We start from the raw sequence: 72,089 nt of genomic DNA on the forward strand, positions 1-72,089 counted from the left end.
GGAGTACTACATGGCAATGAGAAAGAACGAAATATGGCCCTTTGTAGCAACGTGGATGGAACTGGAGAGTGTGATGCTAAGTGAAATAAGCCATACAGAGAAAGACAGATACCATATGTTTTCACTCTTATGTGGATCCTGAGAAACTTAACAGAAACCCATGGAGGAAGGGAAGGAAAAAAATAAAAAAAGAGGTTAGAGTGGGAGAGACCCAAAGCATAAGAGACTCTTAAAAACTGGCAACAAACTGAGGGTTGATGGGGGTTGGGAGGGAGGGGAGGGTGGGTGATGGGTATTGAGGAGGACACCTTTTGGGATGAGCACTGGGTGTTGTATGGAAACCAATTTGACAATAAATTTCATATATTGAAAAAAAATAAAATAAAATGCATATATTAGTCAATTTAAAAAAATCCCCTTCCTTTCCATTAATTCATGTGCATCCATGTCTAATGATTTGTTCAGGGTCTAGATATATTGTATTTCATACATAATACGATATTTATCAATAAACTTAAAGAGATTTTTTTAAAAACCTCTAATATGAAGCTAGTAAAATTGGACATTAAAAGTTAAAAAATAACTATGGGTAATGAGAATTATTGTATATATAATTATAGATGCAAAAATTATGAATTAATTATTACTAAACTAGAATATGTGTATTAAAGAAGGATGCTTCTATGGTCTGAATGTTTCTGTCCCTCCAAAATTCATTTATTGAAATCTTAACCCCCAAAGGTGATGGTATTAGTAGGTGAGGACTTTGAAAGATGAAAATGTCATGAGGGGGAATCCCTCATGAGCGGGGTTCATGCTTTTATAAAAGAGATCCCCAGAACTCCCTAGCCACTTCCACCATATGAAGATACAAGGAGAAGTCTGGGACCTGGAAGAGAGTCCTTACCCATCCATGCTGTCACCTTGGTCTAGGACTTCCAGCCTCTAGAGCTGTGCAAAATAAATTTCTGTTGCTTATAAGTCACCCAGTCTGTGGCATATTGTCATAGTAGCCCAAAATGACTAAGACACATAAGAAATGTGGGTTTTTTCCAGAAAAAAAAAGCATAGTGTTAATCTGTCAATTAACTTCTGATTGTTTCTGGAAAATTGAGTAGATTTTGCTCCTAACAGCAAACCCTGAATAAAAAATTGCAGGGGTAAACAGAAAACAATATTCTAAGAAAGACATACAAATTGCCAAGAGATACATAAAAGTGTGCTCAACATCAGTGTGCTCATTATCAGGAAAATGCAAGTTAAAGCCACAATAACATATCGCCTCACACCTGTTCGAATGGATACTATAAAAAACAAGAGACAAAAAATACTGGTGAGGGTGTGGAGAAAAGAAAATTCTTGTGCACCATTGCTGGAAATGTAAATTGGCAAATGGAATTGATGACCATTATGGAAAACAGCATGGAGGTTCCTCAAAAAATTAAAAATAACACTTACATACAGCAATTCTAGTTCTGAGTATATATATCTAAAGGAATTGAAAACAAGATATGAGAAACATGTTTGAACTTCCATATTAATTGCAGCATTATTCATAATAGCTTACATATGGAAAAAAACTCTAAGTGTCCATCAAAAAATGATGAAGAAGATGTGTGATGAAGATGTGTGTGTGTGTATGTGTGTGTATTCAATAGAATGTGTGTGTCTGTGTAGGGTGTGTGTGTTTCTGTGTGTATCCCATGGGAATAATATTCAATGAAATATTTTTCAGCCATGAGAAAAAAGGAAATTTTGCTATTTATGACACTATAGGCAGTGAGGGGAAAAGAGCTTTTTTGAAGATTATTTATTTATTTTGAGAGAAAGAGTGAACAGGGGAGGGGCAGACAGAAATGGAGGGAGAATCCAAAGCAGGCCCCAAGCTGACAACATGGAGCCCGATGGGGGGCTTGAGCTCACGAATTGTGAGATAACAACCTAAGCTGAAATCAAGAGTTGGACGCTCAACCAACTGAGCCACACAGGTGCCCCGAGGGAAAAAGAGCTTTTAATCACCACTATACTTTCAACCACACTGAACAAGTAGAATTTTCACCTCAGGCTCAACATCAATGCTAGTTTTCTTCACACACTCATTCTTTTCTTTTTTATTTAAATTCCAGTTAGTTAACACAGTGCTATATTAGTTTCAGGTGTACAATATACTGATTCAACACTTCCATACAACACCCAGTGCTCAACACCACAAGTGCACTCCTTAATCCCTAGCACCTATTTAACTCATCCCCCCACCCACTTCTCTGTTGACCATCAGTTTGTTTCCTACAGTAAAGAGTCTGCATCTTGATTTGCCTCTCTCTCTTTTCTTCCTGTTCATTTCTTTAATTCCAAATATGAGTGAAATTACATGTTATTTGCCTTTCTTGACTGACTTGCTCATCATAATACTCTCTAGCTCCATCCATGTGGTTGCAAATGGCAAGATATCATTCTCTTTACAGCTGAGTAATATTTCATTGTGTATGTATACACATCTTCTTTATCCATTCATCAGTTGATGGACATTTGGGTTGTTTCCATAATTTGGCTATATTTGATAACACTGCTATAAAAATTGCGGTGCATGTATCCCTTGTAATTGGTATTTTTGTATCCTTTGGGTAATACCCAGTAGGGCAATTACTGGTTCCTAAGGTAGTTCTATTTTTAACTTTCTGAGGAACCTCCAACATTGCAAGAAGTTTCCTTTTTCTCCACATCCTCACCAACACCGGTTGTTTCTTTTGTTGTAGATTTTAGCCATTCTCACAGGTGTGAGGTGATATCTCATTGCAGTTTTGATTTGCATTCCCCTGAGGATCAGGGATGTTGAGCATCTTTTCATGTGTCTGTTGGCAATCTGGATGTCTTCTTTGGAAAATGCCTATTCATGTCTTTTGACCATTTTTAATTGGACTATTCATTTGGGGAGGAGTTGAGTTGATTTCTTTAAATATTTTGGATACTAACCATTTATCAGATACGTAATTTGCAAATATCTTTTATCATTACAAGAGTTGCCTTTTAGTTGTGTTGATTGTTTCCTTCACTGTACAGAAGATTTTATTTTGATGAAGTCCCAATGGTTTATTTTTGCTTTTGTTTCCCTTGCATCAAGAGGCATATCTAAGTAAAAAGTTGCTACAGCTCATGTCAAAGATCTTCCTGACTGTGCTCTCCTCTACAGTTTTTATGGTTTCAGGCCTCACATTTAGGTATTTCATTTATTTTGAGTTTACTTTTGTGTGTGGTGTAAGAAACTGGTCCAGTTTCATTCTTTTGCATGTTGCTGCCCAGTTTTCTCAACACCATTTGTTCAAGAAACTGTCTTTTTCCCATTGCATATTCCTTTTTTAATGAAATATTTTCTTTTTAAATTATTTTATTTTTAAGTTTATTTATTTTTGAGACAGAGAGAGAGAGAGAGAGAGAGAGAGAGAGAGAGAGAGAGAATGAGAATGCACACGTGAGCAGGTTGGGGCAGAGAGAGAGAATCCCAAGATCTCATGAACCGTGAGGTCATGACCTGAGCCAAATCTAAGAGTCAGACGCTTAACTGACTGAGCCATCCAGGCACTCCCTCCATTGCATATTGTTTACTGCTTTTTCAAAGATAAATTGACCATATAGTGTATCTTCATTTCTGGTTTTTCTATTCTGTTCTATTGATCTACGTGTCTATTTTAGTGTTAGTACCATACTGTTTTGATCACTACAGCTTTCTAATATAACTTGAAGTCTGGAATTGTGACGTCTTCAGCTTTACTTTTACTTTTCTTTTTCAAGGTTGCTTTGGATATTCAGGTTGTCTTGTGGTTACACACAAATTTTAGAATTGTTTCTTCTAGCTCTGTGAGAAATGTTGTTGGTGTTTTTTTACATGTTTATTTATTTTGAAAGAAAGCATATAAGCGGGGGGGGGGGCAGAGAGAGGGAGAGAGAGAGAATTCCAAGCAGGCCCACTGTGTCTGGAAAGAGCCAGATGTGGGGCTTGATCCCACAAGACCAAGAGATCATTATCTGAGCCAAAATCAAGAATTGGATGCTTAACTGACTGAGCCACCCAGGCAACCCTGTTGGTATTTTGATAACGACTGCATTAAATGTGTAGATTGCTCTGGATAGTGTAGACACTTTAACAATATTTGTTCTTCTGATCGATGAACATGGAATGTCTTTCCATTTCTTTGTGTCTTATTCAATTTCTTTCATCAGTGCTTTGTGGTTTTCAAGAGGTCTTTCACTTCTTTGGTTAGGTTAATTCCTTCGTATCTTGTTTTTGGTACAATTGTAAACAGGATCAATTCCTTAAATTCTCTTTCTGCCACTTCATTACTGATGTATAGAAATCCAAAAGATTTCTGTATGTTGATTTTGTATCCTGCATCTTTACTGAATTTGTGTATCAGTTCTCACATTGTTTGGTGGAGTCGTTTGGGTTTTCTATACAGATTATCATGTCATCTGCAAATAGTGAAAATTTGACTTCTTCCTTGCCAACTTGGATGTGTTTCTTTTTGTAGTCTGATTGTTGTGGCTAGGACTTCCAGTACTATGTTAAATAAGAGTTGTGAGAGTGGACATCCCTGTCTTGTTCCTGACCATAGAGAAAAGCTCTCAGTTGTTCCCTATTGAGGATGATACTAGCCATGGGTTTTTCATATATGACTTTTATTATGTTGAGGAATGTTCCCTCTAAACCTACTGTGTTGAGGGTTTTTTATCATGAATGGATGTTATACTTTGTCAAATGCTTTTTCTGCATCTGTTGAGATTATCATATGGTTTTTATCCTACCTTTTATTAAAGTGGTGTATCATGTTGTTTGAGTTGTGAATATTGAACCAAACTTGCCCTTCAGGAATAAATCCCACTTGATTGTGATGAATGATACTTCTAATATTATATCAATGGATGAGTTTTGCTAGTATATCGCTGAGAATTTTTGTATTTCTGTTCATCAGGGATAATGGCTTGTAGTTCTGTTTTTTAGTGGAGACTTTATCTGGTTTTAGTATCAGGGTAATGCTGGCCTCATAGAATGAATTTGGAAGTTTTCCTTCTTTTCTAGTTTTTTTTTTTTTTTGAATAGTTTAAGAAGAATCGGTATTAACACTTTTTTAAATGATTGGTAGAATTTGCCCGTGAAGGCATCTGGCCCTGGACATTAGTTTGTTAGGAGAGTTTTAATTACTGATTCAGTTCTTTTGCTGGTTATCGGTATGCCCAAGTTTTCTATTTATTTCTATTTTAGTTTTTATAGTTTATATCCTTCTAGGAATTTATTCATTTCTTCTAGGTTGCCCAAATTTTTGGCATATAGTTTTTCATAATATTCTGTCATAATTATTTGTGTTTCTGTGATGTTGGTTATTTCTCTTCTTTCATTTGTGATTGATTTGAGTACTTTTTCTTTTTTTCTTGATAAGTTTGGCTAGAGGTTTATTAATTTTTTCAAACAACCAACTCCTGGTTTCGTTGATCTCTTCTATTGTATTTTTAATGGCTATATAGTTCATTTGTACTGTAATATTTATTATTTCTTTCCTTCTGTTTCTTTAGGCATCATTTATTTTACTTTTCTAGCTCCTACAGGTATACGGTTAGGTTATTTGAGATTTTTCTTGCTTCTTAAGGTAGACCTGTACCACTATAAACTTCCCTGTTAGAACTGCTTTTGCTGCATCCCAAAGGTTTTGAACTATTACGTTTTCATTTTCATTTGTTTCTGTGTACTTTTTGTTTCTTCTTTTACTTCATGTTTGACCTATTCAGTTTTTTAGTAGCATGTTATTTAAGCTCCATGTATTCTTTCCATGTGTTCTTTCTAGATTTTTTCTTGTGGTTGATTTCAAATTTCATAGTGTTGTGGTCAGAAACGATGCATGGTATTATCTCAGTCTTTTTTGTATTTGTTAAGGCCTGATCTGTGACCTAATATGTAATCTATTCTGGAGAATGTCCCGTGTCCACTTAAAAAGAATGTGTATTCTGCTGCTTTAGAAGGGAATATTCTGAATTTATCTGTTAAATCTACCTGTCCCAGTGTGTCATTCAAAGCCATTGCTTCATTATTTATTTTCTGTTTAGATGATCTGTCCATTGATGTAACAGTGGTGTTAAAGTCCTCTACTATTATTGTATTATTAAACGATTAGTTCCTTTATGCTTGTTATTAACTGATTTATGTATTTGTGGCCTTCATGTTGGGTGCATAAATATTTACAATTGTTATATATTCTTGTTGGATTATACCCTTTATTATTATGTAGTGTCCTTCTTTGTGTCTTGTTCAGTCTTTGTTTTAAAGTCTATTTGTGTCCAAAATAAGTATTGCTACCCTAGTTTTCTTTTGTCATACATTTGCATGAGAGGTGTTTCTCAGTCCCCTCACTTCCTATCTGCAGGTGTCTTTATGTCTAAAATGAGACTTATGTAGGCAGCGGAGAGATGGGTCTTTTTTTATATATACATTCTGTCACCCTGTCTTTTGATTGGAGTCTTTAGTCCATTTACATTCAAAGTAATTATTGATAGATATGTATTTATTCTCATTTTATTATTTGTTTTGTAATTGTTTCTGAAGATTGTCTCTCATCCTTTTCTTGTTTTTCTCTCTTTCATGTTTGCTGATTTTCTTTAGTGATGTTTTTGGATATCTTTTCATTATTCTGTACATATTTATTAGTGTTTTTTGATCTATGGTCGCCATTAGGTTTGTATATAACCTCTTCTGCATATGCAAGTCTATGGCTGTTTAAGTTTGAACTTATTCTTTTTTCAATGTTTATTTTATTTTTGGGAGAGAGAGAGAGAGAGAGAGAGAGACCATGAGCAGGGGAGGGGCAGAGAGAGAGGGAGACACAGAATCTGAAGCAGGCTTCAGGCTCTGAGCTGTCAGCACAGAGCCCTACGCAGGGCTCGAACTCATGAACCATGAGATCATGAGGCAAAGTCAGATGCTTAAACGACTGAGCCACCAGGTGCTCCTGAACATATTCTTTACTCCTCTCCACACTTTAGATATATTTAGACATATATTTTATATCCTTTTATTTTGTGAGTTCATTGACTGATTTTTTTCCAGAAATATTCATCTCTGTATTTAGTTATGGATTGTTCTCCAGTTTATTTACTTGGTGTGAATGATATCTAGTTGTAAACATGGAACAGATGAGCTCAATGTCCTTTTAATCTGCCATCTTTTCAAGCTAGCTCCTCTCAACATTTTTAATTCAAATTGGCTTTTTCCACTTATGATATATTCCAATTTTCTTCTTTTTAGTTTTTGGTTTGGGATCTGTACAGAGGTTTACTGGAGAAGGATTTTGCTTTTTAGGTGAATTATTTGTCAATATCTTTTGTTCCCTTTTCTACTGATTAGTAAATGTTCTCTTTGGTCAAGTATATTAACATAAAGTCTATAATATTTGTATAATTATTATAACATAGTCTATAATATTGTATACAAATGTTTTCTTTTCACGTTTTTATTTTATTCCTTTCAGTATTACAGAAATTATTTAAGTTTATTCATTGATTCTTTTTATGAAAAAAATTATACAACTCATGGCAGAAAAAAAAATTGAGCAATTAACAGTGTTACATCAACTACCAGGACTACTGGGGATTCCTATATTCAAAGACTAAAGGGCTACAGGACACAATGGAAAAACTTTAGACATAATTATGCATTTTTGAATAAAGTAGATGATAACTGAAGACTTGTTTGGCTTAAAGGAGATACCATCAAAAGTGCTTCTGGCTTAAAGTAATTCTGTTAATAATTTCTTTCTCTCCTTAGAGTTCACCTCTTCTGGGCCCCACACACACCACCATTCCATACGGCCCTATATCTAAGCCTCTAGGCCTGGGACAGAATTTCGTCTCAACCACCTTCTTCACCACCAAGTGGGTAGGTTGTTTGTTTATATTGTGCATATGATATAGATACAAAAGAATTTAAAATCAGCTGTGTGACTCTGAAAAGGTTTTTAACTATGATACAAACTTATTTAGAAAATTAAGGTGAAGTTAAAAACACTTTGTCTATCCACCCAAGAAAACCATATATAAAGAAAGGTAAATCATTGTAATTTTTTTCTAATAATATTTAGAAAATTTGGAACATGTTTTATAGGCAAATTCTTGTCATATAAATATATCTGATTGCTGAAAATAGTGTTATTCAAAGCATATGGTGAAATAATTCAGGGGAGAACTATGCATCATGATCAAAAATATAAATGTTAAAGTATAAAAAACCATGAGATACTTAATGAAAAAGCGAACTGAAGAACAATCTATATTTAGATAGATAGACCCAAATTTTGAGGAAGAGTATACATATATATATATATATATATATATCCATGTTAACCTACCTATACATTATTATATACATGGAAATATATCTGGAGAACAAAATCTGAATTATCAAAAGTAGGCATCTTACTGTGCAACAGGATGAAAGAAAAATACAAGAAAACTTGTGATAATAAGTACGTATTTCTCCAATGCATGCATTTTTACAACAAATTTATTAATTTTGAAATAATCAAAAATAACTGACATAAAATTTTGGTAATTTATTGACATATTCTTGGTTGAGAATTTCATTACAAAAATCACATTGTGGAAACATATTTCTGGATATGAAAAGATTATAAACATACACAAAGTACTTATGTATGTCTCATATGGGATGTATGTGTACATGCACACATATATTTATTTATATTAACATTTTCTCTCTGTGTGTGTCTCCCTCTGTCTCTCTCTCATACACATATACATTCATCAGTGGTCAGTGACCTCCAACTTCTAAATCTTCTTTAATAAAAAGTATTTGAGAAAATGAAGCAATTTGCTAAATGCCTACTTTTTCAGGTACTGAAAGAATATGTAAAATGAAATTATGATGTAATCTCCTTAATCAACAATTATCTTCTCTTTCTTGTCAAAAATGAATATAATGAAAATGGTGTCACAATCTTGTGAGAAGTCTAATGACTATTACAAGCTTGGGTGGGATCAGAACAAAGATGACACAAACATGATTTTTATTAATACAATAAAATATTTTCTGTAGCCTGAATATATAAAGCATAAATAAGAAAATAGAAATCATGATCAACCCCCTTCTCAACACTAATCATTATGTGGCAAGTTTCTGAGAGGCTGTGGTATGCAAGGACAAGCCCAGATAGGACATGAGAAAACCTGAGGGATAAATGTGAAGTCATGAATCTGCTTTTTTTAATTGTAGTTGACACAAAATGTTATATTAGTTTCACGGGTACAACAAAGCAATTTTACAAGTGGATACTGGATACGGTTATGCTATGCTCACCACAAGTGTAGCTTCTATCTGTCACTATACAACACTATTACAATACCATTGACTGTATTTCCTATGGTGTAACTTTTACCCCATGACTTATTCATTTCACAACTAGAAGCCTGTATTTTGCACTCCATTTCACCCATTTTGCCCTTCCCTCCACCCTTCTTTTCTCCTCTATTACAGCCATCAGTTTGTTCTTTGTATTTATGAGTCTATTTTTGCTCTTTGATTGTTTTGGTTTTTTGGATTCCACACACAAGTGAAATCATATGGTATTTGTCTTTCTCTGACTTTTTTCACTTAGCAGAATACACACTGTGTCCATCCATGTTGTCTCAAATAGCAAGATCTCATTCTTTTTATGGCTGAGTAATAATCCATTGTGTGTGTGTGTGTGTGTGTGTGTGTGTGTACACATATATAACTTATTTACCCATTCATCTATTGATGGATATTTGGGTTGCTTCCATATCTTGGCTATTCTAAATAATTTTGCAGTAAACGCTGGGATGCATAAATCATTTCCAATTAGCATTTTTAGTAAATTCCCAGTAGTGGATTTACTGTATCATATGGTATTTATGTTTAATTTTTTGAGGAACCTCCATACCTTTTCCATAGTGGCTACACAAGTTTACATTCTCACCTAGGGAGCACAAGAATGTCTTTTTCTCCACATTCTTGCCAACACTTGTTATATCTTATCTTTTTGGTTCTAGCTATTCTGATAGGTATAAAAATAATATTGTGATTTTCATTTGCATTCCTTAATGATTAGAGATGTTGAGCATCTTTTCATGTACCAGCAATCTGCATGTCTTCTTTGGGGAAAAAAAAAGTCTATTCAGATTCTGTATCCATTTTCTCTGGTGTGGAGTTGTAAATGTCCTAGTTTACTAATTTTGTTGAGGGTTTTTACATCTGTGTTCATCAAGAAACTAATCTGCTTCTTTGTGGATGGAACTTGGCACTTGATTTCCTTCAATACTTATCATATCTTTCACAGTATGTATTATTTTCACTATCCTCCCTACAAAGAAGTTAAAAGTTAGAGCAAGTTAGTCACTTGCCACAGAGCACAGTACTAAAAATATTCAGAGCCAGAACTTGAAATCTGCACTTATCCTGTAGCCCAAGTTGTGTTTCACTGACTTCTGGAGCCTTTACTGCTTAAGGATGGTCTACAATACTGATCCACAGGCTGGAGTTCTATGACATATTCTTCATTAACTTTTTTTTTAAATTTTTAAGCTTATTTATTTTCAGAAAGAGAGAAAGCACAAGCAAGGGAGGAGCAGAACGAGAGGGAGACAGAGAGAATCCCAAGCAGGCTCCACACTGTCAATGTGGAGCCCTGTGTGGTGCTTGAACCCACTGACCCGTGAGATCATGACCTGAGCCAAAACCAAGATTCAAATGCTTAATTGACTGGGCCACCCAGGTGCCCCTTTTTCATTAACTTTTAAAATATCGAACCATATTGTTTCCTTAATCACAAAAATCTATTAAATTTTTTAAACCACTTTGCTTGCAAAAATTTAAAAAATATATAAAAATCTAGGAAGAAAAACTGGCATATATATTACTCGCAAAGATTAATATCCTTCATATAAAAAGACAAAATTGATGTAGAAAGACAAAATTATATAAACTTAGAATTCTCATTGAAAGCAACAAAAATGCCAGATAAAGTCATGAAAATCTCAGCTACAGTAATTACAGAAATCCTATTGCAAAACTTGTGATAATCTGTTAAATGATAAAATAAATTTTCAAAAATGGAAATGCTGGGACAGAGAATATACTATTTTTTTAGATGAAAAGAGTGTTGACAAACAGGTCCTTATCGTATACTCCACAGTTTTATAATTTTTTTTTCACTTGACATAATCCATTAGAATTTAAAATGCTTATATCATTTGTATAAAATTTAAAGTGTTTATATCCTGGGACCACTGTGTGACTCAGTCGGTAGTCTGACTCTTGGTTTTGGCTCAGGTCATGATCTTGTGGTTCGTGGGATTGAGCCCCACATCAGGCTCTGTGCTGACAGCATGGAACCGGCTTGGGATTTTCTCTCTCCCTCTTTCTTTGCCCCTTCCCTGTTCATGCACTCTCTCAAAATAAATAAATAAACTTAAAAAAAATTAAGTGTTTATATATTTTGAGGAATCTATAGCATAGAGGGAACCACAGGTTGCTGATGAGGGCCCATCCCAGAATGGGCTTCTTTAGAATCTCTCCTTATGGCTGGTATCCCTGCTCCCATTGACTCAGCTGATGTCAAGGTTTGTGGTTAACATGTTTCCAGTGTAATGATGAGAAATTCTACATTAATGGTTCTGTGCGGAGGTTGACACTCAGACATAGCTCCACATTTGTATGTTTCTTTTTCTCAAAGCCTCTGTGTTCACATACTTTTCCCTGTGGCCTCTTGAGTTTAGAGTCCATTTCATAACTAGTTCCCTAGTAGATTTGTAGTAGCAAAGGACATGGCTTTATTGTCTTGTGTGTGAGCTGACTCTGTGCACTCACTGAAATGAAAGCTCCTGTCAGACTACACTAAGATACTCAGTTTATGCCTCCCTTATAGACACACAAACACAGCTAGAAATACAGAAGAGACAAGGGGTATAATGCTTGATGAAGGTGGAGATACATGAATGGTGGTCCAGATATCTATTGGAGAGCTTTGATTGTGACACATTTCACATATCACAGCCTGCACACAGTGGTGGTTCTAACACTTACCTTGCTTCACATGGAGCTGTAAATGAGAGTTTGAAGCTCAAGAGAGGAGTGAGCTGGGCAACTAGTGATGCCAGGACCTGGCATTTTAGATGATCAAGTTTATTAAAGCTGTTAAAATTTCTGTGTGTTATTCCTTGAATTCTGGAAAGAGCAAGCCATTGGCTTTTCTGCCTGAAGATGTAGAGTACCATTTAATTGCAAAGATTGAAGATGATTGCTGCTGCAGTGATGTCTTTAGTTGACAGAGGTATTATTAGGCAAAGTTTGTCTGAATACTTAGGAAAGTGAAACAAATAATAATTAACAGAAACACTGCTCATATTTCAATTCTGACAGAAGTGACCTCTGGACCTGAAATATCAAGACTGGCTTCTTAACATACAGTGCACTAAGTGTCTGAAACATTGCAAGAAGTGCCCTTTGGCTCTAGTCTCTGTTAGAGAAAAATCCGTTTGCATGAGTGTGTTCATTTGAGTCTGTGTGTATGTGAGAGAGACAGAAACAAAGAAAGATAGAGAAAGAATGAATAAATGAGTGAATGAATAAATGGATACCACTGAGTACATCGACAAATTGGCAGTATTAACCACAAATAACCTGCTATGCATCCCCCAACAGGATTTATGTTCCACCTTACCCACGCACATAAAATCACATACATTTGCTACAAAACTCCTTTTTAAACATATCATTTTAAAGGTTTCTTCCAAAGTATATTCCTTTATGTGAAAATAAAAGCTTCTAGGTTTGAGGCACCTGGGTGGTTCAGTCAGTTAAGCATCCACCTCTTGGTTTTGAGTCCAGTCATGATCTCATGGTTCATGAGTTCGAGCACTGTGCTGGGCTCCGTGCTGCCTGTGCAGAACCTGTTTGGGATTCTCCCTTTCTCCCTCTCTTTGCCCCTCTACTGCCTTCACACACACTCTCTCTCAAAATAAATAAGTAAACTCAAAAAAAAAAGCTTCTAGATTATGCATGTTCCCCATTACCATCTCAGGTTGGCTACCTGGCACAAGTTAATGTTCTCCCAGTTTCTTGAAACCAAAAACCCACTTATATTCCTGTTTTTGTTAGTAATGTCAGTACCAAAAATATTTCTACTTTTTTACAATTAGAAAAGAGTAATAGATTGAGTATTGGCAATGATAAATAGAAATGAACACTCTGTTCAATTAGTGAATAAAATCCAGAAAACAGAAATTAAATTAATAGCCTGCACATTATTGCAGCTTGGAGTTGAGGCCACTAGCTGGCCAATGAACTAACAAATGTATGTAGTGTGTTACATGAGGGGCATGTCCTTTGCTAACACCATAAGTGTCTGGTCCAATGAGTGGAGTTTGATAGTAATTATTGCTACAAGTATGAGGTTTTTGAAACAAAAAAAAAGAAATTAATAGCATAAACAAAACCAATTTTATTTTTTAATTTTTTAATGTTTATTTATTTAGTTTTTGAGAGAGAGAAAGCTGGGAAGGAGCAGAGAGAGAGAGAGAGAGAGAGAGAGAGAGAGAGAAATCCCAAGCAGGCTCCACACTATCAGCACAGAGCCTGTCTCTTGGGGCTCAAACTCATGAACCGTGAGATCATGACCTGAGCTGAAATCAAGAGTCAGACAATTAACCAATTGATCCACCCTGGTGCCACAACAAAAAACAACTTTAAATAATGCTTTTAAAAGTTTTTTTGATGTTTATTTTTGAGAGAGAGAGAGAGAATGGGGGGGGGCAGAGAGAGAAGGAGACACAGAATGTGAAGCAGGCTCCAAGGTCTGAGCTATCAGCACAGAGCCTGATGAGGGGCTCAGACCAACAAATGGTGAGATCGCGACCTGAGCTGAAGTAGGATGCTTAACCGACTTAGCAACCCAGGTGCCCCTAAATCATGCTTTTTACAAAGAACTGGGAGACAGAGAGAATAGAAAATATTTAATTTGTCTTAAAAATTCAGCTGTCAATGAAGCTGACAAAAATTGAAAACAAAAAACTATAACTTTTAAGTATCAAAAAATATTCAGTGATTAAAAATACCAACAAACAATAGGACCCTAAAGGTGTAATTCAAATTCTGGTCTTGGCTACTGCCTTAAAGGACCTTCTGATGATTGGATAGTGCTTTTGATGGACGCTGATTCATTGTCCATACTCTCCCTTTCACTTAAGGAAATGCTGCTCCACAAATACTGGGAATACTGTCAGCAGGCAGGCTCACCACTGTAGATAGATACCTTAGACCTTGTCAGGTTGCTTACATTTATGACTGACCTTATCCCAAGTAGAGAGTACTCTGAAGAACCATTATAGCTCCAGAGCTTCCTGTGGGTTTGATTAAGGCTCTTGTTGGATTTGCATGACTGTTCAACTTCTCTGTCCACTACTGCTTCCTACCATTTACTTCAACAGGTATTGATATCAAGGACTGTCCTTAATGAATACCTTGTATGCTAGCATCCATTAAACAGATTGATTACAAGGAAACCTAAACCCACTGTGTGATAGAGCTTTACAAATTATATTCTCTCATTTGACCCTCATAAGCTTCTGTCAGTGAGAAATAATCACCCCAAGTTTATAGCTCAGTTAATGTATTAGTTGGTTACTGCTGCATAACAAATTACTTCAAACTCTAGTGGCTTAAAAATAAAAGAAAAAACTTATTACCTTATAATTTGTGTCAGTCAGGAATTCAGGAGTGACTTAGGTAATTCTGGCTCAGTTTTTCTCACAGGTTGTAATCAATACATAAGCCAAATCTGTATGTTATCTAAAGGCTTTCCTGGAGCCTTAAGATCTGCTTCCAAGAAAGCTCATTGACATGGCCATTAGCTGGAGACCTCAATTCCTTGCCACATAAGACCTCTCTATATACTGTCTGAGTGTCCTTACAACACGACAGCTATCTTTCTTTAGTGAAGTGATCTGAGGGCTGAGATGGGGCAGGGGGACAGAGACAGAGAGAGTGGAGAGAGAACAAGATCAGTAAGCCATAGTAACTTTCTGCCTCACTGCAATGAGTAAAAAGCCCAACTTTGACTACAGATGTGATTCTGGTATTTTCCTGGTAAAGAACGATGATAGCAGGATGGTCCTGAATTGGTTAGCCACACCAGTTTGACAATGCAGCCCTTTCACAACCCTTTTCCTAAGCCCTTTCATTCCTTGTTTCTACAAGTATCTGGTGTCCATGCTGAGCAAAGGTCTATTAGGGACAGAGACTACTGCAGATACCTATGTCAAGGAATAGGTAGATTGTGATATGGTATAGAGTGCGATATGGGAGGACTGATTAGGACAGAAAACAGCAAATGGAAGTGCTGGCCAGGAGGGTCCAGCAGCAGCTGCTGTGTTCATTTCCCTGATCCTTGACACACTTTGTTTAGGGATAGGGTGGTAGGGAGTCTGGGGCTGTGGAACTAATGTGGGATCAGCTCTGCAAAGAGGCATTATTTCCATGTTATTTTTTTTTTCTGACCCTCAGGCACAAAGGTATCAAAATACCTGGATACTTCCAAAGAGGCACAGTTCTTACATGGGTTGCTCGTGGTGGACCCCTCCCTGTCCATTATTTAGGGCCCAGGATCCTCTTCAGGGAAGGTGCCCCAGAAGCAGCTGCAGGCCTTCAGAGGAATGGCTTTAGTTATGCCCTTTTCTATCCCTCATCTCCAATTAAATTATGTGTCTTTCCTCAGAATATCTCTGGTTCCTAGTATTTTGTCCTAGAACTTGTCTCTGAATTGATACCCTTATTCCTGGGATCCCTGACTGTAGTCCCCACCTCCAGTCCTAGTACATAACTCTGGAGTCTATTGATCCCACTCAGTTTCTTATAAGACTTTAATGACATCATGCTATTAATGATCACAGAATTCCCCTCCAGGCACTGCTGCTTGTGATCCCACCATTTTGTAACCTCTGTACCAGAGAAAGCAAGTGGTTGGATATAAACACTTCATCTCCTCAGTAGCCATATCCAAGGGCAAAAACTTCAAACCTAGAAAAATCAATGTTATACACTGCCCTCCACCCGAACCAAAATAAAATAATGCAGGGTGAAAGGGTGTCCAGATGTTCTTAGCATCCTAACCTTCATCAAAGAAAGGAGGTAATGTAATGGTAGGGGAGCACACTTTCTGGAGGTTGGGAGGATAGTCATAAAGACGTGGCCTAAGATAGACCAACAGCCAGGGAATACCAGGACCCTCTATCTCCCCAGGAGAATGTCATCGTAGAGCATTAAATCCACAGAATTGCCTTATCACCAGTGCTCTGGCTGGCACCTGGTGGGCATTTAATGATTGCTCAATGCATGAATGGAGCTTTAGCTATCATCCAGTTAAATACTTCTGTATTTGGTACTATATTATTTTGCCAGGTCTTCCATAACAATTACCACAAACTAGGTGGATAAAACACAGAAATTTGGTTTTTCACAGTTCTGGAGGCCAGATGTCCAAGATCAAAGTGTCAGCAGGTTTGGTTTCTTCTGAGACCTCTCTCTTCTTGACTTGCAGATGGCCTCCCTATTGCTGTGTCTGCACATGGTCATCTCTCTGTGCTTATTTATCCCTAGTGTCTCTTTCTGTATGTCCTAATCTCCTCTTCATATAAGGATATCAATCAAATTGGATTAAGGCACACCTTAACAGACTCATATTAACCTAATTATCTTTTTAAAAGCCCTATCTTCAAATACAGCCACATTCTTAGACACTGGGGGTCGAGGATTCAACATATGAATTTGAGGAGAAAACAATTCAGTTCATAACAAGTGGTGCCACTCAAGTACAGAGGATGGAAGGAGCTCCCAATGTTATAGTAGCAGAAGGTTTTCCAGCTTCTAGAAAGGTATCTCCTAAGTCTTGCAAGGCCTTGATCTTGCCCTGACTTCCTCCTTATCAACATGTTTCCCCTATTTACCAAGCTTTCCATCTGATAGCTTTTCTGAAATGCCCCCCCCCCACACCATTTTCCTCTTGAGGATACCTATGCCTTTCTTGGGAAGAGGTTTTCTGTCCTCAAATTTTTACTTCAGCTTGTTTGTGGATACCATTGGCCTCTCTGAAGAGGGATCACATCCTTACACCCCACAGTGATTTGAAAGAGAAATAATGACAGAGCCCATGAAACAAGGATGCCCTCTATTCTGTGTTGAATTGTGTCCCCTCTCAAAATTTGTATGTTGAAGTCCTAACATCCAGTACGTCAGAATGTGGCATTATTTGGAAATACAACTTTTGCAGGTGTAATTAGTTAAGATGAAGTCATACTGGAATAAGGTGGACACCTGTCAGATATGATTAATGCCCTTATAAAAGGGAGAAATGTATACACATATTCATACAGTGAAGATGATGCAAAGAGACACAAAGAGATGATAGCCATCTATCAGCCAAAAAAAAAAAATGTCCTGGGATATATTCTTGCCTCACAGCTCCCAGAAGGAATGAATTCTGCCAATACTTTGATTTCAGATGTCTTACCTCCAGAAATGTGAAACAATAAATTTCTCACTTGTCTTGTGTTAGTGAGGTTGGGAATATAGGCTTTGGTAACAGAATGCCGCCATTTGATTCTGGCTTCTTCTACTCACTAGATATATGATATTGCACAATTTAGCTTCATTCTGTGCCTACATCCTCATCTGTGAAAATGAAGATGTAATATAACCAATCTCACGTTATTTTAAAAATTAAATGGGGGTAATTTAATTATAGATCATGTAATTGTAGCTCATATTGTCAGTGTAATTTCACATCTAGATGATGCCTGTGCCTGTGCTCTTTGTAGGTGTATGTGGACAAGACAGACATTTAAGAAAGGGAAGTAGCTCCTAAATTCCAGATTCTATTGGTTTTTATGCTTTTCCCCAGTATCTAACTTGTGAGATCATCCTGACTTTAAGACATATATTTAAGATGGCTTATCAGCTAGCCCTGAAGGCCCAGAAATCCAGGGCAATGAGCATCTCTGCAGCTGGGAACTCAAAACAAAATCTCCCAAACCAGTGCTGAAGATTCAAGTTGGCATTAAGAAATAAGCAATACATAGACCCCAGTCACCAAGACTCTCTAGTCCCTCTCTGGCTCTGGTATTTGAGTTCTTCAGGTGAGGTTTCATGCAAAGAAAGTCTTCTGACACTTTCAGACAGCTTGCTTCTCAGAGAAACTGCCCCCTTAACTTATTCCACTACCGAAGTCCTAGCATTGGGAAGACAAAGTAGACAGTTGTCAGCCCCAGTTCTCTCCCTTGCCTGGCTCATCTCAAAGCTAAGGCCCCTTGAGGCCATAAGGAATATGGCTCACAGAGAATCCATTGGAAACATAGATTCGTGGTTGCTAGGAATGGAGGCAATAGGGAAATGGGACTGACTGGTAGTTACAGAGTTTCTTTTTAGGATGATGGAAACGTTCTTGAATTAGAATGTGGTGATGACTACAGCATAATGAATGTCCTAAAAACCTATTAATTTTAAAATGGGGGAAATTTATGTTATATAAGGTGTATCTCACTAAAAAAAAAAAACATAGCAGAAGGAGGTGACTTGCATGACATAGAAAGCCTAGGTCACTTTAGAGAATACCTAAATTATCATAAACTTTTGATAGAAATATAATGTTAAAGGCACTGCCAGTGAGAGTTCAGAAGGAAATAGGGAACATGTTTTTAAAAACAGGAGAAAAGGATAACCTTGTTATAAAGTGGTAGATAGCTCAGCTTAATTGTGTCTTCCATTTGTGTAGAAAGCAGAATTTGTAAGGAATGAACATGATATTTTGAGGAGAATGCCAAGTAAAATATTAAAGGTGTAGCCTTTTTTCTCCTTGCTGCTTATAGTAAAGAAGTTGGAACACATAAACTGAAGGAAGAATGTTAAGAATAAAAAACCCTGGACTTAATTATTTGGGAAATTCTGAGCCTATTCAAATTGTAAAAGATGCTAAAACTAAGGGATTCACTATGAGGAAATCATTCCCTAAAGAGAAAGCAATGGGTATGGCTGAACAACCTTTGTTAGAGCTTCTAAAGGATGAAAAGATCAGAGTATTTATTCATACAGAGGGCCCTTTGAGGAGATTAAACATGTGACTCATGGATCCCATCAACCATCTCAGCAGAATCCAGTTACAAAAATATGTTTATCCAGGAAAGATCTGTGAAAGCTCTTCTGGTCAAATGCAATGAATATTTGACATATAAAGAGTTGACTCATAAGGTTTTTGAGAATGTTATATCAGCAGAAACACTGCCAACTTGAACTGAATGGGAAAAAGAGAGGATCAAATGAAGGAAGGCTGTTGGACTCCCAAAATTCTACAGGCAGGAAACAGGCTGATAAAAGTACTCAGCTTCAAACATGTATTATCCTTCAAGGAAAATGGAAGGATAACTCTGAGGACAGAGCCTTGGATATAAAAGGTGGAGCCTCAGGCACAGAAGTCAGAGCCTCTAGCCGTAGAGAATTATTCCTAGGCCTTTAAGCCTAGTGGAGCTTGTCTGGTTGGATTTCAAAATTCCTTGGAGCCAATAACTATTTTCTTTATTTTCTCACATTTGGAGTGGGAATGTCTGTTAATTATCATAATCCTATCCTACCACTATAATTTGGGAAGAGGTAATGTTTTTACTCCCTCACAGGCCCACTAATAGAAGTTTTTCCCAAGGGAGTATCATACTCAGTTTCTCACATACCTGATTAAATGATTTACAGTTGATATTGTGGACTTATATTGATATATAATGTGTTAAGACTTTAGGGGATATTTGGATGAGGTGAACATATTTTGTATGTAGAATGGATATAAATTTTAGGGGGTCAGAAGGCAGACTATATGGTAACCTGAATAATAGCCTGTAAGGATATCAATGTCTCAGTCCCTGGAACCTGTAAATGTTGTCTTATATGGCAAAAGGGACTTTGCAGATGTAATTAAGTTAAGGATCTTTAGATGGAGAGATTATTCTGGTAGGCTCTAAATGTAATAACAAGTATCCTTGTTAAAAGGAAGGGAGAGGGAGATTTGACACAGAAGAAAGAGGCAATGTGATAACTGAAGAAAGATGCTATGCTGCTGGTTTGGATGATGGAGGAATGGACCACAAGCCAAGGAATACAACAATGCAGCTCTAGAGGTAGAAATGGAAAGTCAGAAAATTCTTTTCTAGGGATGCCAGAGGGAGGCCTTGCCAATATCTTGTTTTTGACCCAGTAAGACTGATTTCGTACTTGGACTCCAGGACTATAAGAGAACAAGTACATGTTGTTTTAAGCCACCAAGTTTGTGGTAATTTGTTACAGCAGCCATAAGAAAATAGTACTGGAACCTTTAGGGATCATCTAGTGAAGTGGTTTGCAAGCAATCCTCAAAACTTCTTTTTACAGCTCTGCTTCAACTCAAGGTGCCTAGTTTTTATTTTATTCATGTCCATCTGGAAAAATTTCATTTTTTTTTGAAAAATGAACATATAGGAGATTTAAAAATACAATCACTGATTTAGTCTAATACACAATTTTATAGATGAAGAAAAAGAAAAATCCCAGAAAGTGAAAAGATTTTCTCATGTTCCAGAGCAGACAAACAAAAAACACCAAAACAATTTCCAACTAACATTTCTTCTGCTACACTGCACTAGAACTGGAAAAATAAATTGGAGATAAATTGTAAAGGAGTAAATAATATATGTAGAGAGCATAGAAAAGTGCCTGGGACATATATGCCCATAAATGTTATAATATGTTCTTGAATTTGCAGAGAATATCTCTGGAAGAATACACAAAAATCTGGCAACAGTGGTTTCCTCTATGTAGGAGAAATGAGACACAGGAGTGGGAGAGAAATGGATTTTTCACCACATACCTTTTTTTAATTTTTTAAGTTTATTTATTTATTTTGAAAGAGAGAGTAAGAGGGGTAGGGGCAGAGAGAGAGATGGGAGAGGTAATCCCAAGCAGGCTCCACACCGCCAGCACAGAGCCCAATGCGGGGCTTGAACTCACAAACCATGAGATGATGACCTGAGCCCAAATCAAGAGTCAGATGCCTAACTGACAGAACCACACAGCCACACCCACCAAATGCCTTCTTTAACCATGTGCATATACTATCAATTTCTCTATACATAGAATCCCTAAATTGTGAGAAGGATTAAATGAAGCTATCTTTCCTTGTTTAGAATTAGGGTTCCTATCTCCTCCATGTGGAGATATAGAACCAACTCAGAATCTCTAAATTAGTCATGCCAAATTGTACTTATAGAGTATAATATAGCAAAGGTTCATTTCAGTCCAATGTCTGTATCCACCAGTCATCTCTACAAAGATACCTTCAGAGCACATTTTTCAAAGACAATTAGACTTCCAAAATTAAGATTTTTTTATATTTGTATAAATATTTGCAAATCATATTTGAAAATCCAACTAGACAAAGTTCACTACCTGCTTATTACATACACCACATTCACCAGCCTTAGTCTCTTTCCTGAGGCTTAACTAAGTCACAAGAATAGACTCCTTGAATGGTCTATTCCCCAGCTCCTCTGTGTTTCCTATATCTAGCCAAAGTAAAATTATCACTCCAGTCACCTAGCTGTGTTACCCATTTGGGATCCAATCTCTGGAGAAACTTCCCTGGGACTAATGGAACACAGATCCCATCTGTTATATTTCTTGGGTTAAGTAAGTTATCCTCAGCTCTTTACATTCCCTGAAATAGTGAGGACATTGGATAACCCAGTTATAATGTCCCATAAGTGAATTTCTATTTTCCCCTGCCCATTCCAAACAAGTCAAATTCCAAACTGAATTTTTTCCTTAATCTTCTAGATTGCTGTTGGTCTGTTGCAGTTGGCCTAAGAATGATAGGATGAATCTCCGCAATCTCAAAAAACAAGCCCAGGTCCTTGTGGACCTAGACAATTTGTCATGTGTGATTCCAACTGAGTTTACAATCATAACCTGGAAGTTAGAGTTCCAGAGTTCAAGTGAGAATTACGGTGGCTGCTTCCACCCTTGAAAACCCACATCATTCTGTCAAGAAGAATGTGTTATTCTAATCCTAGAGATGTTGAAACAGGATATTAATTCAGCTACAGAACAGGACCAGGGATGAACTTCATACAAGTCAGTCACTGACTTTTAACTGCTTTCATTTGGTGTTACTACCAAAGACTCCAAACCTCACCCTTATGATCACTTGAGAGACATGAATCCTATAGAGTCTGAGAACTGTCCTCAACTGAATGCTTGTTAGCAGACAATATCAACTTTCATCCAGTCCCCAGTTTTCATACTGCCTCATTCCATAGACCAGAACAGGAGGTGGGGGCTCTTACTATCCCTACATCCTTTAAAATTATAGGGAAAGGCACTTGGGTGGGTCAGTTGCTTAAATGTCTGACTCTTGATTTTGCCTCAAGTCATGATCCCAGGATCATGGGATCAAGCCCTGTGTCGTTCAGTGTGGGAGGCCGGACCCCGGTGCCAGGCTGAGACCGGGTTGAGCAATGGCTCCCTGTTGACTCAGCCAACCCGGTGGTTCCCCCTCCCATTCCCCCCTTGCAAAGGCATACGAAAGACTTGTCAAGGCTGAGAAATCTAATTCCTGAAGCTTATGGTCTGTGAGTGTTGGCAGTAATGTTACCCCCCTTTTCTACCCCGGGTCAAATAGGAACAAACATGGGAACTATGTTTTGCTAGCAATCTATCAACAGGACCTTGCTGTGACCCGTTTAGAAAGTTCACAATGTACACAGAACTAAATGTTTTGGTTGGCAGCGATCATGCAAAACCTGTTTATTCTTAGAATGACTTGACCCATAAGAGTCTTGATATAAAAGATTGTGTACAGCAACAATAAAGCCATCACTTGGGCCATCCACCCAGGGGACCCTCCTGTTCCCAAACTGGCTTCTCTCTTCTTTTCTTTCTTACATTCTCCTATCCTCAGGACCCTGATCTCGGTGTTTGTTGCGCAGGTCGCAACAGTTCAGCGTAGAGCCTGATTAAGATTCTCTCTCTTTCTCTTCCTCTCTTTCCTTTTGTCCCTCTCCCCCACACACACACTCTCTCTCTTTAAAATAAAAATAAATAGGAGCACCTGGGTGGCTGTCAGTTAAGTGGCGACTTCAGCTTAGGTCGTGATCTCATGGTTCATGGGTTCGAGTCCCACTTCAGGCTCTGATTTTCTGATTTGCCTTTATATTCATACTCTGGATAATTCCATTCCAAAAAGGGTTTTCATAGCCCTCAAGGAAATTATTTTCCATTATACAAAATAATGTTAGCACCTGATGCCTTGATTCCTGATCAACCACTAGCATACTCTGAAGGAAAGCTGAGGGTCCACTGTATTCTCAGCTAGTTAGGATATAAGGGCACAGAACCTATAATCAGTTGCAAAACAAAAGGAACTGAAGTTTTCTTGCAGCTCAGAAGTTTATTAACTGAGGTTGGACCACTTGGTGTTACTTGCTTGATCCTGCATCTCTGTGTCCTGGCTGTAGTGAGGAAGAGGACTAGCTGCTCTATCGACCACAGGTGATGTCATCCCAGGAACATGGTGAGCCCTCTCTCCTGGTTCCCTGTTGCCATATCTGGGGTCCATCACTATCAGACCCCACTTCTGTTTCTTGTGCCTGAGCTGAAGGGATGATATATTGTTTTTTTTGTTGTTTTTTTTTTGTTTGTTTGTTTTAGGATTTTGGCATAGTAGGGGCTAAATACTTGCTGATTGTGATGCATCAGATTGAAAAATTTCCAGCCTAGTTCTGTCAACTCCCCTTTGATGAGAATAAAGCCTCCAGGAAAGTCTAGCCGAGACTCCTGCATGCCATGAACCAAACATTTGAGAAACAAATGGATTGATTCATTGATCTGTAAGCAAGGGAAAACAATGAAAAGAGGAAGATCAAAGAGGTTTCAGAAAAAAATCACAATGTCCTTGCACTTTTTGCTCACCAAAGATTAAGTTAACTGAGATATTCACTGACATACCCATTCATCTGGATAAACTGTATAAATGAGAATTATCTACTTCATTTTTGAGGAGGGAATGCTATCAAGCTCCCAAAGGCAATGCATGTTCAAAAGATGTTGACCTAGCAAATTTCTGGATATTCATAAGATTATGTGGTTTTAAGTGAGTTCCTTGTATGCATTGACCTACCAAGAGGATCCCAGATATTGTAGATGAAATTATAAAGGCATGCATTGCAACAGTGCACAAAATTCAGTCCTACACATCCATATCAGTTGATGTTAAGATGCAAAAGTAGAAGCAAGCTGGCCAAGTTTACTGCTTCCATTGCAGCATGAAATATATCCTACAGCCTAAGTCAGTATTAGTTCCTTGGAGGTGAGTAGGAGCCCACAATGTAACTTTTAAAACATAGGCTAGAGGAAAGGTCTCCCATCATAGATCTTGGACTATATAGTTAGGAAAATGACCACGAATGACTTGGTAGCGTTGATGGGACAGTATTTCACACCTGCAAGTTACATAGCTTAGCTATGGGTCCACTTTAAAACCATACAATCACTTTTCAAACTGAAAGAGATCTATTTCAACCCTGCATATTATAGATGAGAAAACTAAAGCCAAAAGTCTTTCCCAATGATCATGCTTTTCTATTTTTAAATAGTTAGCTAACTGGCTTCCAAGGTTATGTTTACCTCTTCATCTTCCACATTCTTTTTTATTTAGTTTATTTATCTTTTTTTTGAAAGAGAAAGATAGAGCATGCAGGAGGAGCAGAGAGAAAGGGAGGAAGAGAGAGAATTCCAAGCAGGCTCCGTGCCACCAGCACAGAGCTGGACATGGTGCTTGACCTCACAAACTGTGAGATCATGATCTGAGGTGAAATCAAGAGTCAGACACTTAACCAACTGAGCCACAAAAGTGTCCCTTCATCCTCTACATTCTTGGCACCCCTCCCTATCACTACTATGGGACTCTTACCAATGATGTTATGAACACAGTTCTCCTTGGCAATATTCTGGAGTTGGCCTAAAAGAGATGCCATGTTTTCTCTTCTCAGGGCAGTAAGATCCATGTCTTTGAGGCCTTGATGGATTTCCTGAGACACTTGTTCACTCACACTCAGCATAGCCACTTGAGGCCTAGATAATGAAGGACAGAAAGCAGAGTGGCCTTGACATAGGGTCAGAGCAGAGTGGCCCTGACCTAGGGTCAAAGCCCAGAAAGCCCCTAATAGAAGACAGGTCCTCAAAGGATAATTCTAACTCACCACTACTGGTAGACAGCAGGACCCCATGTACAAATTAAAAACCTTCATTGTTACCCTCAAGGGGCCAACTAACTCATACATATAGTATTATATTCATCTTCAAGTAAAACAACATAAATTGGACAAGGGTTCAGTTCTATCGTTGTATTCACTCATTATTCTTTAGTCACATAAACGTTATTTAAATCTTGTTTTAAGATTTTCTTGGGTATTTTCCTGGTTGTTCTTTTCGTATTTCACCAATTACATTATAAATATGTTAAGAGACCTGGACTTCTAATTCCTCTTTTTATTTTCGTTGTGGTGCTCTGCATGCAGTGATGATCAATCAATATTACTGATCAACTGATAAACTTCTGGATATACATACACAAATCCAACATCACATATTCAAATATCTAATGAATTATTTTTAGAAAAACATGATAATGAATCATTTGTAGCAAACTAGCCTCCACACTCTTCTCTTTGGAACTAAGTTTTATTACTCTATTCCAAGCCTTGACTTATCAAAAGACACCAACAATCTTTACCAGTGGCCCCCAAGGTCCTTTGTGTGGTTTCTGATGACAAATAATCAATAATATATTACCAAAAAACACATATTATTTTCAACTCTAAGAAAGATCTGCCTATGAAGCTTACCTAGAGTTAAATTCCTCTGTCAGGGCCTTGGTTATGCACTTCAGTTTATCACAAATTCAGAAAACCTGAGTAAAGCATTACCAGAGAAACTTCTGGCTATTAGCAAGACTGAGGCTAGGATAGTTAACTGGTGCAGCTGGGACTCCATCTCCCACAGCCAGATTTTGTCCATCAGCAAAGTCTGTTGACAGAGGGAAGAGTGGGTTAAGAGAGGAAAGTTCTGGTAGAGATGTTAAATACAAAACAAAAAGGCAAAGCTCTAAAACACATTTGTACCTCAGGGAACTCATAATTATCAGGATCCCAGAGAAGGTTCATGTAACTCTGGAATAGCACCCTTGTGGGATTGGGGACATCTGAGTTTTTAGCTACCCAACTTGGAGGTGAACAGGCCAAGCTGCAGGAGCTGGAAGATCCATAAGAACTTGTAGATGGTATAATGAGATCTGTTGCTGCTTTGGTTAGCCATTTTGTGGTGTAATCAAGGAGATCTATGACATAAAAGTGAATATGTGAGGCTTAAAGACTAAGACTTGGTCAATAAAAATTATTTTGTGGGACTTTCTGTCCTAGTGAAATATTCCTTTTCCCTACCCTTTACCCAGAAAAGAAACTTTCTATTCAAAAATTAGAAAATACTTTATCACTATAAGAAGGCAAACCCAAAGTCAAATCTCCCTCTCCTGCACTTAAATTTTAAACATACTGGGATGCTTGTCAAGGAGTTCTTGAAATATAGCTCGTTCATACTGGACATAATGTTCCTGCAGGAAGGGTCAAAGGCTCTAGATAGTATAGCTCACCATGTCCATTTTCACCAGGATGAGAACATGGAAGATACTTCTGTCATAAGAAGAAATCAAATATTTACACTATGAAAGGAAATCTAGTGTGGAAGGGTGGAACTCAAGCAAGAAGTTCTAAAATCACAGTATTTTAGAGTTAAAGTGGGCCTTAAAAACAACCATCTAACTTGAATTTACAAATAAAAATACTGCAGTTAGGGACCCAAGACCACAAAGTGATTGTTGTCAGAAGTAAAGACAGATATGTCTTCTGTCCTTTTAGTTACCAGTCTAGAACTCTTTCCAATGTAGCCACTACTTTTTAGAAAGAGTACTCAGTGGAAGGGAAATGATCAAAGCCCTAATAACTATCTATGAGTAGCTGGAGTGATGGTGATTGAATTTCTAACTCACTGGTCATATCACTTTACCATTCTGAGTCTTGGTTCTCCTAGCTATGAAACAGGGATAATCTTCATTTATGTCCCCTCACAGGGTATAAGTTAAGATACATAGGAGAACATCTGGGAAAGGGCAGTTTGAAATCTCTAGAAGAATTACTATGCTATGTCTTAGCATCATTTATTAAAAGGAGTCAAAATGATATAAAGATCACCAAAAAAGACACCAAGAGACTATCCTTGGAAAACAACAGCCACTAGTCTAGGGAGGAAAATAAGAGATATTAGTCAGTTCATCAGTATAGAAGAGCAAGATAAGGCAGGCGCTACAACACAGTATCCAGCCCAGAGTTTTCTGGCACAGTTGTCTAAGGCAGATTTCAGGGTCACTACATTTAGTTTCTTACCTCAGTAATTGCACAGGATCTGTTATGCTTTCTACTTTCTGCACAGCTTCATCTTGGACTGGTGCACACAGTCAATGGAATGAAATTGTTTAGAAATCCTAACACTCTCCAATGAACAGCCCTCTTAAAACAAAGTCATCACAGCCTATGTCTTTTGGGAGTCTCAAAACTATGTCTCTAAGTTTCTGGTAGGAGAATATTATTTCTTTCTGTTTAGGGACCGATTATAACACAAGGCTTCACTGGGATCAGTAATAACAATAGTGCCATATTATTTCTTGATGACAATGAGGTTAAAATATGAATAAAAATAGGAGTATCATAAAAAGAAGTGTGGAATATAAAATATAAAAAAATACACACCACCACAAGGTGATTGAAGCACTCCTAATGAGGGATAAAGACATTTTGATTGTTTTACTTGAAAGGTCAAAGGTAATAAGCAAAGGAACCATTAAAGGTCATTTGAAATTGCTTTTTGACTCAAAAGTATGAGATCCTTGTGGGCAAGGGCTCTTTTATTCACTTATGTGCTTCTGAAACATAGAAAAAGCTCAGTGAAAATCTTTTAAATTGAACAATATACTGTGATATTATAGCAAGATACCAACTTTCAAGCTTCATATCATACAAATAAAATGCTTCTTTAGATGGTCTATTTAAGTAATGGACCATGTTCAGAAAGGCAGTATGCAACTTAGGATATTGGTAGCCATCAACAATCCAAAGATTTGGTCTGCCCAGAAACTTAACATCCACAAATGAGAGGTTGGTTACTCACCTCCTTAAATTCTTTTAAAAGTTCAAGAGCATAAGTGAGGTCAGGGGAGTACTGGATAGCTGCGCTTTCAGATGGTCCCAAAAAGCATTGTACATTGTCTCCATGAACCTGCCTTCCAAACTATAAGAAGTTTAAATGAGCAAATTTCTCTCTACCCAGAGAACTGATACAGGATCATAATGTCCTAAATCCCAAACAGCACTTTCAAGATCATGAGGGATCATTAAATTGACAGGCCAAGAGCTAAATGTAGATGGGCAGAATTGAATAAACTGAGTTTAGTATCAGATGCAAAGATGTTAACCAAATCATCTCAGAAGGGACCTCAGGGATCCAGAGAAGCTCTCCTGCAGTAGAAAGAACCATGAACTAGGGGTTGGGCCCTTGAGTTCTAGTCCTGGTTCTGCATCTAACCTAAATGTATACCTTAGTTTCTGTGTCCGTATACTTATACTTTACACTAGATATTCTTTTTATTTCAGTTTTGAAACCCAAGAAAAAATTTCCTTCTTGATAAAACTTGAAAGTTTTAGGTGCACCTCAAACTCAGCAAGCTGAAAATTCAACTCATTATCTCCTCCGTTCAGCCCTGTTCCTTATTCATGCAAACCAGAGAGCTTAGCTCTTTTCATCTTAAAAATATAATAATAATGCAAGTTTTTTTTAAAACAAATACAAGAAATACAAAAACAAGTGGGTAAAAAAGTCAAAGTTCATCCCCCCAACACACCAATCCCACTTGTGAGATGTCACCAACACATAACTTTGGTGTGTACTGGATTCCTTCTAAATTACTTTCCCCTCATCTATTTATCTACTGGGTCACAAAATTCCAGAGATTTTGTTTCCTAAATATCTCTGTAATCCATCCCCATCTACTGTAAATTCCTACCTGAACTATTTCAATAAGTCTATTAAATGGTCCTCCTACCCCCAACAAAGTCTTACACACACAATGCCACATATTCGTGCTAAAATCAAGGATTTTTTTTTAAAGATACAAATGTGATCGTGATGGCATGGTTTACCATGATTTCATGAGCAATGATAAGTTTACAAACTTCGTTAACTGTCTCTATCAGAGCTGTGACAGAAAGTACTTCAGGTCTGCTCTCTGGAAAAAGGCATAGCAGTCATCATCAGAGAACCCACACAAGTAGAATTTCTATTTTATTTAGAGATTTACTCAGTGATGTAAGACCGCAAAATTTAGATCCATCAAACATCCTACATGGATTCACTTAATCATTCTAGTATTTGGAGGTTTTCTGAACTCTTTGACCTTCAATAGCACTGTAACTCTCTGAGAATTCAGGCACGAAGAGAAGTTTATGAAGAGGAAAAAGTGAAACTGATTTCAAAACCTTTTGCTTGAAATATCAAAATTGTAAGTAAACACAGCAAAGAAACACTGACAAATTAATAATTATGATTTATAAAATAAATATTTTTATGAGTTACTGTTTCTACTATTTTTTTTAGTTTCAGGAGTATAATTTGCTGATTCATCACTTATATACAATACCCAGTGCTCATCACAAGTGCCTTCCTTAATACCCATCCCCCATTGAATCCCCCCCCACCTCCCATCCAGCAACCCTCAGTTTATTCTCTGTAGTTAAGAGTCTGTTTTATGGTTTGACTCTATGTTCACCTGTTTTGTTTCTTAGATTCCACATATGAGTGAAATCATATGGTATTTGTATTTCTCTGACTGACTTATTTCACTTAGTATAATACGCTTTAGCTCCATCCATATCTTTGCAAATGGCAGGATTTCATTATTTTTTATGGCTGAGTAATATTCCATTGTATATATATACACACCACATCTTCTTTATCCATTCATCAGGAGATGGACATTTGGGCCCTTTCCATAATTTGGCTATTTTTGGTAATGCTGCTATAAACATCAGGAATAAATTCAAGATAGATGAAAGACCTAAATTTAAGATAGCAGCCTATCAAATTCTTAGAGAAGAACACAGGCAGTAACCTCTTTGACATTGGCCTTAGCAACTTCTTACTGGATATGTCTCCTGAGGCAAGAGAAACAAAAGCAAAAATACACTATTGGGACTTCATCACAATAAAAAACTTCTGCACAATGAAGGAAACAATCAACAAAGCTAAAAGGCAACCTACAGAATGGGGCAAGATATTTATAAATGACACTATCTGATAAAACGTTAGTATCCAAAATATATAAACAACTTATAAAACTCAACACCAAAAAAATAAATAATCCAATTAATAATGGGCAGAAGACATAGACAGTTTTCCAAAGAAGACATCCAGATAGCCAACAGACACATGAAAATATGCTTAACATCACTGATTGTCAGGGAAAAAGAAATCAAAACTACAATGAGATATCACCTGAAACCTGTCAGAAGGGCTAAAATCAACAACATAATAAACAACAGGTGTTGGTGAGGATATGGAGAAAAAGGAACCCTCTTGCACTGTTGGTGGGAATGCCAACTGGTACAGCCACTATGGAAAACAGTATGGGGGTTGCTCAAAAAGTTAAAAATAGAACTACCTTAGGATCCAGTAATTGCACTACTAGGTATTTACCCAAAGAATACAAGAACATGAATTCAAAAGGACATATTCACCTGTATGTTTATATCAGCATCATTTACAATAGCTCAAATATGAAAGCAGCCTAAGTGTCCATCAACAGATGAATAGATAAAGAAGATGTGGTATATATATATATATATATATATATATATATATATATGGTATATATATGGTATATATATGTGGTATATATATATATATGTGGTATATAAGATGTGGTATATATATATATATATATATATATATATATAATATATATTATTTTGCTTGATATATATATATATATATATATATCAAGCAAAATAAGTCAGCCAGTGAAAGACGAATACCATATGATTTTACTCATATGTGCAAATTAAGAAACAAAACAAATTAGCACAGGGGGAAAAAAGAGAGAGGCAAATAAAGAAACAGATTCTTAGGACACCTGGGTGGCTCAGTTGGTTTAACATATGACTCTTGATTTCAGCTCAGGTCGTGATCTCATGGTTTGTAGGATTGAGCTCTGTGTTGGGCTCATGCTGATAGTACAGAGTCTGCTTGGGATTCTCTTTCTCCCTCTCCCTCTCCCTCTGCCCCTCCCCCACTTGCTCACGTGCTTTCTCTCTCTCTCTCTCTCTCTCTCTCTCTCAAAATAAATAAATAAATAAACTTTTTAAAAAAGAAACATATTTTTAATTATAGAGAACAAACTGATAGTTACCACAGGGGACGTGGGTGAGGGAATGATTAAGTAGGTGATGGAGATTAAGGAATGCATTTGTTGTAATGAGCACTGGGTGTTGTATAGAAATGCTGAATCACTAAATTGTACACCTGATAATAATATTGCACTGTGTGTTAACTGAAATTTAAATAACAATTTTAAGAAAAAAACACTACCAAAAAAGAAAACTACATGCTAGTTTCTCTGATGAACATAGATGCAAAAATCCTGAACAAAATATTAGCAAACCAAATCCAACAATACTTTTAAAATATATGCAATACAATCATGTGGGATTTACTCCTGGCATGCAATGATACAATGTTTGCAAATCAGTCAACTTGATACATCACATTAACAAGGGAAAGGATAAAAACAATATCACCTTTTTAATGGATTCAGAAAAGCATTTGACAAAGCACAACATGTACTCATGATAAAAACTGTCCAAAAAGTAGGCATGGTGGGGGGCGCCTGGGTGGCTCACTGGGTTAAGAATCCAACTCTTGGTATCCGCTCAGGTATCCGCTCATGGTCCATGAGATCGAGCCCCTCATTGGGCTTGGTGCTGACAGTGTGGAGCCTGCTTGAGATTCTCTGACTCTCCCTCTCTCTCTCTCTGCCCCACCCCCGCTTGCTCTCTGTCTCAAAATAAGTAAATAAATATTGTGTTTTTTTTTAACTAGGTTTGGTGGAAACATACCTCAACATAATAAAGGCCATATATAAAAAAACCCACAGTAACATCATACTCAATGGTGAAAAACTCAGAAATTTTCCCCTAAGAGCAGAACAAGACAAGGATATCCACTCTCACCACTTTTATTCAATAGTACTGGAAGTCCTAGTCACAGCAAGTAGACAATAAAAAGAAATAAAAGACATCCAAATTAGTTAGGAAGAAATAAAACTTTCACTATTTGTAGATGGCATGATACTATATATATATAAAAAAAAACCTAAAGATTCCACAAAAAAAAAACTATTAGAACTGATAAACGAATTTAGTAAAGTTGCAGGATACAAAGATCAATATACAAGAATCTGTTGCATTTCCATACTCTAATAATGAAGTAGCAGAAAGAAATTAAGAAAACAATCCCATTTACAATTGCACCTAAAAGAATAAAATGGCTAGGAATAAACTTAAAGAAGGGAGTGAAAGACCTGTACTCTGAGGACTATAAAACACTGATGAAAGAAATTGAAGATGACACAAACAAATGGAAAGATATTCTATGTTCATAGATTGCAGGAACAAATATTGTTAAAATGTTTATATTTTCCAAAGCAATCTATAGATTCAATGCAATCCTTATCATAATACCAACACTATTTTTCACAAACTAGAACAAAAATCTTAAAATTTGTATGGAACCACAAAAGACTTCTTGAGAAAGAAGAACAAAACAGGAGGTATCACAATCCAAGGTATACTAAAAGCTATAATAATCAAAATATAATGGTATTCACACAAAAATAGACACATAGATCAGTAGAACAGAATAGAGAGCCCAGAAATAAACCTACACTTTTATGGTAAATTAATCCATACAAAAAAGGCAAGAATATACAATGGGAAAAAGATAGTCTCTTCAACAAATGGTGCTGTGAAAACTGGACAGTCACATGTAAAAGAATGAAACTGGATCACTTTCTTACACCACACACAAAAACTCTAAATCGATTACAGGCCTAAAAGGGAGACCTAAAATTTCTAAAATAAGACATAGGCAGTAATCTTTTTGACACAGAAACATTTTTCTTGATATATCTCCCTTGGCCAAGGTAAACAAATGCAAAGTTAAACTATTGGGACTACACCAAAATTAAAACTTGTGAACAATGAGGGAAACCATCAATAAAAGAAAAAAACAACTCACCTAATGGGAGAAGATATTTGCAAATGATGTATCTGCTAAGGGGTTAATATCCCAACTATACAAAAGAACTTATACAACTCAATACCCCAAAAATAAATAACCCAACTAAAAAATGGACAGAAGACATGCATAGACATTTATCCAAAGAAGACATCCAGATGGCCAACAGACACATGAAAAGATGCTCAACATCACTGATCATCAGATAAATGCAAATCAAAACCACAATGAGTATCACTTCACATCTGTCATAATGGCTAAACCAAAAACACAAGAAACAGCAAGTGTTGGCTAGGATGTGGAAGAAAAGGAACGCTCATGCACTGTTGGTGGGAATGCAAAGTGGTGCAGCCACTGTGGAAGAAAGTATGGAGGTTCCTCAAAAAAACAAAAATAGAATTTCCCTATAATCCAATAATTCCACTACTAAGTATTTACCCAAGAGTATGAAAGCACTAATTCAAAAAGATATATGCACCTCTATGTTTATTGAAAAATGATTTACAATAGCCAAATTGTGGGAGCAATGTAAGTGCCTATCAATAAATGAATAGAGAATGAAGATGTGGTATATATACATAATGAAATATTACTCAGCCATAAAAAGAATAAAATCTTGCTATTTGCAACAACATGAATGGATCTAGAGGGCATAATGCTAAGTGAAATAAGTCAGTCAGAGAAAAACAAATACCATCCAATTTCACTGATATGTGGAATTTAAGAAACCAAAGGACAAATGGAAGAAAATAGAGACAAACCAAGAAACAGACCCAACTATAGAGAACAAACTGATGGTTACCAGAGGGAGGTGCATGGGAGGATGGGTGAAATAGGTGAAGAGGATTAAGAGTACACTTACCATGATGAGCACTGAGTAATGTATACAACTGGTGGATCAGTATATTGAAACTAATATAACATTGTATATTAACCATACAGAATTAAAATCTTAAAAAAACAGTCTCTTAAATATAGAGAATAAAACGGTGGTTGCCAGAGGGTAGGTGGGGAGGGGAATGAGTGAAACAGTTGAAGGGGATTACAAGTAGATTTATCTGTCTGTCTCTGTCTCAAAAATAAATAAACATTGAAAAAAGTTGTTGAGGCACTGGGGTGGCTCAGTCGCTTAACCGTCCAAATTCGTTCAGGTCATGATCTCATGGATTGTGGGTTCGAGCCCTGCATCGGTCTCTGGGCTGACAGCTTAGAGCCTGGAGCCTGCTTCGGATTCTGTGTCTCCCTCTCTCTCTCTGCCCCTCCCCCACTCATGCTCTGTCTCTCTCTATCAAAAATAAACATTAAAAAAAGTTTTAAATTGTTGAAGAGTAGACTTATCATGATGAGCACTGAGTAATATATAGAATTATCGAATCACTGCATTGTACACTGGAAGCTAATATACACTGTATGTTAATTATTCTGGATTTTATAAATAAGTAAATATGTAATCTATTTCCAAAGACTCTCAAGGATTGTCAAACACAAGTTATTATGCTTTGTTGGCCTCTTTCTCTATAGCCAAAATGTCTTTCAATTTTACCTGCTGGTAAAGTTCCTAGGTCCTATATGTAAATATTCAAAGGGGAAAAAAAGACAACAAAAATAATAATCCAAAAGAGGAGTAGTGAAAGGATGAGGAAGGAAAAATGCAAGGTTGCAAGAGACCTCTATGCTCCTAAAAGACACTTAAGCCACAGGCAGTCTATTACTTTAATGTAACTGCTATCAAGCACTACCCAAGGATGTGATGGTAGAATTCTAGACGTACCAGGAGAGTGGTCATCTAAACAGAAACTCTTGTTTTCCTGGCTCTTCCCTGGTGTTTTAGGCTTATAAGCCCCACTCTCTGCTTCACGGGGATCATTTTGTAGCACACTTTATTCAACCTTGGGCATCTTGATGTTATCTGGAATGAGGAAGACAAGGAGAGGTAAGCTGTTGGTAGTATAAGATCTGGCTCTGACCAGGGATGAGGGAGAGGAGGGCTCTTCAGCTGTCATTGTGTGCCTTGATGACAGAACCTACTTCTCCCAGTTAAGGTGGTTAGGAACAAAGGCTTCAAGAGCCTCTTATTGCAATAGCTAAGGTCCTCAAACAGCCTTGGGGGAAGGAGAACTTGAGATTAGTAGGACTGCCTTTCCTTAAATCAAAGCAGTTAAGGATAAGGCAAGCAAAAGAGGAAATCAAGGCCCAGAGATGGACAATGACTTGCCAAAAAGCACTGCACAGAAAGAGTGGAGCTAGGAGAGGAAACTTCCTCAACTCTGACTGCCTTTTATTAGTCCAGGAATGAGTCCCTTCCTCCTTAAATTTCACCCCAGACCCACTTTTGACTATGAAGAGAGTAGTGGCTAGACTCATGCAGCAACAGACCCCCTTGGGGACCCTGGTCCCTCACCTCCTCCCAGCCCTCAACCTGCTGCCCGTAGGCAGCTGCTTCTGCTAATGAAGCCCTTCTGTCTCATCAGTCTGGTCCTGGAGCATACCTTGGTAGACAGGGCAGGAAGGGAGATCAGCAGGAAGGGACTGAGTGGAACCATGGAAATGATGAGACCAACCTGGAGCACACCCCTGCCAATGATGCCAGGTAGAAGGATCCAAAGCCTAAAAACAAAGGGTAACCAGTATCACAGGTAGCAAGAAGGGTTTTGTTCCCCGGGTACTATGGAACCAAGAGACCAGGAAAGGCAATCAGGGAGGCATCATTGGTGATAAGGAATGGCATTCATCTTATGAATTCAGTGCTTCTCCATTTCCCTGTGGATGGTTTTGGGGAAGAGTTTTTCTTGTGAAATTCCCTGTGTGCACTTTCTCTCTCTCTCTCTCTCTCTCTCTCTCTCTCTCTCTCTCTCTCTCTCTCTCTCTCTCTTTCTCTCTCTCCTCTCTCTGTGATTAGGGCTCCCTCCACATCATAGCACCTGAAACTCTTTTCTCCTCCAAATAAACTCTCCACAGCTCCTACCTTCCAGGATGTGGCAGTTTTTTTCACCTTTAGTTATATCCTTTTGCTCTCTCAGTCTTCACATCAATTTCTTGGGTGTTGAAAATGATTTGATATTTAGCTGTGTTTGAGGAAGGAAGCAAGCCTAGGGTCTCCCTAACCCTCCACCATCTTAACTCCTCTCCTACACTTTTGATTCATTATACTGCACACCTGAACTAATTAATATAACGTTGTATGTTAATTGTACTTGAATTTTAAAAAGTAAATTAATTTTAAAAATAGAGCTGAAATTCCTCATGTAAAAAAGAGGAGAGAGAGAGTGACATTCTCATTTTTGGCCACCCCAAATTTCTTTCTCAGTTTGGTGTCCTGGGGCTGGAAATTCCTAACACCTTAGAGGTATTTCCTTCTAATTATTCTTAACCCCAGGAAGTTCCCTTTTTAAAATGCACATATGTCCTGGGAGAGGTCACCTGGGCCCAGGTTCTGGCCTTTTGTCACATGTCCCAGGGTGTTATCTATCAACCATCAACAAATTCCATAGTTGTGCTATACATATCCCACATGATGTAGAGCTGCACATCTGAAAACTTTTTGAACATTTCAAAGAGAAATGTAAAAGTAAAGGATTGTTATAACTCATTGCTAAAGGTTTTTTCAATTATAACCTCCATGTTATTGAAAATGACTCGAGAAAAACAGAAGACTCTTTGGGTCCCAAAGCAATGCAGCACTAACGTTAAAATTTCAGATTCCAAGATAACATGAAACATATTTGAGGTAAGAGGGGATTATGTTTTTCCCGAGCATCTCAAACCCCACTTCAAAGGTAGCCACCCACTTAGCCAATTTCTAGGCCACATTTGACCACTGGTATCTTTGGGGTGGGGGGGAGATCAGCATGACTGAGATAGAGATTTGCAGAATCTGAGAACCAGGAGACATCTTGGAAGTTTCATTTTAAAGGTGAGAAAACTAAAGCCCAGAGAGAGGAAATTCCTCTCTCATTCAGAGTTGAGGAGCCCAAGAAGAAAATTTTGATGTGGTGGTGCTAAGGGTCAGGAGGATCAGAATATGACAGAGGGGAGGATGGTGAAACTATATTAAGGACTCTGCCCTCTTGGCAGCATTGTCTCCTCTCAGGGAACTGCTATTGCACAAGCCCTGCCTAATCAGACAGAAATGGCTAGTCATCCTCTCAGTTGGCTGGTCACCTTTCCCAAGCCCAGTATACATCCTTCTTACCTGGAGCCACTCTGTCCAGGAGAGGCCTCCCAATCCCAGTCCCTTGATTCAGTGAGAGAAATTCTAGAAATAATACTTTTAAACTGAAAACATTTTGTTTTTCTTCATAAAAAAGTAGCCATTAAAAATCAGGTATCTGGAACAGAAATAAAATGCAAACCTCAGGGGCTTGGAAGTCTAGAAAAGGCATGAAGTAAGAAAAGAATTGAAGGAGGGATAAGAGGTCTGGGGAGAATATCTTTCCAATATCTCTCTGTTTTCTAGCCCTACAACGTCCTTATAGTCCTCCCAGGGACATGAAAAGGGAGCATCTGACCTCATTTAAACCTAACTTTATTCCCACTTCATCCCCTCATGGGATTGTCAAGGGATGATGAGCTGTAGCATGCTAACATTTGATCTATTTCATTTTTAAAATTTATGCCATTCTGCTGATTCCTTTTTTTATTTTTTTTTACATTTATTTATTTTTGAGAAACAGAGTGAGACAAAGTGTGAGAGGGGGAGGGGCAGAGAGAGAAGGGACACAGAATCCAAAGCAGCCTCCAGGCTCTGAGCAAGCAGTCAGAACAGAGCCTGATGCAGGGCTCAAACCCACAAACCTTGAGATCATGACCTGAGTCGAAGTCGGACGCTCAACCGACAAAGCCACCCAGGCGTCCCTACTATTCTGCTGATTCTTAATACATTTTTGTCATGAGCTAAAAATTATCGATTTCGCCATAATATTTTTGTAGTACAATTTGTTCAAAGGAAAATAGTGGATTTTTTCAACAATATCAAAATTATCTGTTTTACTAAGTAGTCATTTCTATTAGTTAATTTTCTAGGATACTAACATTCAATATCAAAGGCTTTTTTCAGAAATGGCTACATTTTTATAATATGAATTATAGTATCCTAAAGTTTTATGTATTTATCTATTATTTGGCCTTGTGGCATGACAAATTTAAAAAGTAAGGAGTTGGGCCAGGCAGGTGATGGGCAGGATGGACAACCTTGGAGCAGTACTTGGAGGACACAATGAAGAATCCATCCATTGTTGGAGTCCTCTGCACAGATTCCAAGAATTTTATCTGGGCTGCTGCAGGACTTTGTCAGATTGGCATGCTGGGTGATCTCTGTTCTAACCCAGCAAGCAGCTAAGCTAATCTCAGACCCCACTGATATTCCTGTGGTGTGTCTCGAATCAGATAATGGGAACATTATGATCCAGAAACATGATAGCATCATGGTGGCAATGCAAAAAATGGCCTCTTGACATCTCATATCAGTTCTCCAGCAGCATGTCATTTGGGGTTGATCCTACCTTATGTTAATTATCTTGTAGAACTATTAAGGTTCTAGTAGTTAGGCCATTTATTTAGTGTTCATTGGGCACTTTTCTGTTAGTTTTAGAGTATGCTGCTTTTTAAATAATTTATTGTCAAGTTAGCTAATATACAGTGTATACAGTGTAGTCTTGACTTCAGGAGTAGATTCCCATGATTCATCACTTACATACAACACCCAGTGCTCATCCCAAGTGCCCTCCTCAATGCCCATCTCCCATTTTCCTTCCCCCCCCAATTCCCACCCCCATCAACCCTCAGTTTGTTTTATGTATGCTGCTTTTTGACACCCAATGGACTGACCCTTCAAAATATTAGTAAGAAAGGATCATGTTTTGAAGCAGCAGATCTAGGTCAATTGAGGTCATAGAATTTTGTTATATTCAATAAATCTGGTTGGAGGAAAGCTTGGATATTTTCTGGATTCTTTTTTTATTTTATTTTTATTTTTTTTCAATATATGAAATTTATTGTCAAATTGGTTTCCATACAACACCCAGTGCTCATCCCAAAAGGGGCCCTCCTCAATACCCATCACCCACCCCCCCTCCCACCCCCATCAACCCTCAGTTTGTTCTCAGTTTTTAACAGTCTCTTATGCTTTGGCTCTCTCCCACTCTAACCTCTTTTTTTTTCCTTCCCCTCCCCCATGGGTTTCTGTTAAGTTTCTCAGGATCCACATAAGAGTGAAAACATATGGTATCTGTCTTTCTCTGTATGGCTTATTTCACTTAGCATCACACTCTCCAGTTCCATCCACGTTGCTACAAAGGGCCATATTTCATTCTTTCTCATTGCCATGTAGTACTCCATTGTGTATATAAACCACAATTTCTTTATCCATTCATCAGTTGATGGACATTTAGGCTCTTTCCATAATTTGGCTATTGTTGAGAGTGCTGCTATAAACATGGGGTACAAGTGCCCCTATGCATCAGTACTCCTGTATCCGTTGGGTCAATTCCTAGCAGTGCTATTCTTTTTTTAAAAGTAAGAATACAAAAAAGATTTCATATGGGTTATATCTGCCAATATTTATTTTATTAATTATTAAAGCTCAATTAAAAATGTTTTTGTTAATTCATTTAAAAATTACCCTAAATATCAATTATATCACTTAAACATGAATTAAACTTTTACATGAAAAATATGAGGAAATGATCATTTTTTATGTACTTAAAAATCTTTTTCATATCTGTCCTAATAGAAAGCCACTGTATTCCTGTATCTGCTTCACACTAAATACCTAGCCATATGATATATACTATATCTATGAAAATGCCCACCTTGTGGAAAATGAGATTTAAAAAGGTAAATAAGTTTATTATGGAAGTAGTTTATACCTTACAGACCCTTCAAAAAGCTAACCTAGAAAGTCTCAGAACTGACCATTTAGTAACTCATTATTTAGCAAATCAACTCATCATCAGGGAAGTACAAATCAAAACCACAATGAGATACCACCTTACACCTGTCAGAATGGCTAACATTAACAACTCAGGCAACAACAGATGTTCGCGAGGATGCGGAGAAAGAGGATCTCTTTTGCATTTTTGGTGGGAATACAAGCTGGTGTAGCCACTCTGGAGAACAATATGGAGGTTCCTCAAAAAACTAAAAATAGAACTACTCTATGACCCGGCAATTGCACTACTAGGCATTTATCCAAGGGATACAGGTGTGCTGTTTCAAAGGGACATATGTACCCCCATGTTTATAGCAGCACTATCAACAATAGCCAAAGTATGGAAAGAGCCCAAATGTCCATCAATGGATGAATGGATAAAGAGGATGTCATTATTTAGCAAATCAATTATGGAACAAACTCACTATTTCCTTTTGAGCAAATGGCACTATAGATACATTAAACTAAAGCTGATAATACTTAGTTCATTGTAAAAGAAAACGATATTTTAAAATCATCAGGTCATCACAAGTCCAAAAAGTGAAGTAGATAAAACTCTACTGGGCTACAGTTCTTATTATGAAAACTTAGGTGGTTCCAAAAATAGCTTTTGGTTTTTGATGCTCAGATCCCTCTGAGTACACTTCACTTACAGCTACTGTTCTTGGTGACAGAATTTTTGCCTTCAGATCTAGTGTTCTTGGCCAGCTCCCTGGCCAGCTGTTTGGACCCCCTTGAAGGTGGTAGTCAAAAGTCTTTGTAATGAGACAACTGGTGAGCCTTGTCTGAGATGTACTGGAAAATACTATTAAGAAAAGAGTTCATTTTATACCTGGCCTCATAAAATGATGATACACCTGTCTCAGAGCCTTGTAGACATAGATGAAATAATTGTCTCAGTAACATGTATTTTGCTTCTATTCCTTCAGGGTTTTAGAGGCATCTTCATCAGATCCCTTGTTGTTACATAGAAAATTTAGCAGAAAGTCCAGGTATTGTGTAAAAACCTTTTCAGTACCTTGGAAAAACATCAGCGCCTGGGGACAGGGTAGGGTGTATTTATAGGCCTTGTATTCACATGAGTTATTGAGTAAACTCAATATCTAATTAGGTAAAATGTAATACAACAAAGCCTGCCAATAAACTACACCATGTTAAATGTGATTGGATACTCTTCCTATTTGGCATGAGCCAATTAGAAAGCAAGGAATAATCAGATTGATGGAAGCTTCCTGTGGCTTCCATAAAAACATTTTGAACAGACCTCTGCCTACAGTACCAAATTAATGTAGAGATATAGCTAGCTCTACATATTGTTTGGGGACTGCATTACATTACTGGTCTGCATGAATCTTCTCCCAGCCCTCTTCTACAAAGCCCCCTCCTCTGCTCTGCACTTTTTTTTCCTATCTCTATACAAAACTGTTTGTCCCTGTATTAAGCCCATGAGGATGGGAAAATATATTTCCTCCATGGTCTGCTTAGCTCAACTGAATTTTCCCAATAACCTTTTGTGGTATAGACTCTTTTTAGCCTCATTTTTAGATGAGGTAGGAGAAGAGACAGAGAAACTAAGTAACCTGTCCAAAGATGACACTGCTGGTATGTGGAAAATCATGTACCAGGTTGGTCTGAGTCCAAAGTCCAAGCACTTGAGCACTGCCCTCTGTCATACTCTCTGTCAGACTGTGGTGGTATCTTCAATGCATGGATACCCAGACAATCTGAGGTGATCCCGTCTTTACAGCAAGCTTTTCCATAGCCTTATCTTTTATTCAAAGGCTTTATTATCAGCTCAGAGGCATAAAAACAAAAACCTCAAGTCAATATCCCTGCAAAATATTTTCTTGTGCAACCACTGGAAGTTTTTTGAGCAGTAGTTAACACGTTCAACACTTCCTGTGCTCAATTCTATATTGCAATAGCTGTCTTAAGCATATGCAAAGCCATTCCATGTTTCATAATTGTGTCCAATATACTGTGGAGGTAATTGTGGGAAGCAGAGAGTGGAAAAAGTTTCCATGTTGGGATTAAACTGCTATTATTTGATGACCCACATTCAGCTCTCTACACTTAAACGTTGCTACAGAAACCTGAATGTTGTTCCCATAGGTAGAATATACAGTTATACAACAGAGGAATTGGTGATCCCATCAACCAATGCTTTTGCCTTTAATTAGTTACCAGAGTTATGTCAGCATCCCTTCCTGGCTCTTTGGAGATGTTTTCTCGCCATTTGATATTACTGGAGAGAACAAAATATTCAGTGAAATAGTCAAGTTGAGGACTTAATTATAATTATTACTGAAAAGGAAAATTTATTGAACATTGGAGTCCGTGTCATACCTATTAAAAAGAAGATTTAATGAACCAGAACTTTCTCTACCTCTAACATTGCCAGTTTACCACCCTTATAGATTAGACTCCTGTTTCAGTTGGTGTTGTTTAAACCAGGCATTGCTAAACTACTAAGAGTCACCATTGACTAATTTATGGGGAATACTTCAATTATCTTTCATGACATATCTGTGAAGTAAATATTATCTCCATCTTTATGGATGAAGAAACTGAAACACAAAAGATCATCATTTGCCCAAGATCATACAGATGGGAAGTTGGACAGCCAATAATAAAATATATTTCAAAGTATTTAAGTGTCCAGGGGCAAGATATTTTTGTCAGATGTGAATGTGAATTCATTAAATTTTAAGGTATTTATAAAACTCACATACCTCTGCCATGTCATAAGTATTTTAAGTCATGACACTAAATGAGATTTTTGATCTTTTGCACAGATGGAGCAGGAATGAAATTGTTTGACTTTTCTCTTTTGATTAACTTTCTGCACCTTTTTTTCCAGCATATATTATTTCTTTAAGACATTTTGCCCTTTTATATTCTTGGTAATTAAGGCCATATCTCTCTGTGTACATTAATGGGATAAATGTGTAAAAGCACTGTCTAAGTAATTAAGTTACCTTTGCAAAGGACGTGGATGAGAAGACAACCATTTAACCTGTGGAAGTAGCTACTGATTACAAAGTTTAAGTATAGAAGTAGAGGAGCTGAACTACAATCTGTCAAACTTACTGTGCACAGATACAGTCTGAGCCGAGGCTGAGGGAAAGACCCTGGCTTCCAGTTTTTGCTCCACTGCTGTCTCTAGGAAAATAGAAAAGTAAACTTAAATTGTCATGTATTCAACAAGATGTCTAATGAATCAGAATGAATTAGGTTCAGGACACTGGAACAGCCAGGTACCAAGAAAAAGCATTTATATCCATAGGCAGTTCTCTTATAAGAAAGCCTACTTTAGATTGGGAAACCTGGGGTTCTGAAGCAGGTGGAAAAGTCCAGGGCTTGATTCAGGAGACATAACCACATCATTCTCCACCCCCCATGTAAAGCAAGAGATCAAAGGAAGAAATATTCATAACCTCTTTGTCAATATGGTGGTAATAAAAATAAATAATAATAATAATAATAATAATAATAATAATGCAGCTCCTTTCTATTCTCTCCCACATCTGTCCCTGCCACCACTAATTCTCTGTTTACCAATTGCTTGTCCTCTTACAATTCAGGACCAGCCTTTGTGAAAATACATCTGAATTCAAAACCTAGCTGTAGAGAAACCTATCATGGTTGAAGCATGTGCAATACACATTTTCCCTTCTATGACTCACTAAACAGAGTTTATTATTTTTAACTTTATTTCCAATCTCCAACAATGGTACTCTGCTCATGGATCATTCTAGGTAAGTACAGCTTAAAGAAGCAGAAGAATGTACAGCACAAGGACCTGTAAAGGCTGAATACACACCTTAAAATGTGGCTCTCCCTCTTTTTAACCCTCTTTTCTTAAGATCTTCACAGAGTCACAAAGTCACTCATTTGAATTCTTGCCTTATTCCTTATATGAATCTATAAGTCCTTGGAGAACAGAATTCTCTTCTCCTTGTCTCCCATATTCCATATACAGATCCTTAGACTTAACAGGCTCTTGACAACGGTCGGCTTAATTGAAGAAATGCTTTACCCTTTGAAGGATAAAGTCTGTGCTATCCCAGCCTCAAAAGCATTTTAAGTGGTAAAACATTTCTCTAAAGCAGTGTTTTTTTTTAATGTTTATATATTTTGAGAAAGAGAGGGAGAGAACACACATGAGCAGGGGTGGGGCAGAGTGTGAGGGAGAGACAGAATCCAAGCAGGCTTTGCACTCTGATGCAGGGCTCATGAACTGTGAGATCATGACCTAAGTTGAAATCAAGAGTCAGACGCTTAACCTACTGAGCTCCCCAGGCAGTGGTAGTTCACCCCTGAATCAGTGATACTTAAACTTAATTATGTATCAGAATCACCTGGAAGACATGTTAAAACACAGAGTACTAGGTCATTCCCTTAGACCTAAGTTAGTAGGTCTAAGATGGGGCCTGAGAATTTGTATTTCTAACAAGTTCCCTGGTGAAGCTGATGCTGCTGATTCAGAGACCACACTTGGAGAATAAGTGATTTAAAGTAAAAGTCTTGCAGACTAATTACTCCATCAGTTTCCTGTAAAGACATCAATAATATTTACCCATATCCAGGAAACAAAGACCATACATGAAAAAGGCCCAGAAGACAGATATTGGAAACATCTGAAGCCATGCATCACAGAGAGAAGTGGTCATATATACATCATCACTTTTCAAAACTATGACATAAGAACATCCCTTGACTCACTGAATCTGAATCTCCTGGGGCAAGGCCTAGGAATACTCACTAATCACTAAGAGTTATTCTCAAGCTCATGACTAAGGGACCACACTTTTAAAAGTTCTGCTGTATATATTCTCAAATAATTATCAAACAGCCAAGGGAAATTATGTATGTCATCCTAAGTTACCTTCTTTTCTTGAGTGGCACCTTCTCCTGTGTGACCTAAAATGTCTCTTTTCCAGAGAGTGAAGCAAATCATAAGAGACTATTAACAACCCTAAGCAAACCATAAGAGACTCTTTTTTCTCTTATAGAGAACAAACTGAGACTTGATGGAGGGAGGTGGACGGGGGATAGGTTTAAATGGGTGATGGGTATTAAGAAGGGCCCTTGTGATGAGCGCTGGGTATTATATGTAAGTGATGAATCACTAAATTCTGTACCTGGAACCAATTTTACTATATGTGTTAACTAACTAGAATTTAAATAAAAACTTGAAATAAAAAAAGGTTTAAGTATTTCAAAAAGTCTCTTCTGAGTCTCGGTTTCTTCACTTGACAAATGCAGCTCCATCATGCAGCAAGTTCTAGTTCTGCTCTAGGCTCTGCCATCAAGTAACTTTTTTTCTTTCCCATAAATGTAACTGCTGCAGATAGAACTTAGTGATGTTGATTTTTCAATTTTTCCAGGTTTATTGAGATATAATTGACACATAACATTGTAAGTTTAAGGTTTACAACATAATGATTTGACATATCTATATATGGTTAAATGATTGGCACAGTAAGCTTAGTTAACACATTTATCACCTGACATAATTACATTTATTTTTTTGGGGGGGTGAGAATTTTTAAGATCTACATTCTCAGCAACTTTCAAATATACAATACAGTATTGTTAGGTAGAGTCACCATGCTATATATTACATCCTCAGGACTCATTCATTTTATAAATAAAAGTCTGTATCCTTTGACTACCTTTACTCATTTACTCCACATGCCACCTATCCCTGGGCCCTGCAAACCACCAATATGCTCTGTTTCTATGAGTTCAGCTTTTTTTAGATTCCCTATATAAGTGAGATCATACAATATTTGCCTTTCTCTGTGACTGGTTTCATTTAGCATAATGCCCTCAATGTTCAACCTTGTTGTCACAAATGGCAGGATTTCCTTCTTTTTTATAACAAAATAGTATCCTATTGTGTATAAATGTGTATATATATATCACATTTTATTTATCCATTCATCTGTCAACAGACCCTTAGGTTGTTTCCATGTCTTGGTCATTGTAAATAATGCTACAATAAACATGAGGATACAGCTATCTCTTTGAGATTGTGATTTCATTTCCGTTAGATACATACCCAGGGATGGAATTGCTGGAACAAAAGGTAGTTCTACTTTTAATGTTCTGGGAAACCTCCGCACTGTTTTCCATAGTAGCTGTATTAATTTTCATTCCCACTGATATGAACAAGGATTCCCTTTTCTTCACATGCTCACCAACACTTGTTATATCTTGTTGTTTTGATAATAGCCACTTTAACAGGTGTGAGGTGATATCTCATTGTGATTTTGATTTGCATTTCCCTAATAACTGGTGATGTTGATCACCTTTTATGTGTTTGCTATTCACTTGAATTCCTCCTTTGGAAAAAATGTCAGTTCAGCTCCTTTGCTCATTTTAAATCAGATTATTTGCTTTTATGATATTGAGTTGTAGTTCTTCATATATTTGGGATATCAACTCCTTATCAGATATGTACTTTGCAATTTTTTTTTTCTAATTCTGTGGTTGCTTTTTAATTTTATTGATCATTCTTTGGTTGTACAGAAGCTTTTTAGTTTGATGTACTCCTACTTGTTCACTTTTGCTTTTATTGTTTGTGCCTTAGTGTCAAATCCATGAAATTATTGTCAAGACCAATACAAAGAAGCTTTTTCTTATATTTTCTTCTAGGAGTTTTATGGTTTCAGATTTTACATTTAAGGTTTAATCCATTTTGAGTTATATTTGTGAGTAGTATAAGATATGGGTAAATTTTTATTCATTTACATAGAATTATTGATTTCCCTAATGCTACTTATTGAAGACACTCTCTATTCTCTATTTAGTATTCTTGGTTCCCTTGTCAAATATTAGTTGACCATGTATACATGGGCTTATTTCATTGATATCATTCTGTGCTATTGGTCTATGTGTCTATATTTATGTCAATACATAAATATATTTGATTACATAGCTTTTTAATACAGTTTGAGATCAGGAAGTGTGATGTCTCCAGCTTTGCTCTTCTTTCTCAAAGGTTTGCTTCGGTTATTTTGGGTCTTTTATGTTTCCATAATAATTTTAGTTTTTTTCTTTTTCTGTGAAAAATGGCATTGGAATATTAGTAAAGATTGAATTGAATCTGTAGATGGCTTTGGGTAGCATGGGCATTTTAAGAATATTAATGATTATAATCCACGAACATAGGATACCTTTCCATTTATTTGCGTCTTCAATTTCTTTCATTAGTGTATTATTATATTAATGTATAGATCTTTCACTTTGTTGGTTAAATTTATTAAGTATTTTACTGTTTTTTGATACTATTGTGAATAGGATTATTTTATTTATTCAGGTATTTAACTGTTACTGTATAGAAACATAACTGATTTTTCCATGTTGATTTCGTATCCTAACTTTACTGAATTTGTTGATTAGTTTTAACAGTTTTTATGGTGGAGTTTTTAGGGTTTTCTATGCAGAAGATCATATTATCTGTAAACAGAAACAACTTTACTACTTTTTTCCCCAATTTGTATGCCTTCTATTTATTTTTCTTGCCTGACTTCTCTGGCTAGGACTTCCAGTACTATGTTGAATAGAAGTGGTGAGAGTGGACAACTTGTCTTTTTCCTGACCATAGAAGAAAGTCTTTCAAACTTTCACCATTGAGTATGATGCTATCTGGGCATGTCGCATATGGCTTATATTATGTTGAGGTACTCTCTCTACACCCAATTTGTTGAGATTTTATCATGAATTGATGTTGAATTTTGTCAGATGCTTTTTTTTGCCTCTATTGCAATGATTATGTTATTTTTATCTTTCATTCTATTGATGTGATTTATTAGATTATTGATTTCCATATGATGAACCATCCTTACATACCAGGAATGAATCCCATTGATCACGGTGTATGATACTTTTAATATGATGCTGACTTCAGTTTACAAGTATTTGGTTGAGTATTTTTACATCTATATTCATCAATGATATTAATTTAGGTTTATTATCTTTTAGTGTCTTTATCTATCTTTGGTATAAAGATAATGCTGGCCTTATAAACAAGTTTGGGAATGTCCATCCTCTTCAAATTTTTGGAAGAGTTTGACAAATATTGGCATTAATTCTTATTTAAAGTTTTGGTAGAATGAACCAATGAAATTTTCTGGTTTGGGGCTTTTCTTTGTTTTGTTTTGTTTTTTTGTTTTTCTCTGTAGGTTTCTTATTTAAAAAAAATCGACTTTATTGTCAAATCGGTTTCCATACAACATCCAGTGCTCATCCCACCAAGTGCCCTCCTCCATGCCCATCACCAACTTTCCCCTCCCCCCACCCCCATCACCCTCAGTTTGCTATCAGTCCTCAAGAGTCTCTTATGGTTTGCCTCCCTCCCTCTCTGTAACTTTTTTTCCCCTTCCTCTCCCTCATGGTCTTCTGTGAAGAAGTGATGCAATCAAATGGAACAATATCCGTATCATAGGAATTCCAGAAGAAGAAAGAGAAAGGTGTGATTGAACAAATCATAGCTGAGAACTTCCCGAATCTGGGGAAGGAAACAAACATCTCTGTAGGTTTCTAGGAATTTTTCCATTTCCTCTAGGATGTACAATTTGTTGGTGTATAATTGTTCATAGTAATCTCTTGTGATCCTTTGTATTTCTGTGATATCAGATATATTGTCTCCTCTCTATAATTTTCTTTATTTAGGGTCTCTCTTTTTCTCTTGGTTAGTCTAACTAAAGATTAGTCTATTTTACTTGTATTGTCAAGGGAACAACTCGGTTTATTAATCTTTTTTTAATATGAAATTTATTATTGTCAAATTGGTTTCCATACAACACCCAGTGCTCATCCCAAAAGGTGCCCTCCTCAATATCCATCACCCACCCTCCCATCCCTCCCACCCCCATCAACCCTCAGTTTGTTCTCAGTTTTTAACAGTCTCCTATGCTTTGGCTATCTCCCACTCTAACCTCTTTTTTTTTCTTCCCCTCCCTCATGGACTTCTGTTAAGTTTCTCAGGATTAACATAAGAGTGAAAACACATGGTATCTGTCTTTCTCTGTATGATTTATTTTACTTAGCATAACACTGTCCAGTTCCCTCCACGTTGCTACAAAAGACCATGTTTCATTCTTTCTCATTGCCACGTAGTATTCCATTGTGTATATAAACGACAATTTCTTTATCCATTCGTCAGTTGATGGACATTTAGGCTCTTTCCATAATTTGGCTATTGTGGAGAGTGCTGCTATAAACATTGGGGTACAAGTGCCCCTATGCATCAGTACTCCTGTATCCCTCGGGTAAATTCCTAGCAGTGCTACTGATGGGTCATAGGGTAGGACTATTTTCAATTTTCTGAGGAACCTCCACACTGTTTTCCAGAGTGGTTACACGAGTTTGCATTCCCACCAAAAGTGCAAGAGGGTTCCCGTTTCTCCACATCCTCTCCAGCATCTATAGTCTCCTGATTTGTTCATTTTAGCCACTCTGACTGACATGAGGTGATATCTGAATGTGGTTTTGATTTGTATTTCCCTGATGAGGAGCGATGTGGAGCATCTTCTCATGTGCCTGCTGGCCATCTAGATGTCTTCTTTACAGAAGTGTCTGTTCATATTTTCTGCCCATTTCCTCCCTGGATTATTTGTTTTTCAGGTTTGGAGTTTGGTGAGTTCTATATAGATTTTGGATACTAGCCCTTTGTCCAATATGTCATTTGCAAATATCTTTTCCCATTCCGTTGGCTGCCTTTTCATTTTGTTGATTGTTTCCTTTGCAGTGCAGAAGCTTTTTATCTTCATGAGGTCCCAATAGTTCATTTTTGCTTTTAATTCCCTTACCTTTGGGGATGTATCAAGTAAGAAATTACTGCAGCTGAGGTCAGAGAGGTTTATTCCTACTTTCTCCTCTAAGGTTTTGATGGTTTCCTGTCTCACATTTAGGTCCTTTATCCATTTTGAGTTTGTTTTGGTGAATGGTGTAAGAGTGGTCTAGTTTCATCCTTCTGCATGTTGCTGTCCAGTTTTCCCAGCACCATTTGTGAAAGAGGCTGTCTTTTTTCCATTGGATGTTCTTTCCTGCTTTGTCAAATATTAGCTGGCCATGCTTTTGTGGGTCTAGTTCTGGGGTTTCTATTCCATTTCATTGGTCTATGTGACTGTTTTTGTGCAAATACCATGCTGTCTTGATGATGACAGCTTTGTAGTAGAGGCTAAAGTCTGGGATTGTGATGCCTCCTGCTTTGGTCTTCTTCTTCAAAATTACTTTGGCTATTCGGGGCCTTTTGTGGTTCCATATGAATTTTAGGATGGCTTGTTCTAGCTTTGAGAAGAATGCTGGTGCAATTTTGATTGGGATTGCATTGAATGTGTAGATAGCTTTGGGTAGTATTGACATTTTAGCAATGTTAATCTTCCAATCCATGAGCATGGAATGTTTTTCCATTTCTTTATGTCTTCTTCAATTTCCTTCATAAGCTTTCTATAGTTTTCAGCATGCAGATCTTATACATCTTTGGTTAGGTTTATTCCTAGGTATTTTATGCTTCTTGGTGCAATTGTGAATTGGATCAGTTTCTTTATTTGTCTTTATGTTGCTTCATTATTAGTGTATAAGAATGCAACTGATTTCTGTACATTGATTTTATATCCTGCGACTTTGCTGAATTCATGTATCAGTTCTAGCAGACTTTTGGTGGAGTCTTTCATATTTTCCATATATAATATCATGCCATCTGCAAAAAGTGAAAGCTTAACTTCATCTTTGCCAATTTTGATGCCTTTGATTTCCTTTGTTGTCTGATTGCTGATGCTAGCACTTCCAACACTATGTTAAACAACAGCGGTGAGAGTGGGCATCCATGTCGTGTTCCTCATCTCAGTGGGAAAGCTCTCAGTTTTTCCCCATTGAGGATGATATTAGCTGTGGGCTTTTCAAACATGGCTTTTATGATCTTTAAGTATGTTCCTCCTATCCCAACTTTCTCGAGGGTTTTTATTAAGAAAGGATGCTGAATTTTGTCAAATGCTTTTTCTGCATCGATTGACAGGATCATATGGTTCTTCTCTTTTTTTTTTGTTAACGTGATGTATCGCATTGATTGATTTGCGAATGTTGAACCAGCCCTGCATCACAAAAATGAATCCCACTTGATCATGGTGAATAATTCTTTACATATGCTGTTGAATTCGATTTGCTAGTATCTTATTGAGAATTTTTGCATCCATATTCAGCAGGGATATTCGCCTGTAGTTCTCTTTTTTACTGGGTCTTTGTCGGGTTTAGGAATCAAAATAATGCTGGTTTCATAGAATGAGTCTAGAAGTTTTCCTTCCCTTTCTATTTTTTGGAATAGCTTGAGAAGAATTGGTATTATCTCTGCTTTAAATGTCTGGTAGAATTCTCCTGGGAAGCTATCTGGTCCTGGACTCTTATTTGTTGGGAGATTTTTGATAACTGATTCAATTAATTCGCTGGTTATGGGTCTGTTCAAGCTTTCTATTTCTTCCTGTTTGAGTTTTGGAAATGTGTGGGTGTTTAAGAATTTGTCCATTTCTTCTAGGTTGTCCAGTTTGTTGGCATATAATATTTCATAGTATTCCCTGATATTTGCTTTTATTTCTGAGGGATTGGTTGTAATAATTCCATTTTAATTCATGATTTTATCTATTTGGGTCATCTACCTGTTCTTTATGAGAAGCCTAGCTAGAGGCTTATCAATTTTGTTTATTTTTTCAAAAAACCAACTCTTAGTTTCATTGATATGCTCTACTATTTTTTCAAATTCTATATTGTTTATTTCTGTTCTGATCTTTATTATTTCTCTTCTTCTGCTGGGTTTGGGGTGTCTTTGCTCTTCTGCCTCTATTTCCTTTAGGTGTGCTGTTAGATTTTTGTATTTGGGATTCTTCTTGTTTCTTGCGATAGGCCTGGATTGCAATGTATTTTCCTCTCAGGACTGCCTTTGCTGCATCCCAAAGCGTTTGGATTGTTGTCTTTTCATTGTCATTTGTTTAATATATTTTTTTAGCTTCTTCTCTAATTGCCTGGTTGACCCATTCATTCTTTAGTAGGGTGTCTTTAACCTCTATGTCTTTGGAGGTTTTCCAAACTTTTTCCTGTGGTTGATTTCAAGCTTCATGGCATTGTGGTCTGAAAGTATGCATGGTATGATCTCAATTCTTTTCTACTTATGAAGGGCTGTTTTGTGACTGAGTATGTGATCAATCTTGGAGAGTGTTCCATGTGCACTTGAGAGGAAAGTATATTCTATTGCTTTGGGATGCAGAGTTCTAAATATATCTGTCAAGCCCATCTGCTCCAATGTATCATTCAGGGCCCTAGTTTCTTTATTGATCCTGTGTCTAGATGATCTATCCATTGTTGTAAGTGGAGTATTAAAGTCCCCTGCAATTACCACATTCTTATCAATAAGGTTGCTTATGCTTGTGAGTAATTGTTTTATATATTTTGGGGATCCCATATTTGCCACATAGACATTTATAATTGTTAGCTCTTCCTGATGGATAGACCCTGTAATTATTATATAATGCCCTTCTTCATCTCTTGTTACAGCCTTTATTTAAAGTCTAGTTTGTCTGATATAAGTATGGCTACTCCAGCTTTCTTTTGACTTCCAGGAGCATGATAAATAATTCTCTATCCTGTCACTTTCAATCTGAAGGTGTCCTCAGGTCTAAAATGAGTCTCTTGTAGACAGCAAATAGATGGGTCTTGTTTTTTTTTATCCATTCTGATACCCTATGCCTTTTGGTTGGAGCGTTTAGTCCATTTACATTCAGTGTTATTATAAAAAGGTGTGGGTTTAGAGTCATTGTGATGTCTGTAGGTTTCATGCTTGTAGTGATGTGTCTGGTACTTTGTGATCCTTGCAACATTTCTCCCACAGGATCCCCCTTAGGATCTCTTGTAGGGCTGGTCTAGTGGTGATGAATTCCTTCAGTTTTTGTTTGTCTGGGAAGACCTTCATCTCTCCTTCTATTCTGAATGACAGACTTGCTGGATAAAGGATTCTCGGCTGCATAATTTTTCTGTTCATCACATTGAAGATTTCCTGCCATTCCTTTCTGGCCTGTGAAGTTTCAGTAGATAGATCCGTCACAAGTCTTATTGGTCTCCCTTTATATGTTAGAGCATGTTTCTCCCTAGCTGCTTTCAGAATTTTCTCTTTATCCTTGTATTTTTCCAATTTCATTATGATATGTCATGCAGAAGATCGATTCAAGTTATGTCTGAATGGAGTTCTCTGTGCCTCTTGGATTTCAATGCCTTTTTCCTTCCCCGTATCAGGGAAGTTCTCAGCTATGATTTCTTCAAGTAAGCCTTCAGCACCTTTCCCTCTCTCTTACTCCTATGGATTCCCAATTATATATATGTTATTATGTTTCGTTGCATCACTTAGTTCTCTAATTCTCCCCTCATACTCCTGGATTTTTTATCTCTCTTTGTCTCAGCTTCCTCTTTTTCCATAATTTTGTCTTCTACTTGACCTATTCTCTCCTCTGCCTCTTCAACCCGAGCTGTGGTCGCTTCCATTTTATTTTGTAGCTCATTTACAGCATTTTTTAGCTCCTCCTGACTGTGTCTTAGTCCCTTGATCTCTGTAGCAATAGATTTTCTGCTGTTCTCTGTACTTTTTTCAAGCCCAGCGATTAATTTTATGACTAGTATTTTAAATTCATTTTCTGTTATATTGTTTAAATCGTTTTTGATCAGTTCAGTAGCTGTGGCTACTTCCTGCAGTTTCTTTTGAGGAGAATTCTTCCATTTTGTCATTTTCAATAGTCCCTGGAGTGGCACGGAACTGCAGGGCTCTTCCTCTGTGCTGTCTGGAGTAATTTGTGTTGGTGGGCGGGGCCACAGTCAGACCTGATGTCTTCCCCCAGCCCACCGCTGGGGCCACAGTCAGACTGGTGTGTACCTTATCTTCCTGTCTCCCAGGGGCAGGAGTAACTGTGGATTGGTGTGGTCCCTGTATGGGCTACTTGCACACTCCCAGGGTTTTGGTGCTGCTTCGATGGGATCTGGCTATTAGCCGGGGTGGATCCACAAGGTGCACAGGGGCAAGAGGGGCAGACTCAGCTCGCTTTGCCTTCAGTGGTCCACTGCAGGAGGGGCCCTGGGGCACCGGGAGGAAGGCAGACCCTTCAGAGGGATGGATCCACATAAGCACAGCGTTGGGTGTTTGTGGGGTGCAAGCAATTTCCCTGAAAGGAACTGGTACCCTTTGGGATTTTGGCTGGGGGATGGGCAAGGGAGATGTTGCTTCCCAGCACCTTTGTTCCCCACCAAGCTCAGCTCTGTCCTCTGGGGCTCAACAGCTCTCCCTTCCATTGTCCTCTAGCCCTCCCACTGTCTGAGCAGAGCAGTTGACTTATAATATTCCAGATGTTAAGTCCCCCTGGCTGTCAGAACACAGTCTTTCCGGCCCCTCCACTTTTGCAAGCCAGACTCAGGGGCTCTGCCTTGCTGGGTGGCTGCCCCTCCACCGCCCCGGCTCCCTCCCGCCAGTCCGTGTAGCGCACACTGCCTCTCCGCCCTTCCTACCCTCTTCCGTGGGCCTCTTGTCTACGCTTGGCTCTGGATGAAGAATCTGTTATGCTAGTCTTCTGGAGGTTTTCCGGGTTATTTAGGCAGATGTGGGTGGAATCTAAGTGATCAGTAGGACACGGTGAGCCCAGTGTCCTCCTACACCGCCATCTTCCCCTGACCCTCTGTTTTATTAATCTTTTTGTTGTTTTCTTATTCTCTATTTCTGCCTAATTTTTATTATTTCCTTCCTTCTGCTAACCTTGGGCTTAGTTTCTTCTTCTTTTTTTAGTTCCTTGAGGTGTAAAGTTAGGTTGTTCATTTGAGATTTTTCTTTCTTCTTAATGTATGCATTTATCATTATAATCTTTCCTCTTAAAACTGTTTCTTCTGCATCCTGTAAGCTTTGGTATGTTGTGTTTCCATTTTCGTTTGTCTTAAAATAGTTTTTATTTCATTTTTTTTCATCCCTTGGTTGTTCAGTAATGTGATGGTTAATTTTCATGTATTTGTGAATTTTACAGGTTTACTCCTGTTATAGATTTCTACTTTCTTAACATTGTGGTTGCAAAAGTTACCTGATATAACTTCTTTCTTCCTGAATTTGCTGAGACTTTGTGACCTAACATATGATATAACTTAGAAAATGTTCCATGTGCACTTGAGAAGAATGTATGTTCTGCCGTTGTTGGATGGAATGTTCTGTATATGTCTCTTAGGTCCATTTGGTCCATAGTGCTGTTTATATTTGCAGTTTCCTTCTTGACTTTCTGTCTGGATGATCTGTCCATTGTTGAAAGTGGGGCATCAAAATTTCTATTATTGTATTGATGTCTATTTCTCCTGTTATTTCTGTTAATATTTGCTTTATATATTTAGGTGCCCAATGTTAGGTTCATAAATGTTTATAATTGCTACATCTTCTTTTTTTAAAGGCTTATTTATTTATTTATTTTGAGAGAGAGAGAAAGAGAGAGAGAGAGAATCCCAAGCTCTGTGCTGCAGTAAAGAACCTGAAGTGGGGCTCTGATCCCATGAACCATGAGAACATGACCTGAGCTGAGATCAAGAGACAGATGCTTAACCAACTTAGCCTTCCAGGCACCCCAATTGCTATATCTTCTTGATGAATTGACCCCTTTATCACTATATAATGACCTTCCTTATCTCTTTTGATCATTTTTAGCTTAAATCTATTTTGTCTTATATATGTATAGCTACTCTTGCTTTCTTTTGGTTACCATTTCCTTGAAATGTATTTTTCCATCCTTAAGTTGCAGTCTATGTGTGTCCTTAAAGCTAAAGTGAATCTCTTATGGGCCAGCATATCATTAAATCTTGTTGTTTTTTATCCATTCAGCCATACTATGTCTTTTAATTAAAGAGCTTAATCCATTCACATTTAAAGTAATTAATTATAGGTAAGAACTTACTAAGATTTTGTTGTTTCCCAACTGTTTTATAGATCCTTTCTTTATTACGTCCTCTCTTTATTATTTGTGATTTGATGACTTTGTGCAACATTATGCTTTGACACCTTTATCATAATCTTTTATGTACCTATTGCATGTTTTTTCCTTTGTAGTTACCATGAGGTTTTCATAAAATATCTGATATTCATAACACCCTACTTTAAGCTGGTAACAACTTAAATTTGATGGCCAACAGAAACTTTATACTTTTACTTCTTCCCTCCTCACATTTTAGGTTATTGATGCTACAATGTATGCCTTTATGTACTATATATCTGATACAAATTATTGTAGTTGTGGTTACTTTTAATACATTTGTTTTTAATTTTTTTTTAATTTTAGAGAAAGTGTCAGTGGGTGAGAGGGACAGAGGGAGAGAGAAGGAGGATCTTAAGTGGTCTCCATGCTCAGTGAAAAGCCTGACGTGAGGCTCAATCCCATGACCCTGGATCATGACCTGAGTTGAAATCAAGAGTTGCATGCTCAACCAACTAAGCCACCCAGGCACCCCTGTTTTTTAACTTGTAAACTATAGTTGTAAGTGAATTGCAAATCACCTTAACAATATTAGAGAATCTAACTTTGAATATATATTTACTATTACCAGTGAGTTTTACGTATTCATATGTTTTATGATGCTAATTCATATCCTTTTATTCCAGCTTGAAAAACATACTTCAACATTTCTTGTAAGGCAGATGTAGTGGTGATAAACTTTCTTGGCTTTTGTTTGGGAAAATCTTTATGTCTTCTTCATTTATGAAGGACAGCTTTACGAGGTATAGTATTCTTGGCTGACAGCTGTTTCTTTGAATATTTTGAATATATCATCCCACTCTCTCCTGGCCTACAAACCTTCTGTTGAGAAATCTGCACACAGGGCTGACCCATACATGATGAATCCCTTTTCTCTTGCTTTTAATAAGATTCTCTCTTTGACTTTGATGAGTGAATTATAATGTGTCTTGGTGTAACCATGTACAGGTTCAACCTATTTGGGGTCTTTTGGGCCTCATGAATCTGAACATTCATTTCTATTCCCAAGTTTGGGAAGTTTTGAGCCATTATTGCTTTACATAGACTTTCTGTGTTTTCATTTTATTTTCTCCTTTTGAGAATCCCATGATGCATGCATTGTTCCCTTTGATAGTGTTTCATAAGGCCCATAGGCATCTTCATTTTTTTTTTTCATTCTTTTTTCTTTATGCTTCTCTGACTGGATTTCAAATGACATCTTCTAGCTCACGGATTCTTTTCTTCTGCTTGATCAAGTGTGCTGTTGAAGTTTTCTACTGAATTCTTCAGTCATTGTATTCTTTAGCTTTAGAAATTCTGTTGGCTTTTGGGGGGGTATTTTTTTGTTGAACTTCTCATTGTGTTAATGCATTGTTTTTCTTATGTCATTTTGTCTGTGTGTTCTTGTAGGTCACTAAACTTTTTAAAAGGATTATTCTGAACTGTCAGACAGTTTGTAGTTGTTTCTTTAGGGTCAGTTATTCAAGTGTTATTAGTTTCCCTTTGTGGTAGTATGTAAACATAATTCTCTGTGATTCTTAATTCCTTGCATTGGTATCAGCACAACTGGGTAAGCTATCTCCTCTTCCAGACTTTACAGATTCACTTTGTCAGAGAAAGACCTTCACCAGTCAGCTCAGTTTGGGGTATTGGTAAGTCAGCTGGTAACATCAGTTGGAGAATGCCATCAAAAATATGTGACCACCAATTAACCCATAAGCTGGATCCAGGCATTTGGAGGCTCCCCACCTCCTTCTGTTCTTAGAATGTGGGCTCATGCTGCTTTTCCCACTCTCAGAGGCTACTCCATGGACATAGTCTTGAGATAGCGATATGGTGTTGAGAACACCCACATTATGTATGTGACTGAACCCAGTTAGGGCTTCTTTATAAACTTTTGAGATTTTGCAGGTAAGTGTAGGGATCTCTTTGTCTTACTGACACCCCAAACAAGCCACATATCTAAGTTCCCTTTGCATATTAAAATTTAACCTACTAACCTGGAGTGGCCTTCCTTTTTCTTCAGTCTCTCTCTATCCTATGTGTCTGGGTGCTGCTTACAAATTACACAAGGGAAGGTCCTTGGAAGGGTTATAAACAACAGCATTCATAGGTGAGAGAACCTTGTTCTCACGGTCTCTTGTCCCATGCTCTGAGGCCAGGGGGCTGACATTGGCTGGCCTCCACATTTGGGTGGGCTTACTGGCTGGGTTCCAGATGTAACTAATTCCACTGGATGGGCTTCCTGGTATATAACTTATGTCCAAAGGATATGAGAATTGCCATCAAGAAAACACTTAGAGGTAAGGGAGGAGGCACACAACAGTGGACTTCAAATACTGGAGCAGGGATTAACTATGCTGTGTGAGTTTCCAGTCTGCAGTCCTAGGACTATTGGATACAAGTTACAGGAAGGCAGATTTGGACACAGTATAAGCAGCAGGTCACTGCAAGGGGCTGAGTAACTCTGTTGGACGGTTGCTTCAGGCAAGAGGTAAGGTTTTGGTGACCAACATGGTTACTTCCAAGTCTCAAATCCTGTGGCTACACTAAGCACTGTGATTGCATTACTTCACTGACACCTGATCAGAGTTGTCCCACCTACTCTTTCGCTTATGGAAGTTTATGGTCTAGCAAAGAAAACAGTTTCCACTTCCTGTGGTTATTTAAATATGTAAGCCATTAGAAAGGGGGTGGTAATACGAGGTTTCAAATACATATAAACAGCATAATATTTTTTGTAGGAAATGACATGTGTATTAGTAGACCACAGCCTGGATGATTATACACCCAAATGCTAACAATTGTAATTGATGGGATGATAAGGATTGATTTTTACAAATCAAAAGTTGATAAAAGTATTATTTAAGAGCAGGGAATGGAATACTCTCATTTATATGTATTCCTTGTGCTCACCATGAACACCAAAAGTAATTGATTCATAAAACAATGAATTCTGTTCTGGACAAGAATGAAACCAGAGATTCAGTGCTGCAGATCATTAGCAGGTATTAGACATCTGAGTTTATGTTCAATAGATGTGATGTGCTTAGAACAATGTGTCCTAGAACGTGCCTCCTTCCCCTTTCCCCCATCCAACCCCAGCCTTGAGTGTCTCCTATCAAGCTGAAAGCACATTCCAGAAAGCAAGGGAGCCCAGTTTAAACATCTCAGCCCTATTCACTTTAGAAGTTCACTTCAGACTCTGTGTTGTCATTTTCTCACTTCCTACATAAGAAGGCTAGTCCACATTACCTCCTCTCCCAAGGTTCTCATGGGAGAATCATGATTCTAACTCTTGGAAAAGCATATAGCATTCCCAACTCAGAATCCACTGGACCCGGACAAAGGAGAGCCTTATCCCTCTGACCAATCTCCCAAAGTGGCTTTTCTTAAACTATTTTGTTTGGCTGTAAAGAGTACCTCTGTTGTACTTTCATTACTTAGAAGACCACCAAGAATGGACCACCGGAGTCTCAACACAATGATTATATTTATTATTTTATCGCTACATTAGAAATGAAAATAAACTGAGAAGGTGCAAATGTATGCCACTTCATGAATATTATGGAACAACAAATACAGCCACTATAGAAAGTTAAAAGTGGTTTAACCTTTGGGGGTGCAAGGACTACACACAGAAATGTCATCAACAGTAAGATTATTAACAGCATCTGCCAACTGGAATGTATGTACCAATGGAAAGTTTAAAAAAAGGGAACACTGGCTTCCCCTGACCTCTTGGCTATGGGATATGGATGGGAAGACATCAGAAGATGCCTAAAATAGCTACAAACACATAAGTTTACAAAAAACAAGCCCCACACTAAAGCAATGTTGAAATTTTCTGTTGGGAGGAGATCCACATTTTATGATGTTTGAACACACTCTTTCTCTTGTTGGATAGCTAGGGGAAAAAACAAACACAAAAAATCATTAAGAAGGTATATTTCTAGAAGTTCAGTTTTCTTCCAAAAGTTCTTTGCCAAGTTACTGAAGGCTGCCATATCTGCTTTAAATTTAGAAGGCCAAGGCACTAACCACAAATCCCCATTCAAGTGTGTGTGTATATGTGTATGTGAGTGTGTGTGTTGTGCATGCATGAATGTTAACCACCTGAACATTCATTAGAATTTACATCAACTGTTTTTTTTTTTCATTTGAGAGGGAGATTTATGCTGTTGCCATTTTTTCCATAGATTATTCTGAGACTGAAGAAGTGAAGCATTTTCCTCAGGTTTAACTATCACTATGTAATTAGGAAGTTATACCCTTTAGACAATTATGACTAACTGTGAAACTCAAGTAACACTGACATGGTAAAAAATGTCCCTCAATTTTGTGAATATGTTTGGAGTTTCTCTATCAGGCTAAAACTCCCAAGGGCAAACCTGATCCCTTGAGTCTGGGAGCCTTGAGTGCACCCAAGATCTAAACTTGTTCTCTGCCTTATTTTGTCATCAGGCAGAGAAAGCCAACACTGCAGTTTGTGTGGTTTTCTAGGAATGAAATCACAGGCCAAAATGGCTAGATGCAGAAAATACCTAATAACCATTAAGTAGACAAAACAAAGATTTTTCTAGTACTAAGTCTAACATTCCAAGATTGGTTGTAAAGATATTTTTAGTAATTTTCAACAAGAAATTAGTTTTTTATTCCCCCATTACTTCTTGGGTCTATCATGTGAGAACCATTTGTATAATTCAAGTAAGAAGACAACTATTTGGTATTTTTAACTGTTGCATTAAATACACTGGTACTATAATTATTTCTTAGTGGCAAAATTTACTAGAAGAGTTTATTTACTGAGCCTATCAATGTTCACCATTGTTTTTCTCCATTAGAAACCCCCAGCCCCATCCATGACTTACTTTCCTTTGAAGGGAGAGTATTTTTTTCTTTAGTGTTAGTTTTCTTCAGTTTTGACCAAACTTCTCCACTTCAGACAAGTCTGGCTTATTACTCATCTTGACTAAAAGAAAAACTAAAAAAAAAAAACTACATTAAAATACACAGAGCTATTGTCATACTAAGGAATCAGAGCCAAAAATTCTCATATTTAATATCAATGTGTATTTTACCGGCTGATTTTCAAGACAACAGCACACATCTTAGAAAAGCCATGTTTTTATTAGAATACTCTAAATTACACATCACTGCCCCATTTGTGTTAGGAAGTAAAAGCCATTAAATCAGGATGCAATAGAAACCAAGATGCTCTAAAATCCAGAGTCAAAATGTCTAATTCTTTTCGATTACAGCTGGGGTCAAATGGAGGTGACAGAAGCACCTCCATATAGAGTTAAAAGAAAAATAAGGACTGTGTTTAACCAGCTAATGATTTTGTGACTGGAGATTGCAGTAATTTGAGCAACTTCACTTTGCATTCAATTAATTTTGGGGGGCATTTTTCTTGGGGAGTAGGAATAAGCACACAAAAAGGGTTGGCATAAATTGTACTAGTTTCTTTCCATTTTATCTGCCCAGAGATAAAGGAGTCACAACAAGAGAGGGAGGGGATTTAATCCAGTCATAACTAATTACATGTCTCATAATAACTCCTTATGGCACAGGTTTGTAAATGCTGTAAGAAGGCACAGCTGATTAGGATCATACCAAGGCCTTCAGCAGAATGGGGTAAACAAATAGAATTGATTTTTCTTTCACCATGTTTTCTCTGCAAAGGGAGAGGTTAGGAGATGAGATGCCCTGTGACCATTCTGGTTTTGTACGGGAAGAGATAACAGGAGACCCCAGCGACCTGAAAACAGAGCTCTCAAGCATGTACCTGGCCCCACCCTGGTGGGGTAAGGCACGTCTAGTGCCCAGAGTAGAATGGAGAGGCCCCCAAGCAGCAAGAAGTCCTGAATATGCCTCCCTTCCGTCGACGTTACCCTAAAACCCTCCTTTGACGAGTGGTCAGACGCCAATCTGCAGAGGTAGGAAAACAGGGGCTAACAAATCATAAAGGGCTGGGCGCGTGGGGCATTTTGTCAGGAAAAGTTTTCTTACATTTTAAAATAACTATCATCCTTGTCAGGCGTGCAGCCTACCTTTTGGCCACAGGAGGGGAGAGCGCGAAGGGCCAGCCCCAGATGGCCCATTCCAGGGAGCCCCCAAACTCCTCCTCCTCTCGGGCTCGGCCTGCAGCCACAGCGGACCCGCCCCTCTCCCCTCCTGTGGCCTTGCAGCCATAGCGGTCGCCCCCTCGGGCCTTCCAAGGACCCACCTGGGGAGGACTTGGCAACGCGCAGAAGGCAGCGCCACAGAAGACAAAGGCGCGGACTCGCCAGGAGGCTAAGTTACAAAACGCCAGCTCCAACCTGGCCCCTCCAGTTACCGAAAGACCGACACTTCCCGCCACGCAGCTACTGCACCCTCCTGTCCCCATAGTCTTCTGGCTCCGGGGGGGGGGGCACACGTCCTCACCTAAAGGCTTGAAAACCGGTGAAAGACCTACAGCTAGACCAACGCCTCTCCGCACTCAGTACGAGGTTAATGTTCCTGCGCGGAACTCTGAAATTATAAATCACGGAGCCGATCCCGCTCCAGACCTTTCTGATTGGCTGAGGGATCCCAGCCCGCCTCTTCGCCCTTCCCCCCATTTTCCTCTTTCAGCAAAGTGGCTGTCCCCCACTGTCTCCTCTCTACTCTGAACCTCGGCTCTGCAACACTGTCTTGGTGACGTTATACCCAAGCTGCCTAGCCAGACCCCGTCCAGGCCTTCTCCGATTCCGCGAGGAATAGCCTGCCTGCCTCTTCCGCCTCTCCTACTATGTTCGTGCTAAAGATTTCACTTTCCTTCCTTCCAAGTTTATTCACCCCTCCAAGATAATTGGGGCCTCTATAGTAAGCAGACACTTATTGTCCAGTTGGCTTTCAACGTCTGGAACTGGGAGATCCAAGCTGAAGGAGCTGTAATTAGGCTCTCTGGGCTTTATATAGCCAGCCATAAAGCCTAAGTACACTGTGATAACCAAACAATGGTTTGGAAGCAATGCTCAGTTATGTCTGTTCTAATCCTTGGCTAGGACTTGGAGGAGGGGCGCTCATTGAGAGGGTGGGCAGTTCAGAGTCATTCACCCCCATAGCTGGACATTTCTGTGACAGAGATGCTCTCCTATGTAAAAGTCACATTTTCAGTTTTTTCAGCCACTGAACATAGTAGTAATCAGTTTAGGGTAATCACAGGAGAATCCAACTATGGCTATTCATCTTTATCTCCCCAATCCATAGCACTCTCTTGGCCCAACAGGAGACACTAGATAAATAATGGTCTAGAGATTGCAGTAATACAGCCATGATAGAGCAGAAATTTTGTACAGCAGCACCACCCAGTGTCCATGATGGGGGATAAAAGTGAGAATCCAGTATTAATTTAAAGGACTAACTGTTCAAAGTCATTTTCTTGAAACTCCTCCAGAATCTTAGAGCATTAAGGTAATATGGAGATAGGACTATGTCATTAGCTTGCATCCCATATTTTCCATATGACTCATGGGTGGTGGTAGAGATCTACATAGATCAGCACCCACTTTCTCCACAAGGATTTTTCAAGCCCTCCCCACCTCTCTCCATTCGTTTTGTTTTCTATGCTTTTGTAGGACTTCATGTTAGTTTGAGAGTTTTGTAGCACTTCATGTTAATTTGAGAGATTTGTATGTTTGCTGGAGAAATCTTTAAAGCAGAAAGCCATCCTCATTCAACAAATAATATTTATTGAGTACCTACAATGTCGCAGGCATTAAATATAATAAGCACCAGTGTTTCCACAACTCAGAGTTGAATGTTTTTAACATTTGTGTATATTTACTGTCACCCCTCAACTCCCTCATTTTAACCTCCATAAAGCTATGACCACATCCCTTCTCTAGTTCACCTCTCACACCCCTTCCCTACTCCTAAAACATAATGCACTCTCAGTAATTCCCCCATATCCTCAACTTCTTCTCTTAATGTGTCCTTATTGTCTTCCCCTAACAGAAACAAAGCTCTCCACCTGAGGATCCTTTGTCCCCTGAAGCCCACTCAAGCCCATTCAAGAGTAGTATATGACTTTTCTCTCACACCACCATTGTACCACACAGCCTGAAGTTTGAGTAAATGTCTTTCCTGCTTCTCATTATTGCCTTTAGATAATTCCTTTCCCACATCCTTGAAAACTGTCAGCTGTTGGCAGCTTGTCACCAAAACTAGCCTTTATTTTTGTCATCTACCAAATTTCATTTTCCCATCTCTCTTTATTTCTTGAAGATTTTAACTCCTGGAGCACAGTCACTCTCAATGAAATAGTACTGTATTAATTCCTGGTGAGTTCAAGAGCAACCATTCTGACACACTGACTTCTTCAGTTCCTTGAACATTTCTCCTTCATGACATTGTCTTTGACCCCACCTCAGGTACTCACTTGCATGTCCACACCCTAGGGTTTATTATAGCAATTTTAACAACCCCTCCATAATCTCAATTTCAAAAATCCCTCTTTCTATCACCGCCTCTCTTTTCAGCCCACTCAGAACCTCACCTTCTCTCAACCTCACCAAAATCTCCAACCCATTGATCTTACCAGATTCCATCATCTTTTGTTTCCTTATTTTTTTTCTCTCTTCTCCTTCTCCAGCTCAAATGTTATGTTCAGTCTTCATTAGCACTTGTTTACATATACCCCATATTCTCCTGCCCCTCTCTCACTTTGTATTATTTTCCTGGAAAAATCATAACCCTGGCTAAACTTCAAAGAGCCTGAACTCACACAGCTAAACCTGGCTCGAGGAAAATGCACAACCACATGACCAATTTCAGCTTAAATTCATGATTATGAGTTCAATGGTGAATCTCAATCTGGCCCTAATGCTGCCAGTCAATCACTCAATGGGCCTCCTGTCCCTTAACTTTCCAACTTTTCTAAATTATTAATTCATGCCTTCTCTCTCCTCAAACTCCCAACACCATTTCCCCAAGCCAAATTTTCTGTTACTTTATATTTTACTAGAAAATTGTAGCTATCAAAAGAGAACTTTCACAGACTTCTACCACCATATAATTTTGTCTACCCACAACTACATCTGTATACATAGCCGTCTTGTTAATACCTTTATTAGAGTTCTCCAGAGAAACAGAACCAATATGATAGATAGATAGACAGATAGACAGATAGATAGATAGATAGATATGTAGACGATTTATTATGAGGGATAGACTCATAATTATGAAGGCTGAGAAGTCCCACAATATACTAAATGCAAGCTGGAGGCCCAGGAGAGCCAGTGAGTCAGTCAGTCCAAGCCTGAAAGCCCAAGAACCCAGGACCTGGGGTGTGGTGATAGGTGGCAGGGGACAGACAATGGTATATGTTCCAGTCCAAGTCCAGTCCAAAGGCCTGAGAACAGAGTGACAATGCCAAGGGCAATAGAAGAATGTCTCAGCTTGAGCAGAGAGAGTAAATTTGACCCCTGTCTGCATTTTTTTTTCTATTTGAGTCCTCAACAGATTGGATGACACCCACTCACATTAGAGAGGGCAATTATTTTTACTCAGTCTATTAATTAAAATTCTAATCTCCCCTGGAAACACCCTTGAAGACACACCCAGAAATAATATTTTAACAGTTATCTGGGCATCCCTAAGCCCAGTCACATTCACATATAAAATTAACCATCACATAAATTGTCATATATAAATTAGCCAAAACACTCTTTGACAGGAGTTAAATAGGAAAGGATATGCTTGAAAGGATGCCAAAAATGTCTAGGAACTTTAAAATGTGCTAGCATAGATCAAATGCTGTTAAATTTTAAATGCTTTTTAGAAATAAAAGAATAAAACAGGGGCACCTGGGTGGCTCAGTTAGTTATGCTTCCAACTCAGCTTCGGCTCAGGTCATAATTTTATGGTTAATGGGTTCAAGCCTTGCATGAGGCTCTGCACTGAAAGTGTGGAGACTCCTTAGGATTCTCTCTCTACCTCTTTCTGCTCCTCCCCTACTTGTGTGCATGTGTGCACTCTTTCTCAAAATAAATACATAAAAACTTAAAAAATAGAAATAAGAAAATAAAACGGTTGTGTCCTAAAATCAACTAAAGACATTTATGTAATATTTAGACTGTCAAAATATAAAAAGAAAACTAAAAAAGATATTTTAAATTCTCAGAACGAATTAAACTAACCTACCATAAATAAAATAAATTTTGGTAAAATGGGTTTTAGATAACTTTGTCATTAAATAAATTAATAAGGAAATAAGCCAATATACTCCCCCATATGGTATAAAGTAAGTCAAATATTTAAAAGACTGGAGAAAGAATATCATTTCAAAAAGACTGTAAAGGTCTGTAGCACATATTATCCTATGAAGTATTAAGCCAAAGACTCCTAAGTGACTGTATAAGTCAGGGTTCTCCAGAGAAACAGAACCAGTAAGATATATTTCTTTCAAAGAATTTTATTTCAAGAAAGTTATTTCAAGGAATTGGCTATGGCATATCTGAAATCCACAGAGCAGACCAAAAGGCTCATGCAGGAATTAGTGCTACAGCCTTGCAACAGAATTTCTTCTTCCTCTGGGAAACCTCACTTTTTGCCCTTAAGAACTTTCAGTAGATTGGATGAGGCCTACTCACAGTGTTAGGAATAATCTTTATTTAGAGTCAACTGATTTCAGATGTTAACTACATCCACAAATAACCTCCACATCAATGCCTAGACTGATGTTTAATTAAATAACTAAGTACTATGGCCTAGCCAAATTGAGACATCACAGTAACTAAAACACCTTCATCAAGAACTGTCTCTGGAAGACCAATTAAATTCCTTCTGAACTTCTACTTTTAATAATCTTATGTCTGCTCCAGTGATTTTTCCAGACATAATGCCACACACCATTTTTCAATTCAATAAATATTATTGAATTTCTATGATGTGGTAGGTACTATTGGAGTGTCTGTCCCTAAGTAGCTCCATAAATTTGAGGTTTCACAGGCAGTGAGTTTATTTGCTCTATCATTACCATTCTTTATTACCTTAAAGGAAATGTGTCAGCATTAAAAGAATGAATCTGAATAGACTATTGAAAAAGTTTCACCAATAAGATTTGATAGATTTCTTATCTCTCAATATATCTCTTCAAGTTCAGCATTAAGAGTCCCTTCACAGTCTCAAAGTTTCTGTTACTGTGTTGATTGTAAACTTTTTTAAATATGAAATTTATTGTCAAATTGGTTTCCATACAACACCCAGTGCTCATCCAAACAGGTGCCCTCCTCAATACCCATCACCCACCCTCCCCTCCCTCCCACTCCCCATCAACCCTCAGTTTGTTCTCAGTTTTTAAGAGTCTCTTATGCTTTGGCTCTCTCCCACTCTAACCTCTTTTTTTCTTCCTTCCCCTCCCCCAAGGTTTTCTGTTAAGTTTCTCAGGATCCACATAAGAGTGAAAACATATGGTATCTGTCTTTCTCTCTATGACTTATGTCATTAAGCATAATACTCTCCAGTTCCATCCACGTTGCTACAAAAGGCAATATTTCATTCTTTCTCATTGACATGTAGTATTCCATTGTGTATATAAACCGACTTCTTTATCCATTCATCAGTTGATGGACATTTAGACTCTTTCTATAGTTTGGCTATTGTTGAAAGTAGCTGCTATAAACATTGGGGTACAAGTGCCCCTATGCAACAGCACTCCTGTATCCCTTGGGTAAATTCCTAGCAGTGCTATTTCTGGGTCATAGGGGAGATCTAGTTTTAATTTTTTGAGGAACCTCCACACTGATTTCCAGAGCAGCTGCACCAGTTTGCATTCGCACCAACAGTGCAAGAAATTTCCCATTCCTCCACATCCTTGCCAGCATCTATAGTCTCCTGATTTGTTCATTTTAGCCACTCTGACTAGCGTGAGGTGGCATCTGAGTGTGGTTTTGATTTGTATTTCCCTAAGGAGGAGTGACGTTGAGCATCTTTTCATGTGCCTGTTGGCCAGCTTGATGTCCTCTTTAGAAAAGTGTCTATTCATTTTTTCTGCCTATTTCTTCACTGGATTATTTGTTTTTCGGGTGTGGAGTTTGGTGAGCTCTTTATAGATTTTGGATACTAGCCCTTTGCCCGATATGTCATTTGCAAATATCTTTTCCCATTCTGTTGGTTGCCTTTTAGTTTTGTTGATTGTTTCCTTTGCTGTGCAGAAGCTTTTTATCTTCATGAGGTCCCAATAGTTTATTTCTGCTTTTAATTCCCTTGCCTTCAGATGTGTCAAGTAAGAAATTGCTGCAGCTGAGGTCAGAGAGGTTGTTTCCTGCTTTCTCCTCTAGGGTTTTGATGGTTTCCTGTCTCACATTCAGATCGTTTATCCATTTTGAGTTTATTTTTATGAATGCTGTAAGAAAGTGGTCTAGTTTCATCCTTCTGCATGTTGCTGTCCAGTTCTCCCAGCACCATTTGTTAAAGAGACTGTCTTTTTTCCATTGGATATTCTTTCCTGCTTTGTCAAAGATGAGTTGGCCATACTTTTGTGGGTGTAGTTCTGGGGTTTCTATTCTATTCCATTGGTCTATGTGTCTGTTTTTGTGCCAATACCATGCTGACTTGATTACAGCTTTGTAGTAGAGGTTAAAGTCTAAGATTGTGATGCCTCCCCCTTTGGTATTATTCAATATTACTTTGGCTATTCAGAGTCTTTTGTGGTTCCATATGAATTTTAGGATTGCTTGTTCTAGCTTCGAGAAGAATGCTGGTGCAATTTGATTAGGATTGAATTGAATGTGTAGATTGCTTTGGGTAGTGTTGACATTTTAACAATATTTATTCTTCCAATCCATGAGCACGGAATGTTTTTTCCATTTCTTTGTATTTTCTTCAATTTCCTTCATAAATTTTCTATAGTTTTCCGCATACAGATCTTATACATCTTTGGTTAGGTTTATTCCTGGGTATTTTATGCTTCTTGGTGCAATTGTGAATGGGATCAGTTTCTTTATTTGTCTTTCTCTTGCTTCATTGTTAGTGTATAAGGATGCAACTGATTTCTGTACATTGATTTTGTATCCTGCAACTTTGCTGAATTCATGTATCAGTTCTAGCAGACTTTTGGTGGAGTCTATCGGATTTTCCATGCATAATATCATGTCATCTGCAAAAAGTGACAGCTTGACTTCCTCTTTGCCAGTTTTGATGCCTTTGATTTCCTTTTGTTGTCTGATTGCTGATGCTAGAACTTCCAACACTATGTTAAACAACAGCAGTGAGAGTGGACATCCTTGTCGTGTTCCTGATCTTAGGGGGAACGCTCTCAGTTTTTCCATATTGAGGATGATATTAGCTGTGGGCTTTTCATAAATGGCCTTCATGATGTTTAAGTATGTTCCTTCTATTCCGAATTTCTCGAGGGTTTTTACTAAGAAAGGATGCTGAATTTTGTCAAATGTTTTTTCTGCATCAATTGACAGGATCATATGATTCTTCTCTTTTATTACTGTGATGTAGCACATTGATTGATTTGCGAATGTTGAACCAGCCCTGCAGCCCAGGAATGAATCCCACTTGATCATGCTGAATAGTTTTTTTTTTTTTTTTTTTTTTTTTTTTACGCTGTTGAATTCTATTTGCTAGTATGTTGTTGAGGATTTTTGCATCCATATTCATCAGGGTTATTGGCCTGTATTTTTGCTGGGTCTCTGTTTTGGGAATCAAAGTAATGCTGGCTTCATAGAATGAGTCTGAAAGTTTCCCTTCCCTTTCTATTATTTGGAATAGCTTGAGAAGGATAGTTATTATCTCTGCTTTAAATTTTTGGTGTAATTCCCCAGGGAAGCCATCTGCTCCGACTCTTATTTGTTGGGAGATTTTGATAACTTATTCAATTTCTCACTGGTTATGGGTCTGTTCAACTTTTCTATTTTTTCCTGTTTGAGTTTTGGCAGTGTGTGGGTGCTTAGGAATTTGTCCATTTCTTCCAGGTAGTCCAGTTTGTTGGCATATAATTTTTCATAGTATTCCCTGGTAATTGCTTGTATTTCTGAGGGATTGGTTGTAATAATTCCATTTTCATTCACCATTTTATCTATTTGGGTCCTCTCCCTTTTCTTTTTGAGAAGCCTGGTCAGAGGCTTATCAATTTTGTTTATTTTTCAAAAAAACAACTTTTGGTTTCATTGATCTGCTACACAGGTTTTTTGTTTTTTTTTTTAGATTCTATATTGTTTATTTCTGCTCTGGTCTTTATTATTTCTCTTCTTCTGCTGGGTTTGGGTTGTCTTTGCTGTTCTTCCTCTATTTCCTTTAGGTGTGCTGTTAGATTTTTGCATGTGGGATTTTTCTTGTTTCTTGAGATAGGCCTGGATTGCAATGTATTTCCCTCTCAGGACTGCCTTCAGTGCATCCCAAAGCATTTGGATTGTTGTCTTTTCATTGTCACTTGTTTCCATGTATTTTTAAATTTTTTCTCTAATTGCCTGGTTGACCCATTCATTCTTTAGTAGGGTGTTCTTTAACATCCATGCTTTTGGAGGTTTTCCATACTTTTTCCTGTGGTTGATTTCAAGTTTCATAGCATTATGATCTGAAAGTGTGCATGGTATGATCTCAATTCTTTTATACTTATGAAGGACTGTTTTTTGACCGAGTATGTAATCAATTTTGGAGAGTGTTCCATGTGCACTTGAGAGGAAAGTATATTCTATTGCTTTGGGATGCAGAGTTCTAAATATATCTGTCAAGTCCATCTGCTCCAATGTATCATTCAGGGCCCTTGTTTCTTCATTGATTCTGTGTCTAGATGATCTATCCATTGTTGTAAGTGGGGGTATTAACGTCCCCTGCAATTACCACATTCTTATCAATAAGGTTGCTTATGTTTGTGAGTAATTATTTTATATATTTGGGGGCTCCCGTATTCAGCACATAGACATTAATAATTGTTAGCTCTTCCTGATGGATAGACCCTGTAATTATTATATAATGCCCTTCTTCATCTCTTGTTATAGCCTTTCACTTTTTTATAGCCTTTAATTTAAAGTCTAGTTTGTCTGCTATAAGTATGGCTACTCCAGCTTTCTTGTGACTTCCAGGAGCATGATAGATAGTTCTCCATCCCCTCACCTTCAATCTGAAGGTGTCTTCAGGTCTAAAATGAATGTCTTGTAGACAGCAAATAGATGGGTCTTGTTCTTTTTTTTTTTTATCCATTCTGATACCCTATGTCTTTTTGTTGGAGCATTTAGTCCATTTACATTCAGTGTTATTATATAAAGGTGTGGGTTTAGAGTCATTGTGATGTCTGTAGGTTTCATGCTTGTAGTGATGTGTCTGGTACTTTGTGATCCTTGCAAATTTTCACTCACAGGATCCCCCTTAGGATCTCTTGTAGAGCTGGTTTAGTGGTGATGAATTCCTTCAGTTTTTGTTTGTTTGGGAAGACCTTCATCTCTCCTTCTATTCTGAATGACAGACTTGCTGGATAAAGGATTCTCGGCTGCATAATTTTTCTGTTCATCACATTGAAGATTTCCTGCCATTCCTTTCTGGCCTGCCAAGTTACAGTAGGTAGGTCTGTTACTACTCTTATGTATTTACCTTTTTAAATTAGGGCCTGTTAATCCCTAGCTGCTTTCAG

The 72,089-nt window shown here is 37.7% G+C and overlaps 1 protein-coding gene, 1 long non-coding RNA gene, 1 other non-coding gene and 1 pseudogene across 3 annotated transcripts; 2 read left to right on the forward strand and 2 right to left on the reverse strand.

Annotated features, from left to right (window-relative positions):
- Positions 1-13,312: 13,312 nt before the first annotated feature.
- LOC113597523 (small nucleolar RNA SNORA62/SNORA6 family) lies at positions 13,313-13,464 on the forward strand. Its single transcript, XR_003418296.1, has one exon. It is a non-coding gene; the product is annotated as a small nucleolar RNA SNORA62/SNORA6 family (small nucleolar RNA).
- A 10,155-nt stretch (positions 13,465-23,619) lies between these two features.
- Positions 23,620-35,541, reverse strand: LOC106974089 (T-complex protein 11 X-linked protein 2-like). Its single transcript, XM_053201651.1, is given in 11 exon segments — positions 23,620-23,750; positions 23,785-23,968; positions 24,089-24,096; positions 25,053-25,213; positions 25,987-26,038; positions 26,041-26,167; positions 26,263-26,477; positions 26,693-26,829; positions 27,580-27,647; positions 28,361-28,480; positions 35,428-35,541. Coding segments are annotated over 11 exon segments (1,317 nt in total).
- A 538-nt stretch (positions 35,542-36,079) lies between these two features.
- LOC128311440 (ragulator complex protein LAMTOR5-like) lies at positions 36,080-39,017 on the forward strand (annotated as a pseudogene).
- A 20,939-nt stretch (positions 39,018-59,956) lies between these two features.
- LOC113597517 (uncharacterized) lies at positions 59,957-63,015 on the reverse strand. The gene is made up of 3 exons (XR_003418282.2): positions 62,912-63,015; positions 61,354-61,466; positions 59,957-60,389 (listed from the first exon to the last, which is right to left on the reverse strand). It is a non-coding gene; the product is annotated as an uncharacterized LOC113597517 (long non-coding RNA).
- Positions 63,016-72,089: the final 9,074 nt, after the last annotated feature.

The sequence above is a fragment of the Acinonyx jubatus genome, chromosome X (assembly GCF_027475565.1).
Source record: "Acinonyx jubatus isolate Ajub_Pintada_27869175 chromosome X, VMU_Ajub_asm_v1.0, whole genome shotgun sequence".
Lineage (NCBI taxonomy): Eukaryota > Metazoa > Chordata > Mammalia > Carnivora > Felidae > Acinonyx > Acinonyx jubatus.